Genomic DNA, 56,955 nt, shown 5'->3' with positions numbered 1-56,955 from the left:
ACGTTCAGCAATATTTTGAAAAGGAAGGGATCCGTCTAGAGCCGGGGAACATAACTGTAAACCCCGCCAAGAGACAAATGTCCAAACTGATTTTAAACAGTCTGTGGGGTAAGTTTGGGGAAAGAAATAACCGTCTAAACACAACCTTGATTAAAACCCCTGAACAGTTTATAGAATTTATCTTTTCCAAACAACATGCAGTATCACACTTTCAATTCTTAAATGACCACGTGGCACAGGTCCAGTGGAGGGCCCCTAAAGATTTCCCCACCAAACAGGGAAACGTTAATGTTTTCATAGCGGTTTTTACCACGGCTTACGCCCAGCTTGAACTGTACAACTTAATGGATCAGCTGCAGGAACGCACGCTCTATCATGATACTGACTCTGTAATCTTTGTCACCAGGCCAGGGGATTGGGTCCCTCCCCTCGGGGACTACCTTGGGGAGTTAACGAGCGAGCTAGATCCTCAGGACCACATAGTGGAGTTTGTTTCAAGGGGTCCTAAGACTTACGCATACAGAACGGCTGCGGGTAAGACCTGTATGAAAGTTAAGGGTTTCACTCTGAACCATTGTAACAACAAGCTCATTAACATCAAGTCTCTGACGACCCTGGTACAAAGTTTTGTAACCGAGAAAGACGCGCCTCCTCGCGAGATTATTACAGCCGGAAATCAGATCTATCACAATAAAAAGGGGTACACATTGGAAAATAGATCACTAAACAAACGGTTCAGGGTGGTGTACAATAAAAGAGTGTTGAAGACTGATTATACCACTCTGCCTTATGGATATTAGCAGTGGTTTTGATAACAGACTTCAACACCCTTTCTCCTGTATTATAGCCGGTCCCTCCAATTCGGGTAAGAGCTATCTTATAAAGAACATCATAGAAGATGTGGACGCAACCGTGTCCCAAGCTCTTGACAACATAGTGTGGTGTTACTCTTGCTGGCAACCTCTCTACGATGATTTGGCATCAAAAAAAAATAATCTGAAATTTGTGCAAGGTCTCCCCGCCTCGTTGTGTGACGATGACCTGTTCCCGCCCGGACAAACTAATCTAGTGATCCTTGATGACCTGATGGAGCAGGCCGGTGACAACAGTGAAGTGGAAAAAGCTTTCACAAAGTACACTCATCATAGGAATTTAAGTATTATTTATTTAGTTCAAAATCTATTTTTTCAAGGTAAAAAAAGCCGCACTATTAATTTAAATGCCAAATATATAATTCTTTTTAAAAACCCCAGAGATAAACTACAGGTCACCGTCTTGGCTCGTCAAATGTACCCTAACCAGACCAAATTCTTTTTGGAGGCATTTGAGGATGCCACCAAAAAACCCTACGGGTACTTGATTGTGGACTTAAAAGCACAAACCCCAGAAGACTTTTGCCTCAGAACAGGTTTGTGCCCGCCCGATTGGCCGGCAGTGTATGTGCTAAAGAAAAGGAAATAAATAAGAATGTCTGTTCGGATTAAAAGAAATCTGCCGCTTTTGCAAATGTTATTTGAGGGGAGCCCGCGCCATAGGAAAGCTGTGCTGGCAGGGGCCCCCTCGGATTTGATCGAGACCCTGTGTGAAATAGCTTTTAACATCTTACGCGGTAATATACCCCTAACCCCTTCTCAACATTCTAAACTCAAAAAACAAAAAGCGGTTATCAAGATCATCGCTAATAAGAAGTATTCTATTAAAAGAAAAAGAAAGAAGATTAATCAAACCGGAGGTTTTATAGGACCGCTGTTGAGCATAGCCGTGCCTTTCCTAACCAGTCTTCTAGCTTCCAGAGTGGGTTAATAATGGAATATGCTCAGAAAATGTTTTTGATCCCTCAGGAGCAGCTTGAGAAACTGAGAAAAAATGTTGTCGGGCCAGAGCCCATTAGACAAATGGCCGAAAACAACCTGGACTCTGAAATGAAAGCTATACTGGCCAGGGCCGATTTAAATCAGTATTCCAAAGCCCAGATGTATAGCAACACGTTACAGCGCTACCTCCGTCTGGTTAGACAGGGTGAAAAAGATCAAAACATTTTAACTTTAACCATGGCCTCTCAAGAAAATGGTTCTGGGACTGATGCGGGGGGTACGGTTGATAAAGATGTTGCGGTGCCCGAACCTGTTGAGAGTTCAGAGGGAGATGTTGTAACGGATGTTTTGAGAAACATGCCGGCCAGAAGCAAAAGACATGCAGAATATATTCTGCACAAAATGGTTCAGAAACCGCGGGTAACGACTTGGAATGAACAGGGTGAATTTGTTTTTAAAGGACAACTGATCAAAGGTTCACACATGTTTGATTTGTTGAAGAGTGTCACTAGCACTAATAAGGTACCCGATAGTCGCCGACCTGTAGGCTGGAATGCTTTCCTACAGGCGATGGCCTGTCTGAACATGCCCCAATCAACAGTCCCTAACCAGGAAACGCGACAAAAAATCCGTCTGTGTAAAGAGGTGGTGACTGATCTGACGCCGATATCTCATTACTCTGACCGTGTTGAGCAACCCTCCTCAGGATCTATCCATCGTTGGGAAGCTTATTAATCTCATGTTTTTATTTGTCTCCCCTGTAAATAAGGAACCGACAAACAATTTTTTTATTTTTTATTTTTATTTTCAAATGTTGTACATTTATTTATAACATAACCCTGCTTTGTATAAGATTTGTGTTGAATAAAAACAAAACTAATGATTCAAAGGCTGTTTTCATTATTTTTTCACTTTAACACGCATGACATCTTTTAAAATCCTCACAAGAACACCCCATCTGTATACATGGCTGGCTAGGGTCGTAAGTAATTGTGTTATAAGGGGGGGTCCACAGTGTCCTGACAAACTCTGCCACTTTTTTATCATTTTGGCCTAAATCCTCACTGTACAAGGACATAATATCGGGGTATGACCTTCCTTTAGATCTATGATATAAGAAAAACACACAGTGTTGACCACAAGTGAAGGTCTGAAGACTTTGTACTTGACGACCGCTGTAAATGGTTTCTTGACAGTTGTTGAGCAGAAAGTTATTGATCTTCCGAGGGAAAGGTCTGAAATCCGGGGGGTTTCCATAGGAATCAAAAAATTCCCCACGGCGGTCCTCCCTTAGATAAATAGCCAGCCAATGTTCTCCGGGCATATTTTTAGGGTGTGTGTTGATTATGTACATTGCAGGTAAATTCTTGATCTTAAATTTAGGCAGCTGGTCGCAGGCGTAGACTCCTTGAAACACTTTCCGTGAGCCGTCCAGGGCATTCATGATGTGGTTGAGCTCTCTGGTGTTCATTTTAATAATAATCATACAGAACGTTTCTCCTCTGATTCACCTCAATAATGTTGTCAAACACAGCATACACGACCATATTTACAGTGCGTGGTAGAGGCTGCTTGAAACGCATCTCCAAACGCATATTGCCCGTCTTCATCAGTGAAAAATGTTGTCCACACTCTTCGTCAGGGGTCAGGTTGAAACCGTACAGGGTGTAACCGCTGCAGTATTCCCGGCGATCGATCAGCAGAGGTTGATCCTTGAGATGGCGACCCGTAGCCAGTACTAGACTGTAATATTCACGAACCGCGTTGCCGTTTTCAAAGTCAGGTTGAAAAGGTCTGGATGGAACCTGCACACCATCGACGTACAGTGCTATAAATTCCGCGTTATAATGTTTAAAGTTAAAGGGGTTCTTGTTGTAAACCCCGGTAAATGCATCATTATCCACGAGACCTATAATAACCTGTTTTGGGAGCTGGCCTAGAAACAGATTTTCCTGGTTCATCACCCGTGTCCCTGCGGGGATACTGTGGACTTTCATATAGACTCTTTCGATCGGGTACTTGGCGTTTGCCGTCATTAAAGCCTGCGCATGTCCTAGTTTAACCGCCGGGGAGACGGATACTTTTTTCACAAACAGCGAGGCCGATAATATGGTCAGTTTATATTTTTCAGTATCAGGGGTCATCAGACAAAAAGCACTTTTACTACGGATCATTTTAATTTTAATGTCTACCCCGTTGAGCATGAGTTTTTCTTGGAAAAATATGTCTGCATGAATATGTCCCATTAGCTCAAAGGTCCTCCCTTCTGTTGAAAAGGCCGTTCTTTTTTGCAAACCCTTATTGAGTCCCTCTGGATCCTGGTCGTCCATAGCTTCCGGGGTGTCTTTGAAGAAAAGGCCGGGGCTGAACTGTTTGCTTAGGGTCTCCTCACTATAATTAAGGATACACTCCATCATGGCCCTATAGGGGTAAGTATTGCTGCTTTGACTAATGAGCCGATCTCCCAGGGTCACATCCACCTGTGAAAACATGGTGGCCACCGGGTAATTGATGACCCCAGCGTTGGCCGTCTTCTCGATTGCATCGCCATCCTCATCAGTCACTTTACAGTTCATTAAAATAAATGTGTTATTCAAATCAATATAATCCTCGCCATTGCCAGCAATAAAAAACTCCAGAGGGGCCGTATCTGAAATTGCGGAAAGAGGGGGTATCTCTACATATATGCTCTTATCTATACTCGTTTGAGTGTATGGAACTGTAAACAGATCCAGTTCTGATTTGACGCATTCTTCCGATAGACTGTGGACAAAAGACATTTTTAAAAGATGTATCCTGAGGCTCTATTTGTCTTTCTTTGAGACTTTCTTTTTGCAGGTTTTTTCTTGTGCTGCTTCCTTCTCCGAGTGTTTCCACGATATGTTGGAGAATGAGAGCTTCTTCGTTTTTTGTTAGCCACGGATCTTCGTCGCCCTGGTGGACACATACTGTTTCTTCTTTTACCCCCCCTCCTCGCCATTACCATGAGACCCGAACCCTCCTGCTGCTCATGGCTAGCTGCCCGGTTCATAACATTGGTGAACACGTCACTAACAATATTTTTAGCCGCTGATTTCAAGTGGGGTCTGGCTATAGCAGAGCCTCTCTTAAGCAGGGGTACGGCCATTCTAAAGAGACCACGAAAGAGTCCTCCTAGACCGGCTCCATACATTGTGGGGGCTCCTACAAAACCGGGCAAGCCGTTCACGGCTTGCATCTTGTAATAATCCACATAGGCGCTAGGATCTACATAACCCCTCGAGGTAGCCATTTTAATAATGTACACACTGTTTCAGGGGTCGAAAATGTAGTTTGACAATAACTTTCCCGAAGCGGAAGGGTACGTTGATATTCTGATCCGATTTTACTTCGATCGTGATGTTGTCAAAGTGGGTCTTTGAGACTGGTACGTAGTGTGGCTTGTCATAAGTAATTGTGACCATGTCATTGCTTTTACCTTTAATAAGTACATTTCTCAAAAGGGGGACATAGCTATCCCCGACCCTCTGGTGTGTTATGATATCCGTATACACATAAAGAGTGTAAAAGCCGCCACTGATGTCAGCCGGGAAGGGTGCCACCACTTCTGAGAACCTGCTCTCTGTGTCAGAATAGAACCCTAATATACGCCCCAGTTGTCCTTTGGTTTGAATGCTAATACCAGGTTTTGACACCTTGTACACTCTGTTTTTAATAGGGTTGTAATATAGCTTGATGTTGGGGGTGCCTTCTGAGAACTGTTTATGCATCTCATCTAATATTGTATCCACATTGTCATAATAACCTCCTTGCATCGTGAATGTCCATTGACTCTTTTTAACATCGTCAAAAATGGCGAAGGTGGCATCCTTATCTTGAAAAACAGCCCAAGTGTAAGGATACTGTATTTCCGCCAACCCCACTTCCCACGACCCCCTTAGATCTATAGATTTTCCAAATTGTACCGTGTAACTGGATATTTCATTTTTAGGGTATATATCGAGAGAGGCGTTACTGGGTAGAGTCACGTAGAAGCCTCCTGATTCCATCTTGAGTATCGAAAGTAATGACCCCATCACACCAGCGGGCATGTTGTTATAAGGCTTGAATATCACAAACCTGTTGTTCCGGGACCCAACTATTGAACTTTTCAGGCCATCCAAGCCATTTCACCAACACATATTTTTTCCGGTTCTGGGTTTTCTCAGCTAATATCTTTTCAACTCTGTATACAATGTCTTTACCCACAATAATTTTTTGTAACTCGGCTTCGTAAAACGTTCCTTCTATATCCTCCCCGTCATAGTCTTTTAACCGGTACACGGGGGGGTCTCTAGCCACCTGTTCGGTAACTGTAAAATATTCGTCAGAAAATGTTTGTTCATAACCTTTGGCAAAAGTACTCCTTAGCTTTGAAACGCGAACCACATCACCGATGTTGAACTTATAAGTAGTTTTCCCCTTCTTAATAAATGGGCCGTATAATTTTTTATAGACCTTAAAAGAATTACTTTGATCAACATCTATAGGCTTCATTTTAATACTGGCGTGATACCCTTGGTTATAAGCATCGATAAAATCCTGAACTTTATCAAAATACTTGAACGTGTTGACCGCTGTAAAATATCTCCACATTTTGGTCTTTATGGTGCGGTTAAACCTCTCCACCACCGATGCCTTAAGCTCATTACCGGTGGTGAAATGATGTATTTTGTGTCTCTTCAGTAGATTCTGAAATTCTCTGTTGAGAAACTCTTTTCCTTTATCAGTCTGCAGTTTTTTAGGACATCGTCCCTGGGACAATATATCCTCAAAGGCCCTTGTCACCGCCCGACCTGTTTTATTATGTAGAATGCGAGCCCAGGCATATTTTGATAACACATCGATACACATCAACATAAATTTGTGACCATTGTTATGTTTTGATAAATTTGACATATCGACTAGATCCATTTGCCATTGTGAGTCTATGTCAGTTGCATATACACGGTTTCTTTTAAAGTTAATCCTGAGAGGTTTATGTAAGGTATAGGCGTCTTGTTCCCGTAACCATTCTGAAACAACCACATCATTAACCTTCACGCCGGCCTCAGCGAGTCCTCTTTGAAAACCCTTCTTACCCGCCAAACCCCCAATCTTGGCTGGGTTGTAGTATAGTTCATGCATTTGGGGAGCTTGCCGAGTCATTCTGCCAAATAAACACACAGACCCACACTATGCGCAAAGTTTTTATACAAGGTTTTTTATTCAACTTCAGGAGAGCAGATACCCCTTTTTAGACATTTGAGAAAAGTATAACATACACAACAATTTTTTCTACGGTCCAGACAAAAAGAAATCAGATGATTGGTTACTTGATCTATATCAACAAATACCTGTTTCTTTATCTTGTAGGCACACACCTCAGTTACATATGTAAATAAAACAACAATATGACCTATTTTAAAAGTAAACAGAGGGGTATTAAACATGCTCAGTAAAAGGTCATACAGATGTTGATGAAATGGCCTAATATCATTCTTGGCCCCCTTGAGCGCTTCATCCCAGTGTTCGTACCCCCCGGTCTTTGTTACAGCAACCATTAACTTTTCCAGGTTTGAAAGTTGATCCTCATCGATGGTTAAATCTGTAGAGAAAAGGCTCGCGTTGGCTACTTTTCTGTCAAGCACATGGTGTAATAGCGCTCTCAGGTTAGCTGCAGAGTGTTGATGACAGAACCAGTTGCAGCAGCAGTCCAGAACATTCCCCATGTTCAAAGTCCCTTAGTTCAGGTCAGAGTCTGAATCAGTGGCGTAGATGTCGAATTCTTCGTCGCTGCCCCCAGCTTTAACTTCTTTACGGAAGAAATAAGCTTTTAGCTTGCCAGCGGTTTTTCTACTTGGCTCATCCAGGTCATTGAGCAGCTGCCCAAGTTTCTCTATTATAAACGGCTCCTTTTTCAGCTCCAGCAAAATCTCATCTATGATTTTCTGGACTTGTCCAGCAGTGACATGTATGTGGGAGTAAGACAGAGCCTTGATTAGTGCCGGTTTCAGCCACGGTTTGTTCAGTCTTCTGTAAAACACGTTGAAATAGAACAGGAAATAGTAACGGTCTGGTTCAAACAAACAACTGTGTCTCAACTGACTGGGGTGATTCACTTCACACCCCCGACAGACTTCTTTCAGAGCTCGGTCGATGAGAGCACTCAGAATATACACCAGGGTGCTTTTAACCACTCTGCTTACTTGGACACCTACCCCGGGCATAAATCCTGCGTCTTCATCACGCCCCCGAGACCGTCCGATGCTCATTGGGTCGCCTGGTGGTTTGTGGGGTGTTTCTACATCCATTGGACTGACCCCCTCCTGAGACGCACAGACGGTAGACAGTTCGGCAAAATCGAGGCCCTCCATGAGCTCCAGAGGCTGGGGATCCCCGAGACTCATTTGGACATCCATCGCTCCGCATGTTGTTTCGTCCTGAGGGACCGGGGTCTGAGGTCTTGGAGGGTAACCGCAGTCAGAGGGTTCCGGAGTGTATACAAAATCTGGGGAATAGAACCAGGGGTGATCCCGGGTTTGAAGAGGCCTGTAGAGCCTGTCGACGTCCGCAGCTTTCGGGTAAGACATTCTCTTTAATTTTAAACCATGAATGAATTGTTGCGCCTTTTATCCTATCTCTTCACTACGTCACGACACACCGCCCTCTTAGAAGAGAGTAGACCCTGAGCCGTCAGACCCCCCTCCAACCCCCCACAGGTCGTCTGTTTTATCATCGTCGTCGTCATTCAAGGGGGATATATAATCCATAATCCAGCATATTCTCCTTCTAACAGAATCCAGTTGTGAACATTTGGTCAAGATGTCAAAACCATCATTTATACAGTTTATGACCTCTTTCAAGAACGGCCAGTCCACGGCGTCAAACATAATTTCAGTAACCTGTTTTTCTGGATCCTCCACAACCCCTTCAATAGGGTTTGTAATCAGGGTACTGCTAAACAAAACCTTACGATCAGTAGTTAGAGATAGACTCTTCACCACTGTACCGTAGTTCTGCAAGCTTTCCCATTCACACCTTTCAAAACTCTGAGTAGGAGACTCCGTTTCGCCTTCTCTTGGACCCTCTTGCAAGCCTTCTAGAGTCTTATCCACAAGCCCCAGGTCTCTCCATGCCATCACCTTCAACCAGTCCTCAAAAGAGTATTCAATCACCGTCTCAAAAGGTTCCAACGTACCCTCCTTCTCTCCCAAAGCAAAAAGCTCCACTCCAACATAGCTGGGATCCCTTTTAAAGCGGTAACCCCGTCGACCCCCCCAGAACAACACCCAGGAGCGTTCAATCTTCAAATTGGTGAGTACAGGAACCCTTGCCCGGGATTGTTTCTTGCGGGGTTTCATGTTGATGTCGCTGGACATGTTGAAGAAGCGGGATGTTTCAGATGCTGAGAATTAAAGAGGTATTGCCTAAAAGCAGCGCGGGGTCTTAAATAGAGAGGAGAGTTTCGGGGCGTTGCCTTCGGGGGGGGGGGTCTTTATGGGTGGCCTTGTTGTTCAGGGTTTTAGGGGTGTACACTTTCTGACGGATATGACGTAGGAATAATTAAGGAAATAACTCTAAAATCACGCCCCCCAATTATGACGTAGGAATATTAATAAGCTTAGGGCATACGTCATAACAAAATAGGCCGCGCCCAAAAAACCCTACTATCTACTCACAGGTCCTAGGGGAAGAGCAACAGATCCACCTTCCCTGACCGGGAATCGAACCCGGGCCGCGGCGGTGAGAGCGCCAAATCCTGACCACTACTGGGCGCAACTTGGCTCACTCTGGACTTGGCCGTGCGACAGAGCGAGACGTGTGCGTAGAGCAGAAACCTTCGTCACGGGCAAGAGGTGGGCAGCGGGCTTGGTTCCAAGGTGTAATGGTTAGCACTCTGGACTCTGAATCCAGCGATCCGAGTTCAAGTCTCGGTGGGACCTGGGGCCCTTGGCAGGGGCAGCAGCGGTGACCCGGTGGTCTCCCTGCGTGAGGGCCTGTGTCTGCGAATAAGGCCTGTTTATGTTCCCTCTTGGGAGGCTTGGAGACGAATTGGCGAAAACTCTGGGTCGGCCTGGTGCGTTCATCTTCCTGGTGGTGACCGCGTGGCTTAACGGAGAAGAAGGTGCCTGTGTTGACAGATTACAGATAGATTATTTCCCTTCTTGGAAATCATCGTTAAAGCGAAAAGGAACTTTGTAAACCAGCTAGCTTGGAAGCAACCACGTCAGGGCATTCTTTCAGTGAGACCTGGGTTTTTTACAAACACGAGTGAAGCTTTAAAAGAAAATGACATAGAATGTTTGCGGCCGTTCATCCAATCAAGCCCGAGTCCGATTGCGGTCTGTCTTCCCTGGGGGCGGGGGGGATTGTGTTTTGTGAGATCCGGGGGAGAGGTGAGGTGGCTTTCTTTGGTGTATGCCAGAGGTCCGGTGAGAGGTTGTCTTTTACAACTGTCCCTCAGTCAATACCAAAAACAGTCCCTGCCAATCTGGGAAAGCCATTCAGTCCACAAACAGAGTTTTGACAAACATCCTGCGGGCTTTTTCTCCACCGTTTGATCCTTTTATCGTTGACAGGAATTTCTACAGGGTACGTCCCGAACAGGTGCCTCAATGGCTGTTTGCTAGCTCGATAAATCTAACTTGCTCGGTCTGCATACTATCTTTAATCTAAAACATCATACAGTCTCTTCGGTCTGACTTCGGATCGGAAGATTGAGGGTTGGAGTGCCTTTGCGGTCGTTCCTGGGGTTACGACGTCGAAGCGGCATCTCGGTCGTTTTTGGGGAACTTCGGAAGGGCCAGCCGGCGTGCTAATGCTGCAGCCGTCGCCGGCGCGTTGTGTCTGATAACCTTACGGCAAACAGGCAATGCCTTGCGCCTGTGTCTGCGGCAAGAAAAGTGAGCGACTCTCCCCCGAAACCGGGGCACGAGCGCCTGAGGCCTTGGAGAATGCAGGCATCGATCCCGCTGCCTCTCGCATGCTGTAGCGTAAGGTACACTTATACATTTCAATTAAAGAAGTGAATTTATAGTATCACCTTATCACGAATCCTGGAATCTTGTAGAACTCAATTTCTGTAATAATTGGACGCAGACACCAATTCCAAAGATATAAATTGTCAAATGTATTCAAAACAAAGACTAAATGTAGCACTACACTAATTATACAAAAGGGAAAAACTAATTACAATTCAACTCTAGATCAACAAATCGAAGACAAATCACTTCCGTGACCAAATCAAAGACCATGGGATCACATATGATAACACAAATCGTTAAACAAAAAAGGTTATAAACACATTGACTACAATACCGGTTAGTAAGACGAAGGTGAGTCTCTCGTTAGTATTATTAGTCAGACATTAAATAACTACGCAGGTTAGTATTTATGTCAGGTAACTTCTCGTTATATATATATCAGTCTCATTCACGTTTAGGTGCCGAGAAAGATCCTATCATTACTTGTTACCACAATTTCTCTTAACTGATTATTATTCAATGATTAAGGATAGGCAGAGCCACCAATAATCTAATGTCTATTAACTTGTGTCAATTTCAGACTAAACAGTTAAACAGGAATGAGAAGATATTTCTCGGCGTTGACAGATTTTATTTCTAAAATTATCAACAAAACAGTTTAATGCAACACACATTTATATTTAAGAAAACTAAATGATATTACACATTCTAGAGTTATGAATCACAGATTAACATTTCTAATTGATTTCTCAAATGTCATGAATCATGAACTCCAAACTGTTAAACTTATCTGAACTTCGTCGCAGAGAGGCCTCTCTGGCTTCGGGCTCAGATAACAGCACACGGCACGAGGTCCGTGTGGTTTGGAACAAAGGCAGTCCGGTTCGGCTTTGTCCAAGAACTTCCACTCAGTCGATACACCTGGAAGTTGGGGTTTCGCGAAAGTAGAGTCGTTTCCAAACAGATTTTCCACTGGTTTGAAGGCTCCAAGGTTGTGCACAAAATCTTCTTGGCAAGCAGGGTCTCTCACCATACTTATTTGGAGACAAAGTCTTTGAGGAAAGCAGGGCCGTGTTTGTTCCAAGGGTCAAGTTTCTTAAGACTCAAATAGCTATTTAAATGACTGACACTTTCGTATACAGTCGACTTAGTCAATTGTCCAGCTGTAAAACTCCACTGATCAGGTGGGCACAGGCGGGCAGCGCAGTCTGTAAAGTTCCTTATTTAATAAAGTCCTTTAAAAGAATTCTTCGTACGGCTCAATCTCCTTCTCCCAGTTTAACTCTTCTGTTGCCGGCAAAGACTTAGTTGGTTTCTGGTTCCGGTTCTGGCAACAGAGCTACAGGTTGAGCTGTGGCAGCGAGTTACTGGTTCAGGTGAGAGAGAGCGAGAAAGACTGTCCGCTGTTCCTTATAGTCTGTCAGATCAAGAGGTGATTGGTTCTTGAGTTTTTGAGATTGTATTTCGGTTTCAGCCCCCAGTGTCCTATTGGAGGGGGGCTTGATTTATGACTGATGTCAATCCATGCCATCTTTTGGAAATGCCGGTTGGCCTGGGTTCGTAGCTCTATGTCGGGATTTCGGCTCTCGTCCACTTCAAAGAGTTTTTATCACCTACAGGCCCCTTTCTCCAGACATCTCATAGCAGAATTCCAAACTATTTGGCCTCTTCTTGGTGCCATCCTCCCCAAAACTGTCACTTTGATGCAAACCACTTCCAAGCTGATGAGCTAAGGGAATCTGATAACTTTGGGGGGGAGAGGTTTTCTTTAGATCAGTGCTTCAGCTCAGAGCCCAAATGCTCTTATCCAAATACACCCAACATAACGCTATAATGCTAAGCGAGCGCTCTACCACGTGAGCTAATCCTCAGGGCTCTCGGTGAGGCCGACCCCCACTTCTTCAGTCTTTAAGTGGCACGTCGCGAGTAAGTCCTTTCCTGCGCTTCAGGCAAGCTTGCAGGCAACTGCGGACGACTTTCCTTCCTCGGTGGCAGCCATCGTGCCGCAATAGAAAAGGATTGTCATGAGCAAAACTTTCAAAGTGACCGAAAAGATCACGGCCCGTCGTGTGATGTGATGTACAATGAGCTCCAGAAACGTTCATGGACATATGTATATAAGTAAGGATTTAATCACAGATAGAGAGAGAGAAAATGCACCACACAGGTCCTAGGGGAAGAGCAACAAATCCACCTTCCCTGACCGGGAATCGAACCCGGGCCGCGGCGGTGAGAGCGCCGAATCCTGACCACTAGACCACCAGGGACGGCTCCGGAAGTGACCCGCCACACGCAGCACTCTGGGCGCAACTTGGCTCACTCTGGACTTGGCCGTGCGACAGAGCGAGACGTGTGCGTAGAGCAGAGACTTTCGTCACGGGCAAGAGGTGGGCAGCGGGCTTGGTTCCATGGTGTAATGGTTAGCACTCTGGACTCTGAATCCAGCGATCCGAGTTCAAGTCTCGGTGGGACCTGGGGCCCTTGGCAGGGGCAGCGGCGGTGAAGCGGTGGTTTCCCTGCGTGAGGGCCTGTGTCTGCGAATAAGGCCTGTTTATGTTCCCTCTTGGGAGGCTTGGAGACGAATTGGCGAAAACTCCGGGTCAGCCTGGTGCGTTCATCTTCCTGGTGGTGACCGCGTGGCTTAACGGAGAAGAAGGTGCCTGTGTTGACAGATTACAGATAGATTATTTCCCTTCTTGGAAATCATCGTTAAAGCGAAAAGGAACTTTGTAAACCAGCTAGCTTGGAAGCAACCACGTCAGGGCATTCTTTCAGTGAGACCTCGGTTTTTTACAAGCACGAGTGAAGCTTTAAAAGAAAATTACAGAATGTTTGCGGCCGTTCATCCAATCAAAAGTTGCAAGCCCGAGTCCGATTGCGGTCTGTCTTCCCTGGGGGCGGGGGGGATTGTGTTTTGTGAGATTCGGGGGAGAGGTGAGGTGGCTTTCTTTGGTGTATGCCAGAGGTCCGGTGAGAGGTTGTCTTTTACAACTGTCCCTCAGTCAATACCAAAAACAGTCCCTGCCAATCTGGGAAAGCCATTCAGTCCACAAACAGAGTTTTGACAAACATCCTGCGGGCTTTTTCTCCACCGTTTGATCCTTTTATCGTTGACAGGAATTTCTACAGGGTACGTCCCGAACAGGTGCCTCAATGGCTGTTTGCTAGCTCGATAAATCTAACTTGCTCGGTCTGCATACTATCTTTAATCTAAAACATCATACAGTCTCTTCGGTCTGACTTCGGATCGGAAGATTGAGGGTTGGAGTGTCTTTGCGGTCGTTCCTGGGGTTACGACGTCGAAGCGGCATCTCGGTCGTTTTTGGGGAACTTCAGAAGGGCCAGCCGGCGTGCTAATGCTGCAGCCGTCGCCGGCGCGTTGTGTCTGATAACCTTACGGCAAACAGGCAATGCCTTGCGCCTGTGTCTGCGGCAAGAAAAGTGAGCGACTCTCCCCCGAAACCGGGGCACGAGCGCCTGAGGCCTTGGAGAATGCGGGCATCGATCCCGCTGCCTCTCGCATGCTGTAGCGTAAGGTACACTTATACATTTCAATTAAAGAAGTGAATTTAGAGTATCACCTTATCACGAATCCTGGAATCTTGTAGAACTCAATTTCTGTAATAATTGGACGCAGACACCAATTCCAAAGATATAAATTGTCAAATGTATTCAAAACAAAGACTAAATGTAGCACTACACTAATTATACAAAAGGGAAAAACTAATTACAATTCAACTCTAGATCAACAAATCGAAGACAAATCACTTCCGTGACCAAATCAAAGAGCATGGGTTCACATATGATAACACAAATCGTTAAACAAAAAAGGTTATAAACACATTGACTACAATACCGGTTAGTAAGACGAAGGTGAGTCTCTCGTTAGTATTATTAGTCAGACATTAAATAACTACGCAGGTTAGTATTTATGTCAGGTAACTTCTCGTTACATATATATCAGTCTCATTCACGTTTAGGTGCCGAGAAAGATCCTATCATTACTAGTTACCACAATTTCCCTTAACTGATTATTATTCAATGATTAAGGATAGGCAGGGCCACCAATAATCTAATGTCTATTAACTTGTGTCAATTTCAGACTAAACAGTTAAACAGGAATGAGAAGATATTTCTCGGCGTTGACAGATTTTATTTCTAAAATGATCAACAAAACAGTTTAATGCAACACACATTTATATTTAAGAAAACTAAATGATATTACACATTCTAGAGTTATGAATCACAGATTAACATTTCTAATTGATTTCTCAAATGTCATGAATCATGAACTCCAAACTGTTAAACTTATCTGAACTTCGTCGCAGAGAGGCCTCTCTGGCTTCGGGCTCAGATAACAGCACACGGCACGAGGTCCGTGTGGTTTGGAACAAAGGCAGTCCGGTTCGGCTTTGTCCAAGAACTTCCACTCAGTCGATACACCTGGAAGTTGGGGTTTCGCGAAAGTAGAGTCGTTTCCAAACAGATTTTCCACTGGTTTGAAGGCTCCAAGGTTGTGCACAAAATCTTCTTGGCAAGCAGGGTCTCTCACCGTACTTATTTGAAGACAAAGTCTTTGAGGAAAGCAGGGCCGTGTTTGTTCCAAGGGTCAAGTTTCTTAAGACTCAAATAGCTATTTAAATGACTGACACTTTCGTATACAGTCGACTTAGTCAATTGTCCAGCTGTAAAACTCCACTGATCAGGTGGGCACAGGCGGGCAGCGCAGTCTGTAAAGTTCTTTATTTAATAAAGTCCTTTAAAAGAATTCTTCGTACGGCTCAATCTCCTTCTCCCAGTTTAACTCTTCTGTTGCCGGCAAAGACTTAGTTGGTTTCTGGTTCCGGTTCTGGTAACAGAGCTACAGGTTGAGCTGTGGCAGCGAGTTACTGGTTCAGGTGAGAGAGAGCGAGAAAGACTGTCCGCTGTTCCTTATAGTCTGTCAGATCAAGAGGTGATTGGTTCTTGAGTTTTTGAGATTGGATTTCGGTTTCAGCCCCCAGTGTCCTATTGGAGGGGGGCTTGATTTATGACTGATGTCAATCCATGCCATCTTTTGGAAATGCCGGTTGGCCTGGGTTCGTAGCTCTATGTCGGGATTTCGGCTCTCGTCCACTTCAAAGAGTTTTTATCACCTACAGGCCCCTTTCTCCAGACATCTCATAGCAGAATTCCAAACTATTTGGCCTCTTCTTGGTGCCATCCTCCCCAAAACTGTCACTTTGATGCAAACCAGTTCCAAGCTGATGAGCTAAGGGAATCTGATAACTTTGGGGGGGAGAGGTTTTCTTTAGATCAGTGCTTCAGCTCAGAGCCCAAATGCTCTTATCCAAATACACCCAACATAACGCTACAATGCTAAGCGAGCGCTCTACCACGTGAGCTAATCCTCAGGGCTCTCGGTGAGGCCGACCCCCACTTCTTCAGTCTTTAAGTGGCACGTCGCGAGTAAGTCCTTTCCTGCGCTTCAGGCAAGCTTGCAGCCAACTGCGGACGACTTTCCTTCCTCGGTGGCAGCCATCGTGCCGCAATAGAAAAGGATTGTCATGAGCAAAACTTTCAAAGTGACCGAAAAGAACACGGCCCGTCGTGTGATGTGATGTACATGAGCTCCAGAAACGTTCATGGACATATGTATATAAGTAAGGATTTAATCACAGATAGAGAGAGAGAAAATGCACCACACAGGAGTAGATAGTAGGGTTTTTTGGGCGCGGCCTATTTTGTTATGACGTATGCCCTAAGCTTATTAATATTCCTACGTCATAATTGGGGGGCGTGATTTTAGAGTTATTTCCTTAATTATTCCTACGTCATATCCGTCAGAAAGTGTACACCCCTAAAACCCTGAACAACAAGGCCACCCATAACCGGTTGTTCTTGTTGTTCTTGTTGGTCAACTGTAGAGTGTGAATGGGTCGGCTCTTCCTGTAGTGGTTGGGGGTCTTTTTTAAATATACATGTAAGGGGCCCAGGTCTTAACAATGCCATTTTGAATAGTGCGTTTATCATATTCACACTGTCTCTGTCTCTGTCTCTGTCTGTCTCTCTCTCTCTGTCTCTCTCGCCCAAGCATTTTATAAGATCAACAAGTTCTGTTGTCTGTAATGGTCCCAGGTCTTAACAATGCCATTTTGAATAGTGCGTTTATCATATTCACACTGGCTCTGTCTCTGTCTGTCTCTGTCTGTCTCTCTCTCTCTGTCTCTCTCGCCCAATCATTTTATAAGATCAACAAGTTCTGTTGTCTGTAATGGTCACAGGTCCTAACAATTCCTGTTTTGCATAGGGTACTTATGTTAACCCCAATGTATATGGCTCTGTCTCTCCCCTCAAATTTAATTAAAAATAAAATTTAAAAAAAGAGGGTGTGTGTGTGTGTGGGTGTTTGTCGGTATAGGTTAATTGTTTTTGTAAAAAAAAAAAAAAAAAAAAAAAAGCTGTGGTTATATTTTATCTCACACATAATGTGTTCATTCGTTTTACTTAAATACATTCTAGGGTCTTAAAGCTCATAAGAGTTAGACTTAAGATAAGGATATGTTTTTAAGGTATTTTAGCAGGCTCAATCCCTGATGATAAGGAATCATTTAAAAAATAAAAACAACTGATCACTCAATGCTAAATAGATCACAACACTCAAGGCTAAATCACTCACACCACGGGGGACGGGGGTGGGCTCAGACAAACGTAGGCATGGCGTGTGGTCTCAAAACATTCAGAATACTTTTAAACTATATAATTTATAAGCTTTGTAAAATAAACCCAAATATCTCTTTTGTGGGGATAAACGCTGTTCTGAGTAGTTTGTGACTTGTTTAATACCAAAGAAAGCATCGCTATTAAAAAAAAAAAAAAATCACTGTAAAAGCGCTACTTATTTTAGATCTTTATAGTTATTTTCTTGGCTCAGGTTGTTTTTTAGCGCGTATAAAGGCCTGAAATATTCTTAGTGTTTATTGACTATAGGTCTTGATGCTTAAAAATGTTTTTTTGAGAGACCAAAAGGTTCTAATAAAAGTTTAGAGTAGAGAGGAGAGAGATCGTCGCCATCTGGTTTCTATTTGAAATTGATGCAGGGTCATTTTATTGGTTGGTTTTGATATGTTAATTGGTAACAGGACGGCACAAAGGCCAGCCCAGAACAATGCCTTACAAGCAGATCCGGCATCCGGCCATCAGTATAAGTATGAAGGTCTGGTCTTCAGCTCGACAGACTCATACTGACCTTTCGATTTAAGCCTAAAGATCAACAATGTCCGGAAACAACATCAACGACTTCGATTTAAACGAGTTTTTAGGTAAGTCTTCAGATTATTTTCATTGACTCAGAGCGGGTTGTGGGCATGTATTGTAAATAAGGTTATAACATCTGTTTTAAGTTCTGTAAAATTATTTTTCAGCCAGTCAACAGGAGTTAATTCCCAACGCTGAGGAGATCATCTGGAACAACGACGGTAAGATTTTTGTGTTTGCGCTCAAGGGTTCTTATGTATGGGTGTGTGGTTGTGTTTTGAAGCGGCTCATTAGAGTTATGAAAACGTTTTAATATATATTAATGGCGGTCTCTTTAATTACACAGAAACTATCGAAAGGCCTGTGATTAATGTCTCCGAGGATCAACCAAGAGAAGTGGTTGTCCCTAGACAGGCTGTCTGCCGACCGGGTAAGAACTAAACCCCTGTTTGTTTGTATAACGTTTCTGTAAAATGTTTGAGGCCCGTTTTGTTAATTTTAAAAAATATCCTTTCTAACAGTATTAAGAAACGTGGTTCGAGACAACGAAAGGCCTTCCACATCGAGGGCTTGTTTAGTTTTACCTTCGAGAACCGTAACCTTTCAAGAATCTGAAAGGCCGTCAGCCCCTGTATCTGATAGCGGTGAGTATATATCTGCCGCTTGTAAGAGGTTAAAGCTTTTTATAAAGCGGGGTGGTTAAAGGTTAAACATGTCTCTTACCTTCACAGAAGTGCAAAAAGCTAAACCAGCTGAAAAACATAAGAAACGATTATTCTTTGGAGGTAAGTAAGATCTTTCAAACTTTAATGTTTTTAAAAGGGTTTTGTTTGCCCGTTGAGGGCTAATATTTAAGCGAGGGGTGCCCATTTCCTGTAGGTCTTGGGGGTTCTGGGAAAGATCTTTAGAAGTCCGGACAGGTCTAGGCTTGTTTCTGGGGCATGTGTTTAGAAATGACCGATTGCCCGACCGTCTGGTTAGGAAGTAAAGCTGTCCGAAAGGTTTTAGTAAGTTGTTTGGCTTATCTCCCGCAATTATACTTCTGTTTTAAAGTGGCTGTAGGAAAAGGCTTGAAGGTGTTCATTGTATTTAATATTTAAACAGATCGTGAAAACGTTTGTGAAACAGGAAGTCCCGGGATCAGGAAGCGTTTACACTTGGAAGGTTCGTTTAAAAATGAAATGTGGTGTGTGTGTGTATAAAAAGTGTTTTATTAACAATATTACATTTAAGAAACAGTTTATTTACAGAGGCTTCTCTGTTTTACATTTATTATCAAGTCCTAATAAATATATTGTCTGTAAATAATAAGGCGTTGTAGTGAATGTCTAAGCCTATTTTCAAAGGTCTAAAAAAGCTAAAGGTTTTGAAGGTCCTGGGCATGTTGTTTTAAGTTTGATTTCTGTCGCCGTTTAAAGATGTAAATGTAATGTATATTTTTATTCTTCCCAAGACTCTTGGGATAGTCATTCTGTGGATGAGCTATTGAGGACAATTACCCCGTCTAAGTGGGATCAAACATCTTCCCCGGAGAGATCACCGAGAGGATCCCCCACGGTGGTCTTGGAGACCCCCCAACATCTACTCAGGCCACAGCCTTCTGGGGGTAATTCAACAATCCAGATTCAGCCCGCCGCATTGTCGGGCGGAACAAATACAGGCAACCAACAACCTCAGGGGTCGCCGTCAGTCAGGGTTGACACACCACCCAACGACGGACTGGTTTCAACATCGTCCCCCCAGCCCCGTTTCTTGGCTACAGAAACGCTGAACAGTACACCGCGATTGGCCAGGGTGTCACCGCAAAGGCCTTCTTGGTCTCCGTCCGTGAGTATACGCTCGCTCCCTGCCTCCTTCGACCGAGATTTACCGGAGCGACCATCCTTTGCAGCTGAGCCAGGACACCATCCCCCGGAGCTACTTCCTGAAGGTCGGCATGAGTTGCTACATACCTTGTTACTAAATCAAAGACTTGTGTTAGTGGGGCAAAACCTTGTGATAGAGAGCCAAAACACCCTTATTAATACCCTTACTAACGAATTGTACCGTATTTAATGTTTTAATAGATACAAAACGCCTTACTATTGTGGGTTGTTGGAAAAATAAAAAATAAAAAAAATGTCCGGACTTGGTAAAAGAACTCACAAACTAAAGGATTATGAACAAGTTAGGGCCCCAAAAAGACCTTCCCGAGAGAACACCCTCGGCCCTGTTGTGAACTCCTCTGATGTCCCAATGAACCAGGAACTATTACAAATGATAAATGATTTAAATAACCCCCAATCACCACCGATAGAATGTGAATTACCAGACTTACCGTGAACCCCGACCTGTTACAGATGGTCAATGATCTAAATAACCACCTCCCAACGGTAGCGCTTATAGAGGTTCAACCCCTAGTTCACCCCGATTTGTTTGAAATGGTGGAGGCTTTGGAGACGCTACCCCGACCAAATTCTGCCCCTATTATAAATGATTTGAGACAATTAGAACACAGTACGGCGGCAGAAGCAGCCGTCACTAAAGAGGAGGGTCTTGACATTAACCGGGTGGATATCTTTGAAGGACTTTTACAGGCTTTAAATGAGCCTCCTCAAAAAGGGGGTTTTGTAGATGTCAGCGGTGGGGGTGTTCGGAATGTGGAGGGTTCTGAGACTGATAAGGCTGTGGATGACATGCTCTGTGAGAATGTAGGGGTTGAAGGCTTTGTTCAAAATGATGATGTGTCCAAAAGTACCAGTGATCCCGTGATTATAGATAGACCGGCCTATAACAATTTTGAAATGATTCAGCGTTTTAATTTTGCAGAACTTTTAAATTGTGACAATTATGCAGAAATATTTGTCAACATACACGAGGCCTTGCAAAACATGCTTGAACAGGTTGCTGAAAGGGTCAGACCTCGAGATGTTGTACAGTTAGAACTCAGAGGGGATGATTTGTTTAGCAACCTATCTGTAATGCTGAGTGGAGATAATTTAGATGTTGATGAATTTCTGGCTAAAATCGAAGCGTTATTGCAAAGTAACGCATCCATCTTAGCTGATGAAAGTCTGTCTCTGGTAATGAATGTGGTTCCTAACCCTGAGGGTAGGGCGCTTAGAAGACTGTCGAAATGCTTGAAGAACGACATAATTAGGAACAAGCTCAGGCAATTAGTGGTGAGTTCCAATGGGGACAATAAGCTCTGTTTTGCTTACAGTTTAATAAAACTACTCACCCCCGACATGCCTGAACCCCAAGCTATGCAAGAGGCTTTAATGCTTCATCAGAGGGCCGGCTTAAACTCTCAACAGATGGTTGCCTTTTCAGACATTGCCATGTTTGAGGAGTTGTTGTCTTTAAAAATTGTTGTGTGGTACCGTTGTGAGGTAAAGGAAGTATTTGTGAAATTTCAGACACATCCTGAAACCCATACACAGACACTGTTTCTCTTCCTAAGTGATAGTCATTACTTTGGAATAAAGAGTTTGACGGCTTTTTTGGGTTGTTCGTATGTTTGTCATTGGTGTTATAAGGCCTTCAATGATAAGCTTAAGCACCGCTGTGACGGTTACTGTAACGTCTGTTTCAATCCGCAATGTCGTAAGGGTTTGGCCCCTACCATCCGATGTAAAGATTGCTTAAGGATTTGTCTCTCCGCATTCTGTTTTTCCGAACATAAGGTGCAGAGGGCCGCTGCTGAGGGGGTTAAAAAACTGAGTTATTGTGATCAAACTAAATATTGCCCGCAGTGTTGCCTCCAGTACCGTTTTCATGAGGTTAAACCACACAAATGTCTGGAACCGAGATGTAGGATCTGTAATGCGGATTTAACCCCGGGGTCTGAACACCAGTGCTTTATTCAGCCGGTTAAAAAGGAGCCGCCGCACAACCGGTATGTCCTTTTTGATTTTGAATGCCGGCAAGAAAACGGGGTCCATGTTGCTAATTATATACACTGTATTGACATGTTGGATTGTGAGTGGTCAGCTAGCGGTGAGAGTTGTGTCAGGGATTTCTTTACGCGGTATCGCGGTCCAAAATACCTCAATTACACATTTATTGCCCACAATGCTAAGGGTTATGATTCTTACATATTGATGAAGTATCTGGTGGAAAATGGGGTGACCCCAAAAATAATAGCTCAGGGTAGCAAGATCATGTGTTTCACCGACGAGGCTTTCAACCAACGTTACATAGACTCGTTAAATTTCCTCCCCATGAAATTGAGCGCTTTGCCTAAAGCTCTGGGTTTTGAGGCTCAGAAGAAAGGTTGGTTCTGCCATTTTTTTAATACTAAGGACACTCAAAATTATCGAGGGTCCTACCCGCCCGCCTCTTATTATGGGGTTGATACTATGATGTCTCATGAGAGGGAGGAGTGTTTTTGATTTCCGAGAAGAGATGGCCGCTTATTGTAAAAATGATGTGGTGATCCTTAAAGAAGCCTGTTTGCGTTTCCGCACCGAGGTTATCAACACGTCGGGTCTCGACCCTTTGCAAAGTGTGACCATAGCGTCTCTCTGCATGAAAATGTATCGATCCAATTTCTTGCAGAAAAACACTATAGCGGACACCACTTCTGACAACTATCGTGCTAGACAAAAGAACTTTTCGACTGTCTCCATACAGTGGCTGGAATATCTGAGTGCCCGGGATAACATCTTCATCAGACATGCTTTAAATCAAGGGGAAGTCAAAATGGGTCCTTACTACTTAGACGGTTTTAGCGACGTGTCCGGGCGGCGTACCGCTTATGAGTTTGCTGGTTGTATTTACCATGGCTGTCCTCAGTGCTTCGACCCAAACACCTTTAACCCCGTAACACAAAAACTCTGCGGTGATATGTACTATGATTTCCAGGAACGAATTGAAACTTTAAAAAACACCTATGGTTTGAATGTACTGGTGATTTGGGAACACGCGTGGACGACCCTGAAGCAACAGGATGTGGGGGTACAACGGTTTATGGAAACCTTGGACTTTCCTGAACGTCTAGAGCCCAGGGATGCGTTATTTGGGGGTCGTACCAACGCCCTCTGTTTACATTATGAGGTAAAGGAGGGTGAGAGAGTAGATTACTATGATTTCACCAGTCTGTACCCTTATGTCAACAAGACCAAAATGTACCCGGTGGGGCATCCAACCATTGTTTATCGTGACTTTCTCGAAATCGGACAGTACTTTGGTTTGATCAAAGTCACCATGTACCCTCCTCGTGAGCTGTTCCTACCCGTGTTGCCTTACAGGTGTTCGGGAAAATTGATGTTCCCTCTGTGTAGAACGTGTGTGGAAACTGAAAATCAAAATACCTCTTGTCTGCACAGTGATGACGAGAGAGCGCTGACGGGTGTCTGGTGTAGCATTGAGCTTGACAAGGCGGTGGAGAAAGGTTACAGAGTCGGTAAGGTGTATGAGGTTTGGCATTTTTCTGAAAAATCTGATACTCTTTTTGCTGAGTACATTATGACCCATCTGAAAGGGAAACAGGAGGCATCGGGCTATCCCTCATGGTGTGTTGACTCCGCTGCCAAAGAGCGGTACGTTCAGCAATATTTTGAAAAGGAAGGGATCCGTCTAGAGCCGGGGAACATAACTGTAAACCCCGCCAAGAGACAAATGTCCAAACTGATTTTAAACAGTCTGTGGGGTAAGTTTGGGGAAAGAAATAACCGTCTAAACACAACCTTGATTAAAACCCCTGAACAGTTTATAGAATTTATCTTTTCCAAACAACATGCAGTATCACACTTTCAATTCTTAAATGACCACGTGGCACAGGTCCAGTGGAGGGCCCCTAAAGATTTCCCCACCAAACAGGGAAACGTTAATGTTTTCATAGCGGTTTTTACCACGGCTTACGCCCAGCTTGAACTGTACAACTTAATGGATCAGCTGCAGGAACGCACGCTCTATCATGATACTGACTCTGTAATCTTTGTCACCAGGCCAGGGGATTGGGTCCCTCCCCTCGGGGACTACCTTGGGGAGTTAACGAGCAAGCTAGATCCTCAGGACCACATAGTGGAGTTTGTTTCAGGGGGTCCTAAGACTTACGCATACAGAACGGCTGCGGGTAAGACCTGTATGAAAGTTAAGGGTTTCACTCTGAACCATTGTAACAACAAGCTCATTAACATCAAGTCTCTGACGACCCTGGTACAAAGTTTTGTAACCGAGAAAGACGCGCCTCCTCGCGAGATTATTACAGCCGGAAATCAGATCTATCACAATAAAAAGGGGTACACATTGGAAAATAGACCACTAAACAAACGGTTCAGGGTGGTGTACAATAAAAGAGTGTTGAAGACTGATTATACCACTCTGCCTTATGGATATTAGCAGTGGTTTTGATAACAGACTTCAACACCCTTTCTCCTGTATTATAGCCGGTCCCTCCAATTCGGGTAAGAGCTATCTTATAAAGAACATCATAGAAGATGTGGACGCAACCGTGTCCCAAGCTCTTGACAACATAGTGTGGTGTTACTCTTGCTGGCAACCTCTCTACGATGATTTGGCATCAAAAAAAAATAATCTGAAATTTGTGCAAGGTCTCCCCGCCTCGTTGTGTGACGATGACCTGTTCCCGCCCGGACAAACTAATCTAGTGATCCTTGATGACCTGATGGAGCAGGCCGGTGACAACAGTGAAGTGGAAAAAGCTTTCACAAAGTACACTCATCATAGGAATTTAAGTATTATTTATTTAGTTCAAAATCTATTTTTTCAAGGTAAAAAAAGCCGCACTATTAATTTAAATGCCAATTATATAATTCTTTTTAAAAACCCCAGAGATAAACTACAGGTCACCGTCTTGGCTCGTCAAATGTACCCTAACCAGACCAAATTCTTTTTGGAGGCATTTGAGGATGCCACCAAAAAACCCTACGGGTACTTGATTGTGGACTTAAAAGCACAAACCCCAGAAGACTTTCGCCTCAGAACAGGTTTGTGCCCGCCCGATTGGCCGGCAGTGTATGTGCTAAAGAAAAGGAAATAAATAAGAATGTCTGTTCGGATTAAAAGAAATCTGCCGCTTTTGCAAATGTTATTTGAGGGGAGCCCGCGCCATAGGAAAGCTGTGCTGGCAGGGGCCCCCTCGGATTTGATCGAGACCCTGTGTGAAATAGCTTTTAACATCTTACGCGGTAATATACCCCTAACCCCTTCTCAACATTCTAAACTCAAAAAACAAAAAGCGGTTATCAAGATCATCGCTAATAAGAAGTATTCTATTAAAAGAAAAAGAAAGAAGATTAATCAAACCGGAGGTTTTATAGGACCGCTGTTGAGCATAGCCGTGCCTTTCCTAACCAGTCTTCTAGCTTCCAGAGTGGGTTAATAATGGAATATGCTCAGAAAATGTTTTTGATCCCTCAGGAGCAGCTTGAGAAACTGAGAAAAAATGTTGTCGGGCCAGAGCCCATTAGACAAATGGCCGAAAACAACCTGGACTCTGAAATGAAAGCTATACTGGCCAGGGCCGATTTAAATCAGTATTCCAAAGCCCAGATGTATAGCAACACGTTACAGCGCTACCTCCGTCTGGTTAGACAGGGTGAAAAAGATCAAAACATTTTAACTTTAACCATGGCCTCTCAAGAAAATGGTTCTGGGACTGATGCGGGGGGTACGGTTGATAAAGATGTTGCGGTGCCCGAACCTGTTGAGAGTTCAGAGGGAGATGTTGTAACGGATGTTTTGAGAAACATGCCGGCCAGAAGCAAAAGACATGCAGAATATATTCTGCACAAAATGGTTCAGAAACCGCGGGTAACGACTTGGAATGAACAGGGTGAATTTGTTTTTAAAGGACAACTGATCAAAGGTTCACACATGTTTGATTTGTTGAAGAGTGTCACTAGCACTAATAAGGTACCCGATAGTCGCCGACCTGTAGGCTGGAATGCTTTCCTACAGGCGATGGCCTGTCTGAACATGCCCCAATCAACAGTCCCTAACCAGGAAACGCGACAAAAAATCCGTCTGTGTAAAGAGGTGGTGACTGATCTGACGCCGATATCTCATTACTCTGACCGTGTTGAGCAACCCTCCTCAGGATCTATCCATCGTTGGGAAGCTTATTAATCTCATGTTTTTATTTGTCTCCCCTGTAAATAAGGAACCGACAAACAATTTTTTTATTTTTTATTTTTATTTTCAAATGTTGTACATTTATTTATAACATAACCCTGCTTTGTATAAGATTTGTGTTGAATAAAAACAAAACTAATGATTCAAAGGCTGTTTTCATTATTTTTTCACTTTAACACGCATGACATCTTTTAAAATCCTCACAAGAACACCCCATCTGTATACATGGCTGGCTAGGGTCGTAAGTAATTGTGTTATAAGGGGGGGTCCACAGTATCCTGACAAACTCTGCCACTTTTTTATCATTTTGGCCTAAATCCTCACTGTACAAGGCCATAATATCGGGGTATGGCCTTCTTTAAGATCTATGATATAAGAAAAACACACAGTGTTGACCACAAGTGAAGGTCTGTAGACTTTTTACTTGACAACCGCTGTAAATGGTTTCTTGACAGTTGTTGAGAAGAAAGTTATTGATCTTCCGAGGGAAAGGTCTGAAATCCGGGGGGTTTCCATAGGAATCAAAAAATTCACGACGGTGGTCCTCCCTTAGATAAATAGCCAGCCAATGTTCTCCGGGCATATTTTTAGGGTGTGTGTTGATTATGTACATTGCAGGTAAATTCTTGATCTTAAATTTAGGCAGCTGGTCGCAGGCGTAGACTCCTTGAAACACTTTCCGTGAGCCGTCCAGGGCATTCATGATGTGGTTGAGCTCTCTGGTGTTCATTTTAATAATAATCATACAGAACGTTTCTCCTCTGATTCACCTCAATAATGTTGTCAAACACAGCATACACGACCATATTTACAGTGCGTGGTAGAGGCTGCTTGAAACGCATCTCCAAACGCATATTGCCCGTCTTCATCAGTGAAAAATGTTGTCCACACTCTTCGTCAGGGGTCAGGTTGAAACCGTACAGGGTGTAACCGCTGCAGTATTCCCGGCGATCGATCAGCAGAGGTTGATCCTTGAGATGGCGACCCGTAGCCAGTACTAGACTGTAATATTCACGAACCGCGTTGCCGTTTTCAAAGTCAGGTTGAAAAGGTCTGGATGGAACCTGCACACCATCGACGTACAGTGCTATAAATTCCGCGTTATAATGTTTAAAGTTAAAGGGGTTCTTGTTGTAAACCCCGGTAAATGCATCATTATCCACGAGACCTATAATAACCTGTTTTGGGAGCTGGCCTAGAAACAGATTTTCCTGGTTCATCACCCGTGTCCCTGCGGGGATACTGTGGACTTTCATATAGACTCTTTCGATCGGGTACTTGGCGTTTGCCGTCATTAAAGCCTGCGCATGTCCTAGTTTAACCGCCGGGGAGACGGATACTTTTTTCACAAACAGCGAGGCCGATAATATGGTCAGTTTATATTTTTCAGTATCAGGGGTCATCAGACAAAAAGCACTTTTACTACGGATCATTTTAATTTTAATGTCTACCCCGTTGAGCATGAGTTTTTCTTGGAAAAATATGTCTGCATGAATATGTCCCATTAGCTCAAAGGTCCTCCCTTCTGTTGAAAAGGCCGTTCTTTTTTGCAAACCCTTATTGAGTCCCTCTGGATCCTGGTCGTCCATAGCTTCCGGGGTGTCTTTGAAGAAAAGGCCGGGGCTGAACTGTTTGCTTAGGGTCTCCTCACTATAATTAAGGATACACTCCATCATGGCCCTATAGGGGTAAGTATTGCTGCTTTGACTAATGAGCCGATCTCCCAGGGTCACATCCACCTGTGAAAACATGGTCAAAGTGGGTCTTTGAGACTGGTACGTAGTGTGGCTTGTCATAAGTAATTGTGACCATGTCATTGCTTTTACCTTTAATAAGTACATTTCTCAAAAGGGGGACATAGCTATCCCCGACCCTCTGGTGTGTTATGATATCCGTATACACATAAAGAGTGTAAAAGCCGCCACTGATGTCAGCCGGGAAGGGTGCCACCACTTCTGAGAACCTGCTCTCTGTGTCAGAATAGAACCCTAATATACGCCCCAGTTGTCCTTTGGTTTGAATGCTAATACCAGGTTTTGACACCTTGTACACTCTGTTTTTAATAGGGTTGTAATATAGCTTGATGTTGGGGGTGCCTTCTGAGAACTGTTTATGCATCTCATCTAATATTGTATCCACATTGTCATAATAACCTCCTTGCATCGTGAATGTCCATTGACTCTTTTTAACATCGTCAAAAATGGCGAAGGTGGCATCCTTATCTTGTAAAACAGCCCAAGTGTAAGGATACTGTATTTCCGCCAACCCCACTTCCCACGACCCCCTTAGATCTATAGATTTTCCAAATTGTACCGTGTAACTGGATATTTCATTTTTAGGGTATATATCGAGAGAGGCGTTACTGGGTAGAGTCACGTAGAAGCCTCCTGATTCCATCTTGAGTATCGAAAGTAATGACCCCATCACACCAGCGGGCATGTTGTTATAAGGCTTGAATATCACAAACCTGTTGTTCCAGGACCCAACTATTGAACTTTTCAGGCCATCCAAGCCATTTCACCGACACATATTTTTTCCGGTTCTGGGTTTTCTCAGCTAATATCTTTTCAACTCTGTATACAATGTCTTTACCCACAATAATTTTTTGTAACTCGGCTTCGTAAAACGTTCCTTCTATATCCTCCCCGTCATAGTCTTTTAACCGGTACACGGGGGGGTCTCTAGCCACCTGTTCGGTAACTGTAAAATATTCGTCAGAAAATGTTTGTTCATAACCTTTGGCAAAAGTACTCCTTAGCTTTGAAACGCGAACCACATCACCGATGTTGAACTTATAAGTAGTTTTCCCCTTCTTAATAAATGGGCCGTATAATTTTTTATAGACCTTAAAAGAATTACTTTGATCAACATCTATAGGCTTCATTTTAATACTGGCGTGATACCCTTGGTTGTAAGCATCGATAAAATCCTGAACTTTATCAAAATACTTGAACGTGTTGACCGCTGTAAAATATCTCCACATTTTGGTCTTTATGGTGCGGTTAAACCTCTCCACCACCGATGCCTTAAGCTCATTACCGGTGGTGAAATGATGTATTTTGTGTCTCTTCAGTAGATTCTGAAATTCTCTGTTGAGAAACTCTTTTCCTTTATCAGTCTGCAGTTTTTTAGGACATCGTCCCTGGGACAATATATCCTCAAAGGCCCTTGTCACCGCCCGACCTGTTTTATTATGTAGAATGCGAGCCCAGGCATATTTTGATAACACATCGATACACATCAACATAAATTTGTGACCATTGTTATGTTTTGATAAATTTGACATATCGACTAGATCCATTTGCCATTGTGAGTCTATGTCAGTTGCATATACACGGTTTCTTTTAAAGTTAATCCTGAGAGGTTTATGTAAGGTATAGGCGTCTTGTTCCCGTAACCATTCTGAAACAACCACATCATTAACCTTCACGCCGGCCTCAGCGAGTCCTCTTTGAAAACCCTTCTTACCCGCCAAACCCCCAATCTTGGCTGGGTTGTAGTATAGTTCATGCATTTGGGGAGCTTGCCGAGTCATTCTGCCAAATAAACACACAGACCCACACTATGCGCAAAGTTTTTATACAAGGTTTTTTATTCAACTTCAGGAGAGCAGATACCCCTTTTTAGACATTTGAGAAAAGTATAACATACACAACAATTTTTTCTACGGTCCAGACAAAAAGAAATCAGATGATTGGTTACTTGATCTATATCAACAAATACCTGTTTCTTTATCTTGTAGGCACACACCTCAGTTACATATGTAAATAAAACAACAATATGACCTATTTTAAAAGTAAACAGAGGGGTATTAAACATGCTCAGTAAAAGGTCATACAGATGTTGATGAAATGGCCTAATATCATTCTTGGCCCCCTTGAGCGCTTCATCCCAGTGTTCGTACCCCCCGGTCTTTGTTACAGCAACCATTAACTTTTCCAGGTTTGAAAGTTGATCCTCATCGATGGTTAAATCTGTAGAGAAAAGGCTCGCGTTGGCTACTTTTCTGTCAAGCACATGGTGTAATAGCGCTCTCAGGTTAGCTGCAGAGTGTTGATGACAGAACCAGTTGCAGCAGCAGTCCAGAACATTCCCCATGTTCAAAGTCCCTTAGTTCAGGTCAGAGTCTGAATCAGTGGCGTAGATGTCGAATTCTTCGTCGCTGCCCCCAGCTTTAACTTCTTTACGGAAGAAATAAGCTTTTAGCTTGCCAGCGGTTTTTCTACTTGGCTCATCCAGGTCATTGAGCAGCTGCCCAAGTTTCTCTATTATAAACGGCTCCTTTTTCAGCTCCAGCAAAATCTCATCTATGATTTTCTGGACTTGTCCAGCAGTGACATGTATGTGGGAGTAAGACAGAGCCTTGATTAGTGCCGGTTTCAGCCACGGTTTGTTCAGTCTTCTGTAAAACACGTTGAAATAGAACAGGAAATAGTAACGGTCTGGTTCAAACAAACAACTGTGTCTCAACTGACTGGGGTGATTCACTTCACACCCCCGACAGACTTCTTTCAGAGCTCGGTCGATGAGAGCACTCAGAATATACACCAGGGTGCTTTTAACCACTCTGCTTACTTGGACACCTACCCCGGGCATAAATCCTGCGTCTTCATCACGCCCCCGAGACCGTCCGATGCTCATTGGGTCGCCTGGTGGTTTGTGGGGTGTTTCTACATCCATTGGACTGACCCCCTCCTGAGACGCACAGACGGTAGACAGTTCGGCAAAATCGAGGCCCTCCATGAGCTCCAGAGGCTGGGGATCCCCGAGACTCATTTGGACATCCATCGCTCCGCATGTTGTTTCGTCCTGAGGGACCGGGGTCTGAGGTCTTGGAGGGTAACCGCAGTCAGAGGGTTCCGGAGTGTATACAAAATCTGGGGAATAGAACCAGGGGTGATCCCGGGTTTGAAGAGGCCTGTAGAGCCTGTCGATGTCCGCAGCTTTCGGGTAAGACATTCTCTTTAATTTTAAACCATGAATGAATTGTTGCGCCTTTTATCCTATCTCTTCACTACGTCACGACACACCGCCCTCTTAGAAGAGAGTAGACCCTGAGCCGTCAGACCCCCCTCCAACCCCCCACAGGTCGTCTGTTTTATCATCGTCGTCGTCATTCAAGGGGGATATATAATCCATAATCCAGCATATTCTCCTTCTAACAGAATCCAGTTGTGAACATTTGGTCAAGATGTCAAAACCATCATTTATACAGTTTATGACCTCCTTCAAGAACGGCCAGTCCACGGCGTCAAACATAATTTCAGTAACCTGTTTTTCTGGATCCTCCACAACCCCTTCAATAGGGTTTGTAATCAGGGTACTGCTAAACAAAACCTTACGATCAGTAGTTAGAGATAGACTCTTCACCACTGTACCGTAGTTCTGCAAGCTTTCCCATTCACACCTTTCAAAACTCTGAATCGGAGACTCCGTTTCGCCTTCTCTTGGACCCTCTTGCAAGCCTTCTAGAGTCTTATCCACAAGCCCCAGGTCTCTCCATGCCATCACCTTCAACCAGTCCTCAAAAGAGTATTCAATCACCGTCTCAAAAGGTTCCAACGTACCCTCCTTCTCTCCCAAAGCAAAAAGCTCCACTCCAACATAGCTGGGATCCCTTTTAAAGCGGTAACCCCGTCGACCCCCCCAGAACAACACCCAGGAGCGTTCAATCTTCAAATTGGTGAGTACAGGAACCCTTGCCCGGGATTGTTTCTTGCGGGGTTTCATGTTGATGTCGCTGGACATGTTGAAGAAGCGGGATGTTTCAGATGCTGAGAATTAAAGAGGTATTGCCTAAAAGCAGCGCGGGGTCTTAAATAGAGAGGAGAGTTTCGGGGCGTTGCCTTCAGGGGGGGGGGGGGTCTTTATGGGTGGCCTTGTTGTTCAGGGTTTTAGGGGTGTACACTTTCTGACGAATATGACGTAGGAATAATTAAGGAAATAACTCTAAAATCACGCCCCCCAATTATGACGTAGGAATATTAATAAGCTTAGGGCATACGTCATAACAAAATAGGCCGCGCCCAAAAAACCCTACTATCTACTCACAGGTCCCAGGGGAAGAGCAACAGATCCACCTTCCCTGACCGGGAATCGAACCCTGGCCGCGGCGGTGAGAGCGCCGAATCCTGACCACTAGACCACCAGGGACGGCTCCGGAAGTGACCCGCCACACGCAGCACTCTGGGCGCAACTTGGCTCACTCTGGACTTGGCCGTGCGACAGAGCGAGACGTGTGCGTAGAGCAGAAACCTTCGTCACGGGCAAGCGGTGGGCAGCCGGCTTGGTTCCATGGTGTAATGGTTAGCACTCTGGACTCTGAATCCAGCGATCCGAGTTCAAGTCTCGGTGGGACCTGGGGCCCTTGGCAGGGGCAGCGGCGGTGAAGCGGTGGTCTCCCTGCGTGAGGGCCTGTGTCTGCGAATAAGGCCTGTTTATGTTCCCTCTTGGGAGGCTTGGAGACGAATTGGCGAAAACTCCGGGTCGGCCTGGTGCGTTCATCTTCCTGGTGGTGACCGCATGGCTTAACGGAGAAGAAGGTGCCTGTGTTGACAGATTACAGATAGATTATTTCCCTTCTTGGAAATCATCGTTAAAGCGAAAAGGAACTTTGTAAACCAGCTAGCTTGGAAGCAACCACGTCAGGGCATTCTTTCAGTGAGACCTCGGTTTTTTACAAGCACGAGTGAAGCTTTAAAAGAAAATGACATAGAATGTTTGCGGCCGTTCATCCAATCAAAAGGTGCAAGCCCGAGTCCGATTGCGGTCTGTCTTCCCAGAACTCAATTTCTGTAATAATTGGACGCAGACACCAATTCCAAAGATATAAATTGTCAAATGTATTCAAAACAAAGACTAAATGTAGCACTACACTAATTATACAAAAGGGAAAAACGAATTACAATTCAACTCTAGATCAACAAATCGAAGACAAATCACTTCCGTGACCAAATCAAAGACCATGGGATCACATATGATAACACAAATCGTTAAACAAAAAAGGTTATAAACACATTGACTACAATACCGGTTAGTAAGACGAAGGTGAGTCTCTCGTTAGTATTATTAGTCAGACATTAAATAACTACGCAGGTTAGTATTTATGTCAGGTAACTTCTCGTTATATATATATCAGTCTCATTCACGTTTAGGTGCCGAGAAAGATCCTATCATTACTTGTTACCACAATTTCCCTTAACTGATTATTATTCAATGATTAAGGATAGGCAGGGCCACCAATAATCTAATGTCTATTAACTTGTGTCAATTTCAGACTAAACAGTTAAACAGGAATGAGAAGATATTTCTCGGCGTTGACAGATTTTATTTCTAAAATTATCAACAAAACAGTTTAATGCAACACACATTTATATTTAAGAAAACTAAATGATATTACACATTCTAGAGTTATAAATCACAGATTAACATTTCTAATTGATTTCTCAAATGTCATGAATCATGAACTCCAAACTGTTAAACTTATCTGAACTTCGTCGCAGAGAGGCCTCTCTGGCTTCGGGCTCAGATAACAGCACACGGCACGAGGTCCGTGTGGTTTGGAACAAAGGCAGTCCGGTTCGGCTTTGTCCAAGAACTTCCACTCAGTCGATACACCTGGAAGTTGGGGTTTCGCGAAAGTAGAGTCGTTTCCAAACAGATTTTCCACTGGTTTGAAGGCTCCAAGGTTGTGCACAGAAACTTCTTGGCAAGCAGGGTCTCTCACCGTACTTATTTGAAGACAAAGTCTTTGAGGAAAGCAGGGCCGTGTTTGTTCCAAGGGTCAAGTTTCTTAAGACTCAAATAGCTATTTAAATGACTGACACTTTCGTATACAGTCGACTTAGTCAATTGTCCAGCTGTAAAACTCCACTGATCAGGTGGGCACAGGCGGGCAGCGCAGTCTGTAAAGTTCTTTATTTAATAAAGTCCTTTAAAAGAATTCTTCGTACAGCTCAATCTCCTTCTCCCAGTTTAACTCTTCTGTTGCCGGCAAAGACTTAGTTGGTTTCTGGTTCCGGTTCTGGCAACAGAGCTACAGGTTGAGCTGTGGCAGCGAGTTACTGGTTCAGGTGAGAGAGAGCGAGAAAGACTGTCCGCTGTTCCTTATAGTCTGTCAGATCAAGAGGTGATTGGTTCTTGAGTTTTTAAGATTGGATTTCGGTTTCAGCCCCCAGTGTCCTATTGGAGGGGGGCTTGATTTATGACTGATGTCAATCCATGCCATCTTTTGGAAATGCCGGTTGGCCTGGGTTCGTAGCTCTATGTCGGGATTTCGGCTCTCGTCCACTTCAAAGAGTTTTTATCACCTACAGGCCCCTTTCTCCAGACATCTCATAGCAGAATTCCAAACTATTTGGCCTCTTCTTGGTGCCATCCTCCCCAAAACTGTCACTTTGATGCAAACCACTTCCAAGCTGATGAGCTAAGGGAATCTGATAACTTTGGGGGGGAGAGGTTTTCTTTAGATCAGTGCTTCAGCTCAGAGCCCAAATGCTCTTATCCAAATACACCCAACATAACGCTACAATGCTAAGCGAGCGCTCTACCACGTGAGCTAATCCTCAGGGCTCTCGGTGAGGCCGACCCCCACTTCTTCAGTCTTTAAGTGGCACGTCGCGAGTAAGTCCTTTCCTGCGCTTCAGGCAAGCTTGCAGCCAACTGCGGACGACTTTCCTTCCTCGGTGGCAGCCATCGTGCCGCAATAGAAAAGGATTGTCATGAGCAAAACTTTCAAAGTGACCGAAAAGATCACGGCCCGTCGTGTGATGTGATTTACATGAGCTCCAGAAACGTTCATGGACATATGTATATAAGTAAGGATTAAATCACAGATAGAGAGAGAGAAAACACACCATACAGGTCCTAGGGGAAGAGCAACAGATCCACCTTCCCTGACCGGGAATCGAAGCCGGGCCGCAGCGGTGAGAGCGCCGAATCCTGACCACTAGACCACCAGGGACGGCTCCGGAAGTGACCCTCCACACGCAGCACTCTGGGCGCAACTTGGCTCACTCTGGACTTGGCCGTGCGACAGAGCGAGACGTGTGCGTAGAGCAGAAACCTTCATCACGGGCAAGAGGTGGGCAGCGGGCTTGGTTCCATGGTGTAATGGTTAGCACTCTGGACTCTGAATCCAGCGATCCGAGTTCAAGTCTCGGTGGGACCTTGGGCCCTTGGCAGAGGCAGCGGCGGTGAAGCGGTGGTCTCCCTGTGTGAGGGCCTGTGTCTGCGAATAAGGCCTGTTTATGTTCCCTCTTGGGAGGCTTGGAGACGAATTGGCGAAAACTCCGGGTCGGCCTGGTGCGTTCATCTTCCTGGTGGTGACCGCGTGGCTTAATAGAGAAGAAGGTGCCTGTGTTGACAGATTACAGATAGATTATTTCCCTTCTTGGAAATCATCGTTAAAGCGAAAAGGAACTTTGTAAACCAGCTAGCTTGGAAGCAACCACGTCAGGGCATTCTTTCAGTGAGACCTCGGTTTTTTACAAGCACGAGTGAAGCTTTAAAAGAAAATGACATAGAATGTTTGCGGCCGTTCATCCAATCAAAAGGTGCAAGCCCGAGTCCGATTGCGGTCTGTCTTCCCTGGGGGCGGGGGGGATTGTGTTTTGTGAGATCCGGGGGAGAGGTGAGGTGGCTTTCTTTGGTGTATGCCAGAGGTCCGGTGAGAGGTTGTCTTTTACAACTGTCCTTCAGTCAATACCAAAAACAGTCCCTGCCAATCTGGGAAAGCCATTCAGTCCACAAACAGAGTTTTGACAAACATCCTGCGGGCTTTTTCTCCACCGTTTGATCCTTTTATCGTTGACAGGAATTTCTACAGGGTACGTCCCGAACAGGTGCCTCAATGGCTGTTTGCTAGCCCGATAAATCTAACTTGCTCGGTCTGCATACTATCTTTAATCTAAAACATCATACAGTCTCTTCGGTCTGACTTCGGATCGGAAGATTGAGGGTTGGAGTGCCTTTGCGGTCGTTCCTGGGGTTACGACGTCGAAGCGGCATCTCGGTCGTTTTTGGGGAACTTCGGAAGGGCCAGCCGGCGTGCTAATGCTGCAGCCGTCGCCGGCGCGTTGTGTCTGATAACCTTACGGCAAACAGGCAATGCCTTGCGCCTGTGTCTGCGGCAAGAAAAGTGAGCGACTCTCCCCCGAAACCGGGGCACGAGCGCCTGAGGCCTTGGAGAATGCGGGCATTGATCCCGCTGCCTCTCGCATGCTGTAGCGTAAGGTACACTTATACATTTCAATTAAAGAAGTGAATTTATAGTATCACCTTATCACGAATCCTGGAATCTTGTAGAACTCAATTTCTGTAATAATTGGACGCAGACACCAATTCCAAAGATATAAATTGTCAAATGTATTCAAAACAAAGACTAAATGTAGCACTACACTAATTATACAAAAGGGAAAAACTAATTACAATTCAACTCTAGATCAACAAATCGAAGACAAATCACTTCCGTGACCAAAACAAAGACCATGGGATCTCATATGATAACACAAATCGTTAAACAAAAAAGGTTATAAACACATTGACTACAATACCGGTTAGTAAGACGAAGGTGAGTCTCTCGTTAGTATTATTAGTCAGACATTAAATAACTACGCAGGTTAGTATTTATGTCAGGTAACTTCTCGTTATATATATATCAGTCTCATTCACGTTTAGGTGCCGAGAAAGATCCTATCATTACTTGTTACCACAATTTCCCTTAACTGATTATTATTCAATGATTAAGGATAGGCAGGGCCACCAATAATCTAATGTCTATTAACTTGTGTCAATTTCAGACTAAACAGTTAAACAGGAATGAGAAGATATTTCTCGGCGTTGACAGATTTTATTTCTAAAATTATCAACAAAACAGTTTAATGCAACACACATTTATATTTAAGAAAACTAAATGATATTACACATTCTAGAGTTATGAATCACAGATTAACATTTCTAATTGATTTCTCAAATGTCATGAATCATGAACTCCAAACGGTTAAACTTATCGGAACTTCGTCGCAGAGAGGCCTCTCTGGCTTCGGGCTCAGATAACAGCACACGGCACGAGGTCCGTGTGGTTTGGAACAAAGGCAGTCCGGTTCGGCTTTGTCCAAGAACTTCCACTCAGTCGATACACCTGGAAGTTGGGGTTTCGCGAAAGTAGAGTCGTTTCCAAACAGATTTTCCACTGGTTTGAAGGCTCCAAGGTTGTGCACAAAATCTTCTTGGCAAGCAGGGTCTCTCACCGTACTTATTTGAAGACAAAGTCTTTGAGGAAAGCAGGGCCGTGTTTGTTCCAAGGGTCAAGTTTCTTAAGACTCAAATAGCTATTTAAATGACTGACACTTTCGTATACAGTCGACTTAGTCAATTGTCCAGCTGTAAAACTCCACTGATCAGGTGGGCACAGGCGGGCAGCGCAGTCTGTAAAGTTCTTTATTTAATAAAGTCCTTTAAAAGAATTCTTCGTACGGCTCAATCTCCTTCTCCCAGTTTAACTCTTCTGTTGCCGGCAAAGACTTAGTTGGTTTCTGGTTCCGGTTCTGGCAACAGAGCTACAGGTTGAGCTGTGGCAGCGAGTTACTGGTTCAGGTGAGAGAGAGCGAGAAAGACTGTCCGCTGTTCCTTATAGTCTGTCAGATCAAGAGGTGATTGGTTCTTGAGTTTTTGAGATTGGATTTCGGTTTCAGCCCCCAGTGTCCTATTGGAGGGGGGCTTGATTTATGACTGATGTCAATCCATGCCATCTTTTGGAAATGCCGGTTGGCCTGGGTTCGTAGCTCTATGTCGGGATTTCGGCTCTTGTCCACTTCAAAGAGTTTTTATCACCTACAGGCCCCTTTCTCCAGACATCTCATAGCAGAATTCCAAACTATTTGGCCTCTTCTTGGTGCCATCCTCCCCAAAACTGTCACTTTGATGCAAACCAGTTCCAAGCTGATGAGCTAAGGGAATCTGATAACTTTGGGGGGGAGAGGTTTTCTTTAGATCAGTGCTTCAGCTCAGAGCCCAAATGCTCTTATCCAAATACACCCAACATAATGCTACAATGCTAAGCGAGCGCTCTACCACGTGAGCTAATCCTCAGGGCTCTCAGTGAGGCCGACCCCCACTTCTTCAGTCTTTAAGTGGCACGTCGCGAGTAAGTCCTTTCCTGCGCTTCAGGCAAGCTTGCAGCCAACTGCGGACGACTTTCCTTCCTCGGTGGCAGCCATCGTGCCGCAATAGAAAAGGATTGTCATGAGCAAAACTTTCAAAGTGACCGAAAAGATCACGGCCCGTCATGTGATGTGATTTACATGAGCTCCAGAAACGTTCATGGACATATGTATATAAGTAAGGATTTAATCACAGATAGAGAGAGAGAAAATGCACCACACAGGAGTAGATAGTAGGGTTTTTTGGGCGCGGCCTATTTTGTTATGACGTATGCCCTAAGCTTATTAATATTCCTACGTCATAATTGGGGGGCGTGATTTTAGAGTTATTTCCTTAATTATTCCTACGTCATATCCGCCAGAAAGTGTACACCCCTAAAACCCTGATCAACAAGGCCACCCATAACCGGTTGTTCTTGTTGTTCTTGTTGGTCAACTGTAGAGTGTGAATGGGTCGGCTCTTCCTGTAGTGGTTGGGGGTCTTTTGTAAATATACATGTAAGGGGCCCAGGTCTTAACAATGCCATTTTGAATAGTGCGTTTATCATATTCACACTATCTCTGTCTCTGTCTCTGTCTGTCTCTCTCTCTCTGTCTCTCTCGCCCAAGCATTTTATAAGATCAACAAGTTCTGTTGTCTGTAATGGTCCCAGGTCCTAACAATTCCTGTTTTGCATAGGGTACTTATGTTAACCCCAATGTATATGGCTCTGTCTCTCCCCTCAAATTTAATTAAAAATAAAATTTAAAAAAAGAGGGTGTGTGTGTGTGTGGGTGTTTGTGGGTATAGGTTAATTGTTTTTGTAAAAAAAAAAAAAAAAAAAAAAAAAAGCTGTGGTTATATTTTATCTCACACATAATGTGTTCATTCGTTTTACTTAAATACATTCTAGGGTCTTAAAGCTCATAAGAGTTAGACTTAAGATAAGGATATGTTTTTAAGGTATTTTAGCAGGCTCAATCCCTGATGATAAGGAATCATTTAAAAAATAAAAACAACTGATCACTCAATGCTAAATAGATCACAACACTCAAGGCTAAATCACTCACACCACGGGGGACGGGGGTGGGCTCAGACAAACGTAGGCATGGCGTGTGGTCTCAAAACATTCAGAATACTTTTATACTATATAATTTATAAGCTTTGTAAAATAAACCCAAATATCTCTTTTGTGGGGATAAACGCTGTTCTGAGTAGTTTGTGACTTGTTTAATACCAAAGAAAGCATCGCTATTAAAAAAAAAAAAAAAATCACTGTAAAAGCGCTACTTATTTTAGATCTTTATAGTTATTTTCTTGGCTCAGGTTGTTTTTTAGCGCGTATAAAGGCCTGAAATATTCTTAGTGTTTATTGACTATAGGTCTTGATGCTTAAAAATGTTTTTTTGAGAGACCAAAAGGTTCTAATAAAAGTTTAGAGTAGAGAGGAGAGAGATCGTCGCCATCTTGGTTTCTATTTGAAATTGATGCAGGGTCATTTTATTGGTTGGTTTTGATATGTTAATTGGTAACAGGACGGCACAAAGGCCAGCCCAGAACAATGCCTTACAAGCAGATCCGGCATCCGGCCATCAGTATAAGTATGAAGGTCTGGTCTTCAGCTCGACAGACTCATACTGACCTTTCGATTTAAGCCTAAAGATCAACAATGTCCGGAAACAACATCAACGACTTCGATTTAAACGAGTTTTTAGGTAAGTCTTCAGATTATTTTCATTGACTCAGAGCGGGTTGTGGGCATGTATTGTAAATAAGGTTATAACATCTGTTTTAGGTTCTGTAAAATTATTTTTCAGCCAGTCAACAGGAGTTAATTCCCAACGCTGAGGAGATCATCTGGAACAACGACGGTAAGATTTTTGTGTTTGCGCTCAAGGGTTCTTATGTATGGGTGTGTGGTTGTGTTTTGAAGCGGCTCATTAGAGTTATGAAAACGTTTTAATATATATTAATGGCGGTCTCTTTAATTACACAGAAACTATCGAAAGGCCTGTGATTAATGTCTCCGAGGATCAACCAAGAGAAGTGGTTGTCCCTAGACAGGCTGTCTGCCGACCGGGTAAGAACTAAACCCCTGTTTGTTTGTATAACGTTTCTGTAAGATGTTTGAGGCCCGTCTTGTTAATTTAAAAAAATATCCTTTCTAACAGTATTAAGAAACGTGGTTCGAGACAACGAAAGGCCTTCCACAGCGAGGGCTTGTTTAGTTTTACCTTCGAGAACCGTAACCTTTCAAGAATCTGAAAGGCCGTCAGCCCCTGTATCTGATAGCGGTGAGTATATATCTGCCGCTTGTAAGAGGTTAAAGCTTTTTATAAAGCGGGGTGGTTAAAGGTTAAACATGTCTCTTACCTTCACAGAAGTGCAAAAAGCTAAACCAGCTGAAAAACATAAGAAACGATTATTCTTTGGAGGTAAGTAAGATCTTTCAAACTTTAATGTTTTTAAAAGGGTTTTGTTTGCCCGTTGAGGGCTAATATTTAAGCGAGGGGTGCCCATTTCCTGTAGGTCTTGGGGGTTCTGGGAAAGATCTTTAGAAGTCCGGACAGGTCTAGGCTTGTTTCTGGGGCATGTGTTTAGAAATGACCGATTGCCCGACCGTCTGGTTAGGAAGTAAAGCTGTCCGAAAGGTTTTAGTAAGTTGTTTGGCTTATCTCCCGCAATTATACTTCTGTTTTAAAGTGGCTGTAGGAAAAGGCTTGAAGGTGTTCATTGTATTTAATATTTAAACAGATCGTGAAAACGTTTGTGAAACAGGAAGTCCCGGGATCAGGAAGCGTTTACACTTGGAAGGTTCGTTTAAAAATGAAATGTGGTGTGTGTGTGTATAAAAAGTGTTTTATTAACAATATTACATTTAAGAAACAGTTTATTTACAGAGGCTTCTCTGTTTTACATTTATTATCAAGTCCTAATAAATATATTGTCTGTAAATAATAAGGCGTTGTAGTGAATGTCTAAGCCTATTTTCAAAGGTCTAAAAAAGCTAAAGGTTTTGAAGGTCCTGGACATGTTGTTTTAAGTTTGATTTCTGTCGCCGTTTAAAGATGTAAATGTAATGTATATTTTTATTCTTCCCAAGACTCTTGGGATAGTCATTCTGTGGATGAGCTATTGAGGACAATTACCCCGTCTAAGTGGGATCAAACATCTTCCCCGGAGAGATCACCGAGAGGATCCCCCACGGTGGTCTTGGAGACCCCCCAACATCTACTCAGGCCACAGCCTTCTGGGGGTAATTCAACAATCCAGATTCAGCCCGCCGCATTGTCGGGCGGAACAAATACAGGCAACCAACAACCTCAGGGGTCGCCGTCAGTCAGGGTTGACACACCACCCAACGACGGACTGGTTTCAACATCGTCCCCCCAGCCCCGTTTCTTGGCTACAGAAACGCTGAACAGTACACCGCGATTGGCCAGGGTGTCACCGCAAAGGCCTTCTTGGTCTCCGTCCGTGAGTATACGCTCGCTCCCTGCCTCCTTCGACCGAGATTTACCGGAGCGACCATCCTTTGCAGCTGAGCCAGGACACCATCCCCCGGAGCTACTTCCTGAAGGTCGGCATGAGTTGCTACATACCTTGTTACTAAATCAAAGACTTGTGTTAGTGGGGCAAAACCTTGTGATAGAGAGCCAAAACACCCTTATTAATACCCTTACTAACGAATTGTACCGTATTTAATGTTTTAATAGATACAAAACGCCTTACTATTGTGGGTTGTTGGAAAAATAAAAAATAAAAAAAATGTCCGGACTTGGTAAAAGAACTCACAAACTAAAGGATTATGAACAAGTTAGGGCCCCAAAAAGACCTTCCCGAGAGAACACCCTCGGCCCTGTTGTGAACTCCTCTGATGTCCCAATGAACCAGGAACTATTACAAATGATAAATGATTTAAATAACCCCCAATCACCACCGATAGAATGTGAATTACCAGACTTACCGTGAACCCCGACCTGTTACAGATGGTCAATGATCTAAATAACCACCTCCCAACGGTAGCGCTTATAGAGGTTCAACCCCTAGTTCACCCCGATTTGTTTGAAATGGTGGAGGCTTTGGAGACGCTACCCCGACCAAATTCTGCCCCTATTATAAATGATTTGAGACAATTAGAACACAGTACGGCGGCAGAAGCAGCCGTCACTATAGAGGAGGGTCTTGACATTAACCGGGTGGATATCTTTGAAGGACTTTTACAGGCTTTAAATGAGCCTCCTCAAAAAGGGGGTTTTGTAGATGTCAGCGGTGGGGGTGTTCGGAATGTGGAGGGTTCTGAGACTGATAAGGCTGTGGATGACATGCTCTGTGAGAATGTAGGGGTTGAAGGCTTTGTTCAAAATGATGATGTGTCCAAAAGTACCAGTGATCCCGTGATTATAGATAGACCGGCCTATAACAATTTTGAAATGATTCAGCGTTTTAATTTTGCAGAACTTTTAAATTGTGACAATTATGCAGAAATATTTGTCAACATACACGAGGCCTTGCAAAACATGCTTGAACAGGTTGCTGAAAGGGTCAGACCTCGAGATGTTGTACAGTTAGAACTCAGAGGGGATGATTTGTTTAGCAACCTATCTGTAATGCTGAGTGGAGATAATTTAGATGTTGATGAATTTCTGGCTAAAATCGAAGCGTTATTGCAAAGTAACGCATCCATCTTAGCTGATGAAAGTCTGTCTCTGGTAATGAATGTGGTTCCTAACCCTGAGGGTGGGGCGCTTAGAAGACTGTCGAAATGCTTGAAGAACGACATAATTAGGAACAAGCTCAGGCAATTAGTGGTGAGTTCCAATGGGGACAATAAGCTCTGTTTTGCTTACAGTTTAATAAAACTACTCACCCCCGACATGCCTGAACCCCAAGCTATGCAAGAGGCTTTAATGCTTCATCAGAGGGCCGGCTTAAACTCTCAACAGATGGTTGCCTTTTCAGACATTGCCATGTTTGAGGAGTTGTTGTCTTTAAAAATTGTTGTGTGGTACCGTTGTGAGGTAAAGGAAGTATTTGTGAAATTTCAGACACATCCTGAAACCCATACACAGACACTGTTTCTCTTCCTAAGTGATAGTCATTACTTTGGAATAAAGAGTTTGACGGCTTTTTTGGGTTGTTCGTATGTTTGTCATTGGTGTTATAAGGCCTTCAATGATAAGCTTAAGCACCGCTGTGACGGTTACTGTAACGTCTGTTTCAATCCGCAATGTCGTAAGGGTTTGGCCCCTACCATCCGATGTAAAGATTGCTTAAGGATTTGTCTCTCCGCGTTCTGTTTTTCCGAACATAAGGTGCAGAGGGCCGCTGCTGAGGGGGTTAAAAAACGGAGTTATTGTGATCAAACTAAATATTGCCCGCAGTGTTGCCTCCAGTACCGTTTTCATGAGGTAAAACCACACAAATGTCTGGAACCGAGATGTAGGATCTGTAATGCGGATTTAACCCCGGGGTCTGAACACCAGTGCTTTATTCAGCCGGTTAAAAAGGAGCCGCCGCACAACCGGTATGTCTTTTTTGATTTTGAATGCCGGCAAGAAAACGGGGTCCATGTTGCTAATTATATACACTGTATTGACATGTTGGATTGTGAGTGGTCAGCTAGCGGTGAGAGTTGTGTCAGGGATTTCTTTACGCGGTATCGCGGTCCAAAATACCTCAATTACACATTTATTGCCCACAATGCTAAGGGTTATGATTCTTACATATTGATGAAGTATCTGGTGGAAAATGGGGTGACCCCAAAAATAATAGCTCAGGGTAGCAAGATCATGTGTTTCACCGACGAGGCTTTCAACCAACGTTACATAGACTTGTTAAATTTCCTCCCCATGAAATTGAGCGCTTTGCCTAAAGCTCTGGGTTTTGAGGCTCAGAAGAAAGGTTGGTTCTGCCATTTTTTTAATACTAAGGACACTCAAAATTATCGAGGGTCCTACCCGCCCGCCTCTTATTATGGGGTTGATACTATGATGTCTCATGAGAGGGAGGAATTCTTTAAATGGTACAATACGGTTAAGGGGGGTGTTTTTGATTTCCGAGAAGAGATGGCCGCTTATTGTAAAAATGATGTGGTGATCCTTATAGAAGCCTGTTTGCGTTTCCGCACCGAGGTTATCAACACGTCGGGTCTCGACCCTTTGCAAAGTGTGACCATAGCGTCTCTCTGCATGAAAATGTATCGATCCAATTTCTTGCAGAAAAACACTATAGCGGAAACCACTTCTGACAACTATCGTGCTAGACAAAAGAACTTTTCGACTGTCTCCATACAGTGGCTGGAATATCTGAGTGCCCGGGATAACATCTTCATCAGACATGCTTTAAATCAAGGGGAAGTCAAAATGGGTCCTTACTACTTAGACGGTTTTAGCGACGTGTCCGGGCGGCGTACCGCTTATGAGTTTGCTGGTTGTATTTACCATGGCTGTCCTCAGTGCTTCGACCCAAACACCTTTAACCCCGTAACACAAAAACTCTGCGGTGATATGTACTATGATTTCCAGGAACGAATTGAAACTTTAAAAAACACCTATGGTTTGAATGTACTGGTGATTTGGGAACACGCGTGGACGACCCTGAAGCAACAGGATGTGGGGGTACAACGGTTTATGGAAACCTTGGACTTTCCTGAACGTCTAGAGCCCAGGGATGCGTTATTTGGGGGTCGTACCAACGCCCTCTGTTTACATTATGAGGTAAAGGAGGGTGAGAGAGTAGATTACTATGATTTCACCAGTCTGTACCCTTATGTCAACAAGACCAAAATGTACCCGGTGGGGCATCCAACCATTGTTTATCGTGACTTTCTCGAAATCGGACAGTACTTTGGTTTGATCAAAGTCACCATGTACCCTCCTCGTGAGCTGTTCCTACCCGTGTTGCCTTACAGGTGTTCGGGAAAATTGATGTTCCCTCTGTGTAGAACGTGTGTGGAAACTGAAAATCAAAATACCTCTTGTCTGCACAGTGATGACGAGAGAGCGCTGACGGGTGTCTGGTGTAGCATTGAGCTTGACAAGGCGGTGGAGAAAGGTTACAGAGTCGGTAAGGTGTATGAGGTTTGGCATTTTTCTGAAAAATCTGATACTCTTTTTGCTGAGTACATTATGACCCATCTGAAAGGGAAACAGGAGGCATCGGGCTATCCCTCATGGTGTGTTGACTCCGCTGCCAAAGAGCGGTACGTTCAGCAATATTTTGAAAAGGAAGGGATCCGTCTAGAGCCGGGGAACATAACTGTAAACCCCGCCAAGAGACAAATGTCCAAACTGATTTTAAACAGTCTGTGGGGTAAGTTTGGGGAAAGAAATAACCGTCTAAACACAACCTTGATTAAAACCCCTGAACAGTTTATAGAATTTATCTTTTCCAAACAACATGCAGTATCACACTTTCAATTCTTAAATGACCACGTGGCACAGGTCCAGTGGAGGGCCCCTAAAGATTTCCCCACCAAACAGGGAAACGTTAATGTTTTCATAGCGGTTTTTACCACGGCTTACGCCCAGCTTGAACTGTACAACTTAATGGATCAGCTGCAGGAACGCACGCTCTATCATGATACTGACTCTGTAATCTTTGTCACCAGGCCAGGGGATTGGGTCCCTCCCCTCGGGGACTACCTTGGGGAGTTAACGAGCGAGCTAGATCCTCAGGACCACATAGTGGAGTTTGTTTCAAGGGGTCCTAAGACTTACGCATACAGAACGGCTGCGGGTAAGACCTGTATGAAAGTTAAGGGTTTCACTCTGAACCATTGTAACAACAAGCTCATTAACATCAAGTCTCTGACGACCCTGGTACAAAGTTTTGTAACCGAGAAAGACGCGCCTCCTCGCGAGATTATTACAGCCGGAAATCAGATCTATCACAATAAAAAGGGGTACACATTGGAAAATAGATCACTAAACAAACGGTTCAGGGTGGTGTACAATAAAAGAGTGTTGAAGACTGATTATACCACTCTGCCTTATGGATATTAGCAGTGGTTTTGATAACAGACTTCAACACCCTTTCTCCTGTATTATAGCCGGTCCCTCCAATTCGGGTAAGAGCTATCTTATAAAGAACATCATAGAAGATGTGGACGCAACCGTGTCCCAAGCTCTTGACAACATAGTGTGGTGTTACTCTTGCTGGCAACCTCTCTACGATGATTTGGCATCAAAAAAAAATAATCTGAAATTTGTGCAAGGTCTCCCCGCCTCGTTGTGTGACGATGACCTGTTCCCGCCCGGACAAACTAATCTAGTGATCCTTGATGACCTGATGGAGCAGGCCGGTGACAACAGTGAAGTGGAAAAAGCTTTCACAAAGTACACTCATCATAGGAATTTAAGTATTATTTATTTAGTTCAAAATCTATTTTTTCAAGGTAAAAAAAGCCGCACTATTAATTTAAATGCCAAATATATAATTCTTTTTAAAAACCCCAGAGATAAACTACAGGTCACCGTCTTGGCTCGTCAAATGTACCCTAACCAGACCAAATTCTTTTTGGAGGCATTTGAGGATGCCACCAAAAAACCCTACGGGTACTTGATTGTGGACTTAAAAGCACAAACCCCAGAAGACTTTTGCCTCAGAACAGGTTTGTGCCCGCCCGATTGGCCGGCAGTGTATGTGCTAAAGAAAAGGAAATAAATAAGAATGTCTGTTCGGATTAAAAGAAATCTGCCGCTTTTGCAAATGTTATTTGAGGGGAGCCCGCGCCATAGGAAAGCTGTGCTGGCAGGGGCCCCCTCGGATTTGATCGAGACCCTGTGTGAAATAGCTTTTAACATCTTACGCAGTAATATACCCCTAACCCCTTCTCAACATTCTAAACTCAAAAAACAAAAAGCGGTTATCAAGATCATCGCTAATAAGAAGTATTCTATTAAAAGAAAAAGAAAGAAGATTAATCAAACCGGAGGTTTTATAGGACCGCTGTTGAGCATAGCCGTGCCTTTCCTAACCAGTCTTCTAGCTTCCAGAGTGGGTTAATAATGGAATATGCTCAGAAAATGTTTTTGATCCCTCAGGAGCAGCTTGAGAAACTGAGAAAAAATGTTGTCGGGCCAGAGCCCATTAGACAAATGGCCGAAAACAACCTGGACTCTGAAATGAAAGCTATACTGGCCAGGGCCGATTTAAATCAGTATTCCAAAGCCCAGATGTATAGCAACACGTTACAGCGCTACCTCCGTCTGGTTAGACAGGGTGAAAAAGATCAAAACATTTTAACTTTAACCATGGCCTCTCAAGAAAATGGTTCTGGGACTGATGCGGGGGGTACGGTTGATAAAGATGTTGCGGTGCCCGAACCTGTTGAGAGTTCAGAGGGAGATGTTGTAACGGATGTTTTGAGAAACATGCCGGCCAGAAGCAAAAGACATGCAGAATATATTCTGCACAAAATGGTTCAGAAACCGCGGGTAACGACTTGGAATGAACAGGGTGAATTTGTTTTTAAAGGACAACTGATCAAAGGTTCACACATGTTTGATTTGTTGAAGAGTGTCACTAGCACTAATAAGGTACCCGATAGTCGCCGACCTGTAGGCTGGAATGCTTTCCTACAGGCGATGGCCTGTCTGAACATGCCCCAATCAACAGTCCCTAACCAGGAAACGCGACAAAAAATCCGTCTGTGTAAAGAGGTGGTGACTGATCTGACGCCGATATCTCATTACTCTGACCGTGTTGAGCAACCCTCCTCAGGATCTATCCATCGTTGGGAAGCTTATTAATCTCATGTTTTTATTTGTCTCCCCTGTAAATAAGGAACCGACAAACAATTTTTTTATTTTTTATTTTTATTTTCAAATGTTGTACATTTATTTATAACATAACCCTGCTTTGTATAAGATTTGTGTTGAATAAAAACAAAACTAATGATTCAAAGGCTGTTTTCATTATTTTTTCACTTTAACACGCATGACATCTTTTAAAATCCTCACAAGAACACCCCATCTGTATACATGGCTGGCTAGGGTCGTAAGTAATTGTGTTATAAGGGGGGGTCCACAGTGTCCTGACAAACTCTGCCACTTTTTTATCATTTTGGCCTAAATCCTCACTGTACAAGGACATAATATCGGGGTATGACCTTCCTTTAGATCTATGATATAAGAAAAACACACAGTGTTGACCACAAGTGAAGGTCTGAAGACTTTGTACTTGACGACCGCTGTAAATGGTTTCTTGACAGTTGTTGAGCAGAAAGTTATTGATCTTCCGAGGGAAAGGTCTGAAATCCGGGGGGTTTCCATAGGAATCAAAAAATTCCCCACGGCGGTCCTCCCTTAGATAAATAGCCAGCCAATGTTCTCCGGGCATATTTTTAGGGTGTGTGTTGATTATGTACATTGCAGGTAAATTCTTGATCTTAAATTTAGGCAGCTGGTCGCAGGCGTAGACTCCTTGAAACACTTTCCGTGAGCCGTCCAGGGCATTCATGATGTGGTTGAGCTCTCTGGTGTTCATTTTAATAATAATCATACAGAACGTTTCTCCTCTGATTCACCTCAATAATGTTGTCAAACACAGCATACACGACCATATTTACAGTGCGTGGTAGAGGCTGCTTGAAACGCATCTCCAAACGCATATTGCCCGTCTTCATCAGTGAAAAATGTTGTCCACACTCTTCGTCAGGGGTCAGGTTGAAACCGTACAGGGTGTAACCGCTGCAGTATTCCCGGCGATCGATCAGCAGAGGTTGATCCTTGAGATGGCGACCCGTAGCCAGTACTAGACTGTAATATTCACGAACCGCGTTGCCGTTTTCAAAGTCAGGTTGAAAAGGTCTGGATGGAACCTGCACACCATCGACGTACAGTGCTATAAATTCCGCGTTATAATGTTTAAAGTTAAAGGGGTTCTTGTTGTAAACCCCGGTAAATGCATCATTATCCACGAGACCTATAATAACCTGTTTTGGGAGCTGGCCTAGAAACAGATTTTCCTGGTTCATCACCCGTGTCCCTGCGGGGATACTGTGGACTTTCATATAGACTCTTTCGATCGGGTACTTGGCGTTTGCCGTCATTAAAGCCTGCGCATGTCCTAGTTTAACCGCCGGGGAGACGGATACTTTTTTCACAAACAGCGAGGCCGATAATATGGTCAGTTTATATTTTTCAGTATCAGGGGTCATCAGACAAAAAGCACTTTTACTACGGATCATTTTAATTTTAATGTCTACCCCGTTGAGCATGAGTTTTTCTTGGAAAAATATGTCTGCATGAATATGTCCCATTAGCTCAAAGGTCCTCCCTTCTGTTGAAAAGGCCGTTCTTTTTTGCAAACCCTTATTGAGTCCCTCTGGATCCTGGTCGTCCATAGCTTCCGGGGTGTCTTTGAAGAAAAGGCCGGGGCTGAACTGTTTGCTTAGGGTCTCCTCACTATAATTAAGGATACACTCCATCATGGCCCTATAGGGGTAAGTATTGCTGCTTTGACTAATGAGCCGATCTCCCAGGGTCACATCCACCTGTGAAAACATGGTGGCCACCGGGTAATTGATGACCCCAGCGTTGGCCGTCTTCTCGATTGCATCGCCATCCTCATCAGTCACTTTACAGTTCATTAAAATAAATGTGTTATTCAAATCAATATAATCCTCGCCATTGCCAGCAATAAAAAACTCCAGAGGGGCCGTATCTGAAATTGCGGAAAGAGGGGGTATCTCTACATATATGCTCTTATCTATACTCGTTTGAGTGTATGGAACTGTAAACAGATCCAGTTCTGATTTGACGCATTCTTCCGATAGACTGTGGACAAAAGACATTTTTAAAAGATGTATCCTGAGGCTCTATTTGTCTTTCTTTGAGACTTTCTTTTTGCAGGTTTTTTCTTGTGCTGCTTCCTTCTCCGAGTGTTTCCACGATATGTTGGAGAATGAGAGCTTCTTCGTTTTTTGTTAGCCACGGATCTTCGTCGCCCTGGTGGACACATACTGTTTCTTCTTTTACCCCCCCTCCTCGCCATTACCATGAGACCCGAACCCTCCTGCTGCTCATGGCTAGCTGCCCGGTTCATAACATTGGTGAACACGTCACTAACAATATTTTTAGCCGCTGATTTCAAGTGGGGTCTGGCTATAGCAGAGCCTCTCTTAAGCAGGGGTACGGCCATTCTAAAGAGACCACGAAAGAGTCCTCCTAGACCGGCTCCATACATTGTGGGGGCTCCTACAAAACCGGGCAAGCCGTTCACGGCTTGCATCTTGTAATAATCCACATAGGCGCTAGGATCTACATAACCCCTCGAGGTAGCCATTTTAATAATGTACACACTGTTTCAGGGGTCGAAAATGTAGTTTGACAATAACTTTCCCGAAGCGGAAGGGTACGTTGATATTCTGATCCGATTTTACTTCGATCGTGATGTTGTCAAAGTGGGTCTTTGAGACTGGTACGTAGTGTGGCTTGTCATAAGTAATTGTGACCATGTCATTGCTTTTACCTTTAATAAGTACATTTCTCAAAAGGGGGACATAGCTATCCCCGACCCTCTGGTGTGTTATGATATCCGTATACACATAAAGAGTGTAAAAGCCGCCACTGATGTCAGCCGGGAAGGGTGCCACCACTTCTGAGAACCTGCTCTCTGTGTCAGAATAGAACCCTAATATACGCCCCAGTTGTCCTTTGGTTTGAATGCTAATACCAGGTTTTGACACCTTGTACACTCTGTTTTTAATAGGGTTGTAATATAGCTTGATGTTGGGGGTGCCTTCTGAGAACTGTTTATGCATCTCATCTAATATTGTATCCACATTGTCATAATAACCTCCTTGCATCGTGAATGTCCATTGACTCTTTTTAACATCGTCAAAAATGGCGAAGGTGGCATCCTTATCTTGTAAAACAGCCCAAGTGTAAGGATACTGTATTTCCGCCAACCCCACTTCCCACGACCCCCTTAGATCTATAGATTTTCCAAATTGTACCGTGTAACTGGATATTTCATTTTTAGGGTATATATCGAGAGAGGCGTTACTGGGTAGAGTCACGTAGAAGCCTCCTGATTCCATCTTGAGTATCGAAAGTAATGACCCCATCACACCAGCGGGCATGTTGTTATAAGGCTTGAATATCACAAACCTGTTGTTCCGGGACCCAACTATTGAACTTTTCAGGCCATCCAAGCCATTTCACCAACACATATTTTTTCCGGTTCTGGGTTTTCTCAGCTAATATCTTTTCAACTCTGTATACAATGTCTTTACCCACAATAATTTTTTGTAACTCGGCTTCGTAAAACGTTCCTTCTATATCCTCCCCGTCATAGTCTTTTAACCGGTACACGGGGGGGTCTCTAGCCACCTGTTCGGTAACTGTAAAATATTCGTCAGAAAATGTTTGTTCATAACCTTTGGCAAAAGTACTCCTTAGCTTTGAAACGCGAACCACATCACCGATGTTGAACTTATAAGTAGTTTTCCCCTTCTTAATAAATGGGCCGTATAATTTTTTATAGACCTTAAAAGAATTACTTTGATCAACATCTATAGGCTTCATTTTAATACTGGCGTGATACCCTTGGTTGTAAGCATCGATAAAATCCTGAACTTTATCAAAATACTTGAACGTGTTGACCGCTGTAAAATATCTCCACATTTTGGTCTTTATGGTGCGGTTAAACCTCTCCACCACCGATGCCTTAAGCTCATTACCGGTGGTGAAATGATGTATTTTGTGTCTCTTCAGTAGATTCTGAAATTCTCTGTTGAGAAACTCTTTTCCTTTATCAGTCTGCAGTTTTTTAGGACATCGTCCCTGGGACAATATATCCTCAAAGGCCCTTGTCACCGCCCGACCTGTTTTATTATGTAGAATGCGAGCCCAGGCATATTTTGATAACACATCGATACACATCAACATAAATTTGTGACCATTGTTATGTTTTGATAAATTTGACATATCGACTAGATCCATTTGCCATTGTGAGTCTATGTCAGTTGCATATACACGGTTTCTTTTAAAGTTAATCCTGAGAGGTTTATGTAAGGTATAGGCGTCTTGTTCCCGTAACCATTCTGAAACAACCACATCATTAACCTTCACGCCGGCCTCAGCGAGTCCTCTTTGAAAACCCTTCTTACCCGCCAAACCCCCAATCTTGGCTGGGTTGTAGTATAGTTCATGCATTTGGGGAGCTTGCCGAGTCATTCTGCCAAATAAACACACAGACCCACACTATGCGCAAAGTTTTTATACAAGGTTTTTTATTCAACTTCAGGAGAGCAGATACCCCTTTTTAGACATTTGAGAAAAGTATAACATACACAACAATTTTTTCTACGGTCCAGACAAAAAGAAATCAGATGATTGGTTACTTGATCTATATCAACAAATACCTGTTTCTTTATCTTGTAGGCACACACCTCAGTTACATATGTAAATAAAACAACAATATGACCTATTTTAAAAGTAAACAGAGGGGTATTAAACATGCTCAGTAAAAGGTCATACAGATGTTGATGAAATGGCCTAATATCATTCTTGGCCCCCTTGAGCGCTTCATCCCAGTGTTCGTACCCCCCGGTCTTTGTTACAGCAACCATTAACTTTTCCAGGTTTGAAAGTTGATCCTCATCGATGGTTAAATCTGTAGAGAAAAGGCTCGCGTTGGCTACTTTTCTGTCAAGCACATGGTGTAATAGCGCTCTCAGGTTAGCTGCAGAGTGTTGATGACAGAACCAGTTGCAGCAGCAGTCCAGAACATTCCCCATGTTCAAAGTCCCTTAGTTCAGGTCAGAGTCTGAATCAGTGGCGTAGATGTCGAATTCTTCGTCGCTGCCCCCAGCTTTAACTTCTTTACGGAAGAAATAAGCTTTTAGCTTGCCAGCGGTTTTTCTACTTGGCTCATCCAGGTCATTGAGCAGCTGCCCAAGTTTCTCTATTATAAACGGCTCCTTTTTCAGCTCCAGCAAAATCTCATCTATGATTTTCTGGACTTGTCCAGCAGTGACATGTATGTGGGAGTAAGACAGAGCCTTGATTAGTGCCGGTTTCAGCCACGGTTTGTTCAGTCTTCTGTAAAACACGTTGAAATAGAACAGGAAATAGTAACGGTCTGGTTCAAACAAACAACTGTGTCTCAACTGACTGGGGTGATTCACTTCACACCCCCGACAGACTTCTTTCAGAGCTCGGTCGATGAGAGCACTCAGAATATACACCAGGGTGCTTTTAACCACTCTGCTTACTTGGACACCTACCCCGGGCATAAATCCTGCGTCTTCATCACGCCCCCGAGACCGTCCGATGCTCATTGGGTCGCCTGGTGGTTTGTGGGGTGTTTCTACATCCATTGGACTGACCCCCTCCTGAGACGCACAGACGGTAGACAGTTCGGCAAAATCGAGGCCCTCCATGAGCTCCAGAGGCTGGGGATCCCCGAGACTCATTTGGACATCCATCGCTCCGCATGTTGTTTCGTCCTGAGGGACCGGGGTCTGAGGTCTTGGAGGGTAACCGCAGTCAGAGGGTTCCGGAGTGTATACAAAATCTGGGGAATAGAACCAGGGGTGATCCCGGGTTTGAAGAGGCCTGTAGAGCCTGTCGACGTCCGCAGCTTTCGGGTAAGACATTCTCTTTAATTTTAAACCATGAATGAATTGTTGCGCCTTTTATCCTATCTCTTCACTACGTCACGACACACCGCCCTCTTAGAAGAGAGTAGACCCTGAGCCGTCAGACCCCCCTCCAACCCCCCACAGGTCGTCTGTTTTATCATCGTCGTCGTCATTCAAGGGGGATATATAATCCATAATCCAGCATATTCTCCTTCTAACAGAATCCAGTTGTGAACATTTGGTCAAGATGTCAAAACCATCATTTATACAGTTTATGACCTCTTTCAAGAACGGCCAGTCCACGGCGTCAAACATAATTTCAGTAACCTGTTTTTCTGGATCCTCCACAACCCCTTCAATAGGGTTTGTAATCAGGGTACTGCTAAACAAAACCTTACGATCAGTAGTTAGAGATAGACTCTTCACCACTGTACCGTAGTTCTGCAAGCTTTCCCATTCACACCTTTCAAAACTCTGAGTAGGAGACTCCGTTTCGCCTTCTCTTGGACCCTCTTGCAAGCCTTCTAGAGTCTTATCCACAAGCCCCAGGTCTCTCCATGCCATCACCTTCAACCAGTCCTCAAAAGAGTATTCAATCACCGTCTCAAAAGGTTCCAACGTACCCTCCTTCTCTCCCAAAGCAAAAAGCTCCACTCCAACATAGCTGGGATCCCTTTTAAAGCGGTAACCCCGTCGACCCCCCCAGAACAACACCCAGGAGCGTTCAATCTTCAAATTGGTGAGTACAGGAACCCTTGCCCGGGATTGTTTCTTGCGGGGTTTCATGTTGATGTCGCTGGACATGTTGAAGAAGCGGGATGTTTCAGATGCTGAGAATTAAAGAGGTATTGCCTAAAAGCAGCGCGGGGTCTTAAATAGAGAGGAGAGTTTCGGGGCGTTGCCTTCGGGGGGGGGGGTCTTTATGGGTGGCCTTGTTGTTCAGGGTTTTAGGGGTGTACACTTTCTGACGGATATGACGTAGGAATAATTAAGGAAATAACTCTAAAATCACGCCCCCCAATTATGACGTAGGAATATTAATAAGCTTAGGGCATACGTCATAACAAAATAGGCCGCGCCCAAAAAACCCTACTATCTACTCACAGGTCCTAGGGGAAGAGCAACAGATCCACCTTCCCTGACCGGGAATCGAACCCGGGCCGCGGCGGTGAGAGCGCCAAATCCTGACCACTACTGGGCGCAACTTGGCTCACTCTGGACTTGGCCGTGCGACAGAGCGAGACGTGTGCGTAGAGCAGAAACCTTCGTCACGGGCAAGAGGTGGGCAGCGGGCTTGGTTCCAAGGTGTAATGGTTAGCACTCTGGACTCTGAATCCAGCGATCCGAGTTCAAGTCTCGGTGGGACCTGGGGCCCTTGGCAGGGGCAGCAGCGGTGACCCGGTGGTCTCCCTGCGTGAGGGCCTGTGTCTGCGAATAAGGCCTGTTTATGTTCCCTCTTGGGAGGCTTGGAGACGAATTGGCGAAAACTCTGGGTCGGCCTGGTGCGTTCATCTTCCTGGTGGTGACCGCGTGGCTTAACGGAGAAGAAGGTGCCTGTGTTGACAGATTACAGATAGATTATTTCCCTTCTTGGAAATCATCGTTAAAGCGAAAAGGAACTTTGTAAACCAGCTAGCTTGGAAGCAACCACGTCAGGGCATTCTTTCAGTGAGACCTGGGTTTTTTACAAACACGAGTGAAGCTTTAAAAGAAAATGACATAGAATGTTTGCGGCCGTTCATCCAATCAAGCCCGAGTCCGATTGCGGTCTGTCTTCCCTGGGGGCGGGGGGGATTGTGTTTTGTGAGATCCGAGGGAGAGGTGAGGTGGCTTTCTTTGGTGTATGCCAGAGGTCCGGTGAGAGGTTGTCTTTTACAACTGTCCCTCAGTCAATACCAAAAACAGTCCCTGCCAATCTGGGAAAGCCATTCAGTCCACAAACAGAGTTTTGACAAACATCCTGCGGGCTTTTTCTCCACCGTTTGATCCTTTTATCGTTGACAGGAATTTCTACAGGGTACGTCCCGAACAGGTGCCTCAATGGCTGTTTGCTAGCTCGATAAATCTAACTTGCTCGGTCTGCATACTATCTTTAATCTAAAACATCATACAGTCTCTTCGGTCTGACTTCGGATCGGAAGATTGAGGGTTGGAGTGCCTTTGCGGTCGTTCCTGGGGTTACGACGTCGAAGCGGCATCTCGGTCGTTTTTGGGGAACTTCGGAAGGGCCAGCCGGCGTGCTAATGCTGCAGCCGTCGCCGGCGCGTTGTGTCTGATAACCTTACGGCAAACAGGCAATGCCTTGCGCCTGTGTCTGCGGCAAGAAAAGTGAGCGACTCTCCCCCGAAACCGGGGCACGAGCGCCTGAGGCCTTGGAGAATGCAGGCATCGATCCCGCTGCCTCTCGCATGCTGTAGCGTAAGGTACACTTATACATTTCAATTAAAGAAGTGAATTTATAGTATCACCTTATCACGAATCCTGGAATCTTGTAGAACTCAATTTCTGTAATAATTGGACGCAGACACCAATTCCAAAGATATAAATTGTCAAATGTATTCAAAACAAAGACTAAATGTAGCACTACACTAATTATACAAAAGGGAAAAACTAATTACAATTCAACTCTAGATCAACAAATCGAAGACAAATCACTTCCGTGACCAAATCAAAGACCATGGGATCACATATGATAACACAAATCGTTAAACAAAAAAGGTTATAAACACATTGACTACAATACCGGTTAGTAAGACGAAGGTGAGTCTCTCGTTAGTATTATTAGTCAGACATTAAATAACTACGCAGGTTAGTATTTATGTCAGGTAACTTCTCGTTATATATATATCAGTCTCATTCACGTTTAGGTGCCGAGAAAGATCCTATCATTACTTGTTACCACAATTTCTCTTAACTGATTATTATTCAATGATTAAGGATAGGCAGAGCCACCAATAATCTAATGTCTATTAACTTGTGTCAATTTCAGACTAAACAGTTAAACAGGAATGAGAAGATATTTCTCGGCGTTGACAGATTTTATTTCTAAAATTATCAACAAAACAGTTTAATGCAACACACATTTATATTTAAGAAAACTAAATGA

General features: G+C 44.0%; 8 non-coding genes across 8 annotated transcripts; 5 read left to right on the top strand and 3 right to left on the bottom strand.

Moving 5' to 3' along the window:
* Nucleotides 1-9,685: 9,685 nt before the first annotated feature.
* On the top strand, nucleotides 9,686-9,757 carry trnaq-cug (transfer RNA glutamine (anticodon CUG)). The gene has a single exon. It is a non-coding gene; the product is annotated as a tRNA-Gln (tRNA).
* A 3,236-nt stretch (nucleotides 9,758-12,993) lies between these two features.
* On the bottom strand, nucleotides 12,994-13,065 carry trnae-cuc (transfer RNA glutamic acid (anticodon CUC)). Its single transcript has one exon. It is a non-coding gene; the product is annotated as a tRNA-Glu (tRNA).
* Nucleotides 13,066-13,200: 135 nt separating this feature from the next.
* On the top strand, nucleotides 13,201-13,272 carry trnaq-cug (transfer RNA glutamine (anticodon CUG)). The gene has a single exon. It is a non-coding gene; the product is annotated as a tRNA-Gln (tRNA).
* An 18,922-nt stretch (nucleotides 13,273-32,194) lies between these two features.
* On the bottom strand, nucleotides 32,195-32,266 carry trnae-cuc (transfer RNA glutamic acid (anticodon CUC)). Its single transcript has one exon. It is a non-coding gene; the product is annotated as a tRNA-Glu (tRNA).
* A 135-nt stretch (nucleotides 32,267-32,401) lies between these two features.
* On the top strand, nucleotides 32,402-32,473 carry trnaq-cug (transfer RNA glutamine (anticodon CUG)). The gene has a single exon. It is a non-coding gene; the product is annotated as a tRNA-Gln (tRNA).
* A 2,530-nt stretch (nucleotides 32,474-35,003) lies between these two features.
* Nucleotides 35,004-35,075, bottom strand: trnae-cuc (transfer RNA glutamic acid (anticodon CUC)). The gene has a single exon. It is a non-coding gene; the product is annotated as a tRNA-Glu (tRNA).
* Nucleotides 35,076-35,210: 135 nt separating this feature from the next.
* On the top strand, nucleotides 35,211-35,282 carry trnaq-cug (transfer RNA glutamine (anticodon CUG)). Its single transcript has one exon. It is a non-coding gene; the product is annotated as a tRNA-Gln (tRNA).
* A 19,863-nt stretch (nucleotides 35,283-55,145) lies between these two features.
* trnaq-cug (transfer RNA glutamine (anticodon CUG)) lies at nucleotides 55,146-55,217 on the top strand. Its single transcript has one exon. It is a non-coding gene; the product is annotated as a tRNA-Gln (tRNA).
* The last annotated feature ends 1,738 nt before the right edge of the window (nucleotides 55,218-56,955 follow it).

Source organism: Amia ocellicauda, chromosome 6 (genome assembly GCF_036373705.1).
Source record: "Amia ocellicauda isolate fAmiCal2 chromosome 6, fAmiCal2.hap1, whole genome shotgun sequence".
In the NCBI taxonomy this organism is placed as follows: Eukaryota; Metazoa; Chordata; class Actinopteri; order Amiiformes; family Amiidae; genus Amia; species Amia ocellicauda.
This window is presented reverse-complemented; position numbering and strand designations above follow the sequence as displayed.